The sequence below is a fragment of the Dreissena polymorpha genome, chromosome 6 (assembly GCF_020536995.1).
Source record: "Dreissena polymorpha isolate Duluth1 chromosome 6, UMN_Dpol_1.0, whole genome shotgun sequence".
Taxonomy (NCBI): Eukaryota; Metazoa; Mollusca; class Bivalvia; order Myida; family Dreissenidae; genus Dreissena; species Dreissena polymorpha.
This window is the reverse complement of record NC_068360.1, coordinates 114,409,018-114,481,106: the sequence shown is the minus strand read 5'-3', so window position 1 is coordinate 114,481,106 and position 72,089 is coordinate 114,409,018. Positions and strand designations below refer to the sequence as shown.

At 34.1% G+C, this 72,089-nt stretch overlaps 2 protein-coding genes and 1 long non-coding RNA gene across 3 annotated transcripts; all 3 read right to left on the bottom strand.

The window, feature by feature from the left end:
- Positions 1-17,971: 17,971 nt before the first annotated feature.
- On the bottom strand, positions 17,972-21,328 carry LOC127834815 (uncharacterized). The gene is made up of 5 exons (XR_008028217.1): positions 21,225-21,328; positions 20,809-20,873; positions 20,128-20,189; positions 19,751-19,792; positions 17,972-19,335 (listed from the first exon to the last, which is right to left on the bottom strand). It is a non-coding gene; the product is annotated as an uncharacterized LOC127834815 (long non-coding RNA).
- Positions 21,329-33,735: 12,407 nt separating this feature from the next.
- On the bottom strand, positions 33,736-35,912 carry LOC127833653 (perlucin-like protein). The gene is made up of 3 exons (XM_052359045.1): positions 35,820-35,912; positions 35,050-35,221; positions 33,736-33,896 (listed from the first exon to the last, which is right to left on the bottom strand). Exons 1-3 carry the CDS (start codon positions 35,883-35,885, stop codon positions 33,736-33,738), a joined length of 399 nt encoding a protein of 132 aa, XP_052215005.1. The 5' UTR covers positions 35,886-35,912.
- Positions 35,913-42,355: 6,443 nt separating this feature from the next.
- Positions 42,356-59,244, bottom strand: LOC127835304 (uncharacterized). The gene is made up of 12 exons (XM_052361661.1): positions 59,158-59,244; positions 57,851-58,048; positions 56,199-56,398; positions 55,013-55,162; positions 54,249-54,345; positions 53,482-53,693; positions 51,333-51,476; positions 48,958-49,133; positions 47,529-47,697; positions 44,608-44,745; positions 44,008-44,058; positions 42,356-43,097 (listed from the first exon to the last, which is right to left on the bottom strand). The coding sequence occupies exons 1-12, from the start codon at positions 59,192-59,194 to the stop codon at positions 43,041-43,043; spliced, it is 1,629 nt and encodes a 542-aa protein (XP_052217621.1). The 5' UTR covers positions 59,195-59,244; the 3' UTR covers positions 42,356-43,040.
- Between the last annotated feature and the right edge of the window lie 12,845 nt (positions 59,245-72,089).

Here is a 72,089-nt window from a genome sequence, read left to right as displayed (position 1 = left end):
TTCATATAGGGCAGTTTTATTGGTTCGAACTAAGTATCCCATGTACGATTAAAAAAAAACACGGTACATGATGTTACGTGGTACTGATAAAGTTACTGTTAATGACTGAGACTGGAATTCGTTGTTTCATCGATCATTTTTTGTGCGCTGTAATTCCGTCTGTATTGTTTGAAACACGTTGCTTAGTTTGCCGCCCTTTAAATCTTACAAAGATAAAGAGCGACCACAGCGATAACAGAAGGCATAAACATGTGTAACAACGCGTGTGTTGTTATTAAATGTTCGGTTTTATTGTTATGTTTTCTATCTTTGGTTAAAGGGGCCTTTTCACGTTTTGGTAAATTGACACAATTTAAAAAAGTTGTCTCAGATTCGCAAATTTTCGTTTTAGTTATGGTATTTGTTAGGAAACAATAATACTGAACATTTACCATGCTCTAAAATAGCCATTATATGCATTAATTGACGAATTAAAAACCTGAAAATTATAAAGCGTTGCCACGCGAAACGATTAAATACTTAGGAGAGTTCTGTTGTTGTCGTTATATTTTGTGAAACCACGAGGATTGCTTATACAAAGTATAAAATACATCTTTCATAATATGAGGAAGAATGGCCGAGTGTTCTAAGTGGTAGACTTTTTACTCTAGGGCTCCTGGGGTCAGTGGTTCGAGCCCTGCCTTGGGTTACTTTTTTCTTTTTTTTAATTTTATTCTTGATTTTTACTGGAGCTTTTAAGATCCAATATTTACATTTATCAATATAAAGCATTAAATGGCAAACTTCAAAACATGCCAAACTCTGTGAAAAGGCCCAGCTTAGACGAATCGAAGCCATTCAATATTAAACATCGTTCGTACGTACGATTGTATACCATCAGTGAGAGCTTTCCATGTATATCAATAGTTTGAGGTATGTTTTATTAAATGTTCAATACATATATTTTTCTTCTACGGTATTTAATGTTATGGATAAAATATATTGATCTGTATGGAGTTTAAACAGCAAGATTTACAATTTAATGTGTCTGATTTAATTGATATTACAGCCTACGCGGTCATTAAATATTAAAAAAGAAACCTGTTACTGTTAATTCTGGATACTTTGGTCATAGCCCATACCTCGAGAGTATTAGCGAAGAAAGGCCTAACACATCTCTGCCAGAAGAAAAAATACTTAGTTGCTGTCCAAATCAATCAAACAATATACTTGTTTTTATATACCACGACTTAGAGTATTATTTATCTGTATTAAATCTGGAACAAAAGAGAAAATAATGTATGTTCCTCTACGGACACGTATATGGTACACCCCGATAATATGCTGGATTAGTTTTTATCAACTTACTGTGAAATAACACAGTATGTCGTCATAGTCTTGTTGGTTCCCACTTTATTGTATTTGCCATAACGACAATTAAGTTTAAGTCTAGATGTAAATGGTTCTGGCTACTTTTTTCTCTCTTTTTTTGCCTCGTACTGTGAACACTTTTCTTAATAGACTTTCAGTAAAACGACAAAAAATCTCCCCGTACCAACTCGTTATAGCCATTTGCTGAATATTACAACAAACATTCGTATTTTTTGTGTGGTACCGGTACGACAAAGATTTGTACTGGTATAGCACAGATTTGGTACTTTTAAATAACGTAACAGTCATAGAAAAATCCGGTATTGCTGCTTTTGTAACACATAACTTTATCTTATATACATGAAACTTATTTTTATGGTGAAATAGTGGGATATTGCGTGTATTTCTGTTTATATCTTCCTGTTAGGTTTAATGAGATACTGAATCATATTGCTAACGCCCTACACATAATTAGGACGAACACAGAGTACACAACTGCCTGAATAAAATGTCCGTTCGCGGCAATATATGTGTTGGACGCAAACATTATAATGCGGGTAAACATAGACATTCACCGAAATAATGTTTCTAGTGCAATATTTTAGTACTCAAAACGTTGATCAATTTTTCCAAACGGCGCAGCCTATAGTTTTCCTATATGAAGAAATGTATGTTATGCTTATCTTTAAATTTACCCTGATTCATCCTGGTACGGTTGTCATAAATAACCGTTAAACGGCGTTTGTTTATCTTTCTCAAACAAACAACAGAACAATCAGTTTAGGTCATGCAAAGCAAACGACAAAATATTTACACGTGATAATAACATTGATTCAGCATTTGATTAGGAACCATCATCACACATAATTACAAAATGATTGGCAATATATGTCTTATCAAGTATTTAGGCGTTACCACAAATGACAAACAATTATGTATGGTTTTAATCTAGTATTTCTGTATGTGTTTTCGTTGTAGTTAACTTTAAGCGTTTGAAATTACTTGGAAGCAATCTGAAATTTTGTTTACATGTTGTATTGAACAACTTATGTTAACGTCACATTTTGCATTTAATGCGAACGTATTTCTTGAAGTAGATGCATTATCAAAAGGTGAACCATTTAAAATGTGTGTACTGATTTATGTCATTTAAACCGAACTTACATCTTGGTCTCATGAAAATCAGTCATTGATTATGATTATTTTGTACATAATAATAATATTCTTTTCTCAACTTCCAAAATGTGCAAACATCAAGGTATTCAAATGTTGTGTTTTTACTCATTTACTCGTCACTGTATTATTCTGTGACCACTGGTATTGATTAACGATGATCATATATAGACGACCGGATCCAGGATTCGACCGCTGGAGTGGCCGAGTGGTTTTAATGGAGGGCAATCCGAGTGTTAAAATGATGATCCTCCTTTAAAAACCGGATCACGTCTACAATATTTATTTAATTGTTGTTCGCGAATTCGAATTGGCACATCATGATTTTATGTATAATAACGACAACAATACAGACACGGATGCAAAAAAGGTCAATAAAATCATGTTGTTTTTCTCATTAATTTGCCTGACGTCCATTTATGAGAATGATTAAAGCAAACAAAAGCAACAGTAGCCTATGTTTACAGTAAATAACATTAAATATTCATTAAACAACAATCTATATTCTAATATTCTATATAATCTAAGGAGCAAGATACTAAGAGGCTGTCTGTCTTCGATTTTGCGGAAAGTAAATAATCTGCCTGGATATCATAAATTAAAGGTTGAATTTGCTTCCCGATACCCGAAGTATGCCGTCAAAACCTGACATGAAAATACAATAACGCATTAAACAGCTCATTGTTCCTTCCTTAAACAGTCATCCTTTGGCAGACGCACTTAAATGTTTTACATCGGTTGTAATTCAAATAGTGTAAACGTTCATGATATCTATTTGTCATAGTGGTTAAGTGATCACTCTTATGTTAAAAGGATTATTTTTAAATTGCTATTGTTAATAAAATATTACATGCATGCTAAAACCATCATACAGCAACGTTGTCACTTCAAATGTCCGCAGTAAATTTGTGTATATGCACACTGTTCTCCAAACCTTAAAACATTAACAAAATGTCCCCTAAAACTGAAAACAAAAGTAAGTTTAGAAGTGTCCTGACCACAGCCAGAAACTTGACAAACAGTTATCTCTCACGAATACACATTGGTTAATTTTTGTTGTTGTGACCCATGTATTTCAAACTTGAAGATATTCTAGATTGTATTTCTTTTATTGGATCTTACCTTAGTAATTTGCAATTTTACTTCTTGTGTTTGCATCTAACCCTAAAGTTATTGATTGTTATTTACTACAACAAGTATTCTCTTTCATAACCGTTGAATCCTTAAATGTGTGTTGTTGAATTCGGAGGAAGACTGATCAAGTGAGAGTTTCATCGCACTATAAACTGATTTAACACCGTATACCCCATTCGTTGACTCATAGTTTTGCTCACGTTTTTTCATTGTTATGTTACGTTTTTGTTTTGTCCCGTTCAACTTTGAAAATAGTCCACGCAAGCAACTGATAAGATCTTTCTTCAACCTAGCGTTTTGTTTCCTTGCTGTGTTTGTTTTGATGTGTTTTGCTTTCATTGATATCACCACAGCTGAGTTTGAAGTCAACCAACATCGTAAAACATCGATAAATCGTGTGTAAGATTTATGAAACTGTCAAGATAAGGGTCATTACCATGCATAGCGTATTTATAAGCTTGGTTGTTATCACTCGGGAAGTTTTTAATAATTTCTATATTCTATTTAACCTTATTGTTGTTTGGATTATTAGTAAAATTGTGCAATATATATTCATATATATTCGTAAAAATATATTAATAATTAGATATTTAACCTTACAAGAAGTCATGCTGCAGACACTAATTATCTTAGGAGGATTTATTTGTTCATCAGTCAACTCACATGGTAAAATTATTGTTTGAAGAAATGTTTTGTGTTTTTCTAATAGTATGCCAAACACTTGCAATCCTGCATAACACTTGCAATTCTATGCCAGCATTGCATTTTACTGTGTCTGGTTAATGGACATAAATATGTCAAGTATTCATAATGTCTACCTCGTAATATGTTAGTTTAACATTTATGAAGCATAATCAATAATACCAACTGACCTGTTGACTAAATAGGCTTTTACGTGCATATGAGTTTAGGTTTCGATAAACATGCAACGACCGCTAATTACTTGTAATTGTATGCCTGGTTTTAATGCTTGTTTTAGATTTGCTGGAAATTATCCTTGATATTTAAAGAAAAAAATTTATATTGCAACCGATTACAAAGTTAACACAAGATTTCTGAAATAACATGTCGAGGTATTTTGAATGTTCAAAGAGTAAAGCACAACCAGAACAACATTCATTCCAATTGAAGTTATAACAAACAAACATTCAACTTTTAAAACTGTTTGGCAAAAAAAAATGTATATGTTTTAGATGCTTATCTGTTTGAAATATATCAATTACATAATTTTACATTTTCAGTTGAAAATAAATATATAAAAAAACGAAATACGTCTTTTTTAAAGAAGGAATGTTTTGAAGTTATAAAATGTTCAGTTTACAACACGCCAGCATTGTTCGGATTTACTGACCATTTCAGGTCTAGCTATTGACTTTATAAGGGAAAGAGCCGACAACTCTACATACATAGTTAATGACATTATCGCTGACAAAACTAGTAGCGAGAGACTGCAGATTGTCTGCCGAATTAGTTCCATTTCAAATCTTGTAACTTTTCAAACCATAAATCTTAGTAAAATAACAAGCAATCACAGTGAACAAATGTTGGCTACAATGCAGGATCTTTTGTCTGGAAAACCCGGATATCAAACCCCTTACCTTTATCCTGGAAGTGGCATCACTGGAATTCAAGCTGTTGGAAGTTACAATAGGACATATCCAACCATTGGAATATCAATACCAGTTTCAAGTCTGAGCTGTGACATTATGATATATCAATGTCAATTGTCGTACGAGTACGATAATTGGCCAACTGATCCCATTGTTGAAACGCAAGCAAATGTTTCACGAAATCTCAAAGTTTCAGGTATATATCTGTATTATGTGTTTTCAAAATGTTGTCAGAGTTTACATGTTTAAATTACTATAGAATATGCTACTACTCGAGTATATCTCTATTCGACTACATATGCTCCAATAATATAAAATAGATCAACTATATTGAAGTATTTTATGTTAGGCAAAGATATATCCATATTTTTGCATTCATGTTCTGCATGTTGATCCGTTAATTCATATTCATAAATTTCAGATACATGTGCTGGGAGGCTGCCGAAACATATTGATTCTGGTAAAAATAATATTGTTTAAAACGTTAAGTGATTGCTACCTGAATGCTTGATATATCTGGTAATATAATGACTGAGTTAGTAAGTTATTAGATTCGCTTTATACACAATGGGGCACAATTGATATACACAATTTATTTAGTACCAAACAAATGCATACCACATGGTGAAAGCATTTATCTATTATAATATGAAGCTGTTTGCGTTCTAATGAACTAAATAACACTTGAGATTATACACTTGTAATAGAAATTATACATTTAGCTAATATGTCCAACTACATTTTCATGTATGGCATTAAGTAGGATTTTTTTTAACAAATGAGTCATTCAGCATTGGTTTTCAGGAAAATTGGTTGCACTTATAATTGGAGTTTTCGGATTCATAGTTCTCGCAGCGGCTTTTGTGACTGTGTTAATACGAAGGTGTTGGCCAAATCATCAAAGTCCTGAACATCTGCTTGGTAACATATTTTTGTCAGCCGAAAGGTTTTCATCTTTTTTGTTTTTCGATTATTTTATTAGGGACACTTAATTTAGGTTGTGAATTTCCATAAGTTTATGCCGTTTATATGTGTGTAATAATACTTTATGTCATATTTAATACAGTGCTTCTGCTTCTGTTACAGGACACAACTATACGTGAGTTGATTGGTGTCGTATAAACGTACTGTAACTTATATAATATTGTAATAAATTAATAAAGAAATGCATTTTCAAATTACACAAATTGTCTATCGACGAATATACGTTTTTATGCTCAAATAAGAGACTCAGATTCAACTAAGTTGTTATTCAAATCTTAATATACTATGTTTGCAACATAAAACACGTTGAATAACATATATTGTTATCTCCAATACCCATTAGATATGACTTGGCTGAATCACTTCTTTCATTTGGTCTACGAGGATCAAACATGAGGTCTTACTCAGGTGAGTAGGGGTTTTTAGTTCCCAATTCCTTCATGCTTGGTGTGTTCGTTACTTTTTTTAAATATTGTAAATGTAATAGGGTTATGTATAAGTATAACTTATACTGCCTTGCTGTATGAGCTAGCTCTTTTAGCGATGGTGAAGAGCGTCTGGGTTCAATCCCAATTGTGTCGGGAATTTTTCTAGCTGAGTTACATTGTAAAATTACTTAAATGTGCATAGTTGATGTTTGTTCAAAGAATTATTTTATGTTATGTAGTATTGCATAACAGTTTCATGAAGGTTACACATACGGTAAAATAGCGCATTTACTTTTACCTATCGTATTAAAAATTAAAAATCTGCTGTGTCTCTTCCGTATTTGCGTTAAGGTTAAAGCCATGATTTCACAAAATATTTGTTATTCATGATCTTTTTTTAATTATGACAACTAAAATTTAAACAACGTGCGTATTTAAATCAGTTTATTTCTTTTTCAGACTCATCAATTGGATAATTATAAACATTTCAATTATTAAATAACGGAACACACTCAACACGACCATGTGCATTTATTTGATGGTCACACAATAAAAATGAGTTAATTTTGATACAGTTTTTGTCATCAAATATATGAGACCTTTCAAGAATTATTTAAACGTAATAACTTTTAGGACTGTTTTACCATTTCAATCCTTTAAACGTATCTTTAAAATTCACTTTAGCTGTTCGTCCGACGCTCATGGTTCCATTCGGTCCACCTACGAGTAGGGACGTACACGGTCACAACAGAAGATAAATTGATCCGTTTAAAACATCCAGGCGCTTCGCCGTCTTCGAATATAACAATTTGTAACATTGTCCTGACAACGATATCAGTGATGGAGAAGCAGACTTAGTATTACTTGTGATGATTCCATAATAATCTGCCGTTGTGTGTAGCTTTTTAATGTGACATTATGAACTACTCACTCAAATATGACGTACTTTTCAGACGAAAAAATGGTGTGAATTATTACAAAATATTTGTCATTTTTACACCGACCTTAAATTTTATTATGTCCTATACGAAACAATACATTAAAATACCAAACAAATACAGGATCCTATTTATTTTTTTCTCGATATATACGTTTCGTAAACAAATAAACAAATCTTCACTCGTTATTGAATTATTCATTGGCGATACATAAGTTTGTCGTTCTTTGCTCTGTTTGACTGTTGTAGTATATGTAACCTGTGTGGAATTAATTGTCCATTCGCTGGTTACAGGCTTACAGGAAGTTAATATGAACATTGCTAAACCGACATTTATATGAATCAATGCAGACATGTGACTTAAATGTCGTTTCTATAAATTTAAGATTTATCCACGCTGTATAACTCTTCACATTTAAACACAATATTTTTAGTTACATCTGATTTCTTATTTCTTATCAGCACAAATAAATTATTTTATGAATAAAATATGTATAGTTACATCTTTTGCACGTGGAAATGGTGAAATGTCTTTATGACTGACCGGCCTTCAACATGCGTATTGCGCGGTTTCGCTCCGAAATATGCATACAAGTCATATTGTTTTTTATGTTTAAGAACTCATCTAGAATGATGCAACTAAAATAACATAAGATTTATATCGCGTTGCACGATTTCAACGTGCAAAAAGATTAAACCCTAGTAACCATACCCACCCCACATATTATAGCGCCCGACCGTCACAAATGAATTTATTATTTGTGAGCTTGCACAGAATGACGTGAAACGATTTAATCGAAACAAAATCAAAATATTAACAACTAAAAAGTAAAAAGGACATTCGTTTTTGAAACGTGTTGCTTTCAAAACGTTTTCTAGTGTAGATTAACACATTCATATACCTTTGTTTTTGTCATACGGTAAGTCGTATTTATGACCAGCATACATGTATTTATCTATTACAATTTAGCAATTTTAAAAGCAGTGTCGTATGTTAAGTAATCGCTCTCTGTGTACATTCAAATGGATCCGAATTCAGAATCATAATTGTGCAACTTCACGTATACGGTTAATGTCTGTATATTGTTAAAGCATATTCCACTAAACACAACTTTGGTTTTATTACATTTTATTCTGGTTTAGATAAACTATAAGCATATGTCATATAGTATCAGTCGACTGTACCGGTATGTAAACACTGCGGATAATAGGCAACATAAGTAAAGTTTACATATCGAATGCTACTTATCTTATCTACATGTACGAATATATGTCTTTAACTTCTGTTAAATAAATCAGTTTTTTATTGTGTTTCGCGTTCTTTTTCACTCGTTCACTTTTCTTTTGCTGGAAAAGGTCTTGAAGCCTCAAATGTTTAAATTAATAATCTAATAAAGATATTATTATATATATAATAGATATAGAAATCTAGATATTAAACACAGACTTGCTTTTCAACTCTTTGACCCAATTGTGGGTTGGACATTAATTTACTGTGCGAGATATGGTGATTTAACAAATGAATCGTTGTAAAACGTATACATCTAACATTTTGTTCAATAATACTAGGTATTAAATCATCTAGCAGCAGAGTGGGATTATTTAAGGGAACAAGGAACGTATCCACTTTAAATAAACAGAAACCACGAAAAATACATTTCTGGCGTAAAATCCGTGAATCAAATAAACTGATCATCTGACAATTTAAAAATGTTTCAAAAGTATGAAATTGTAACAGCAGTTTGGTTTTAAATGTGACGAAACTTTCGGCACCTGACGGATGTTCATACATGTTGTTCAATTTCTCTGCTGCCTATCTCGATACATTCCATATTGTATTTAAGTCAACGGTAAAATATGTTTTTAAACAATCTTGGCACAATTCATTTAAAAAGTCATGTACTTACTTGCATACAAATTATTTGAATGCAAGTTGGAATGTTAACCTTTTCGTTATTACTTGCCTAATAATTTGCGAAACTGTCTTTCAAAATTACGATTATCGTTTATCAAATATTATTATTATTATTATTATACCGGATTTATATAGCGCCCTTTTCATGCAAGAGTGCACGTTCAAAGGCGCTTAACATAAGAACATTTGACGTATCGCAGATAGGAATACATTTTGCAACACTGTTTCAAAAGAAATCGATCAAAACTACTCAATTATACTATAAAACTACTCTATTATACTATAAGTACTACGTAAAAATATGCACAGTAACCCTAGATTAGAAAGATCAACAAGACACTATAAAACTGCCCTATGTGTATATAGCTATAAGACAATTAATGAAACAATAAAATCTAAAACTTAAACAATGAGTACAACGTAAAACAACACAAAACATGCACAGTAACCATAGATTTGAAAGATCGGCAAGACAAACCAGAGAAGAAACAGAGAAAGAGACAAGGGTAACGTCAGGATACCATAACCACGAGTCCACAAACCCCCAAAGGAATAATTATGCTTCCTTTAAAAGGGTAAATTAAAGTTCATGCTGATTGAGACAAGGGTAACGTCAGGATACCATTACCACGAGTCCACAAACCCTCAAAGGAATAATTATGCTTCCTTTAAATGGGTTTATTCAAGTTCATAATGATTGAGATTTTATATAATGAATTGAATAAACCACTGTTTATATTGCATAAGATTGGAGGAAGAGGTGAGTTTTCAGTGCCTTTTTGAATGAATTCAGTGTTAAAGAAGCTCGAATGTTTGATGGAAGTGAGTTCCAGAGTTTGGGAGCAGCGTACATGAAACTTCGCTCCCCGTATGATACGGATTTAATCTTCGTTTGAATCACTAATGAAGTCGCTTCGTTCTTTGATCTTAAGTTTCGCCTCGGTTCGTAGACTTCAAGTAGGTTTTTCAGATATACAGGCGATTGTCCATTTAAGGCTTTGAACGCATTGGTAAGTATTTTGAAGTGGATTCTTTTTTCTACTGGGAGGCAGTGTAATTCTTTTAGGATCGGTGTTATGTGACTATAGCGGGATGTTCTTGTGATAACACACGCCGCAGTGTTTTGAACATTTTGTAGTTTCTTGATAGCTGATGTTTGTGTTCCATACAGCAGTGCATTGCAATAGTCTAGCCGAGACGTGACAGGTGAATTGACCAAGGATTTTGTGGCATTTGGTGTAAGATATTTCCTGATGTGACCTATTTGCCTAATCTGACCGAAACATGATCTACTTATAGCATTGATATGGTGTCCCATGTTCATTCTTGAATAAAAGCTACAAAAACAAATAGACAAACCAATATATAATGATCTTAGCGCTTCTGCATAAACTGATATCTTTTCATTTTGCAAACAACTATAAAGGCACGATATAGTTTATCTTTGTATAAAACTATATCAGCATGATATCGTTTCACTGGCACACATAAATAAGATAACTCTATTATTTCATACTTAGATAAGACTACAAGAAAGGAAAGGAAATAGGCGATTTAGTTATGCTCGTGCTCTGTCAACTCGTCGACACCATATTGTCGATGGCAGAAATGGAATATCTGGTTTCCGATACTTACGTTATTATACGCTAGCAAATATGTAGCAAACGAGTACGCAGCTAGCTCATGTCCTTCTTTGAAGGGCATTGTTATGCCGTTGAGTATGTGATTAAAGCTTAACTTTCTGAGTTTATCGACTTTCTTGTTATAGATCTATCTTGTATAGTTTGTATATCGCTCACAAACGCATTTGTATAGTGGCATAATACGGATGTATGAAACATGTTCACAAGTTTGCTTCCTGATTTTATTCAAGGACTATCGTCATAGAGTTAAAAAAGAATATTGCATTACATTCAATAAAGCAAAATATCACTCCTGGCTACCAAAACGGTTAAATATGATTCTTCATTTATTGATTATTATAATTCGAAATCGGAATAAAAACTGAAACAATTGAATCTCTTATCATCGATTATTTAATAAACGTTATTCCTGATGTAATGTTTAATCTACCATTCCCATTCAAACCCTTTACAGTTTTGCTGGTAAATTCTTTTAATTGACATTTTAAATAAAAACGAAAATCTATTAACAAGTCCCTTATTCGTGCCCTAAACGATGCACAAGAAAAAGAAGGGGTTAACTATATAAAAAAGTTTTGTTAATTTAATTTTGAGAAAGAAAAAAAAGTAAAATGGGTTTATATTGGAATCACGTTTACTCTGGCCATTTGCCTTGTTTTTTCTATGACATAACTTGAAAACAGACGAATATACATGATACTTCAGAGGTGAATGGATTTCATGGACGAAATGTGCAGTGTACAATAAACATTACTCATGATACTGCATGGTTATACCTCTTTGTAAATGTTTTGCTGTCGGCTGTTTTACTATTTGCGACACAAAAAGTTAGTATTTACAAATTTCCATTTAAATTGTATAATAAATATCAAAGAGCTTAGGTTTTTATTGGTAAGGGAAAAGGGGTATTTCATGCAATTTTATTCTATATAAGGTGGTTTTAAAAGTATCACGGCGGTCTCTTAACTTTCTCACACGATGCCTGGTTTAATTTTGTATAAGTATTAAATACTCATTCGACATCATTATTTTACAACTGCTCTTTTTGTAAGATAGGTAAGGCCTGAATGATCGTAAGAATAATAACAAGAAAATATCTTCATATTGATAAGCGAGGATTTGAATAAAAATTGATGAACGTGAAAATAATACTAGTAAGAGATATTTATCATTTCTGATGCCATTTACCATGGTGTAGATGATGTACGCTTTAAAAGAATGTTATGATGATAAGAATCAGTTTGAATAAAGTTAAACCTTCCGGCTAGTAGCAAATACGTTTTATTAAAACAAAATTCACAAACAGAGATGGAAAAGCAATTTCAGCAAAATTCAAGGTGCATATACAGAACTTCTAAAATAATTTATATAAGACAAAATATTTATAATAAACGAATATATTTTAATTACATTTAAATAATTGTTTGACTGTCTTTACACTTAAATATGAAGAAACGTGTCAGACAGTCGATTAATTAAGTCTCATTAATAATTATAATTTATATTGGCCTAAATATTGGGCTCGAAATAGCAAACGCTGCAAGACCATGTATTTAGAAATGACTGAATGACTTTCTAAACATCCACTAATTAAATATATTGCCTGTTTTATTAATTGACATTGCGACGAGATTCGATTGCAAGTGTAAATCAGAATGCTTGGAACTGGGTGCACTTTTTCCTAAAAAACTGTACACTCTCAAACGTACGGGACTCACCTACATTCATACGGCACAGAGAGTAGAATTTGGGTCATCTGCGAAATTGTTTCCTCAAGGCTTAATATAATGTGCTTATTCTGTTTCATATTGTAACAATAACATGCCAAATAGCTTTTGAGTACCTAGCGGAGACATATACATTTATTGGCGAAAGGTAATCCCATTCTACATGTATGCCCTCCCGAATTGTGTATTTATTATATCTTTGCACCGGGCTTTTCACTGTTAAACACATGAGAGTTTAATGTTTAAGTAGAAGTTTTTAAAAGCCACACGTTCCCTTTATAATCCACATAAATCTTATTATTGTTTAGATAGTAGATGTTATCGATTCAAAAATTACCTGTGCTTAAAAAGAAATCCTTGAAAAGAAAACAACAAGTAAGCTGCATTCATAGTTTGCATATAATGAGTATTCAATAAGCATACTAGTCGATGTTATCGTGAAACGGTTGGTTTAAAACCTAACAGGGAGTAATAAAAATTGCTACATAGGTTATACGCATGCACGTATCACTAGAAACATTTAGTGTAATCAATGAAGTGGACAATAAATTGTGAACCTGAAAACTTGTGTGTATCTTGTTTGCTGTGTTCAGATTTAAAATAACGTAACAATTGAACCTGCATATTTTCAAAATGATACATTGTATATTTTTCTGTACACTAATTGTAAATGCAAGACTAGGATTAAGCCACTCGCAAGGTAAATTTAAAAGCCATGTTTAACTCTGAGTAACTATACTAGTTGTGCCTTTGAAGTGATATGAAAAGCATGTGCCTAGTATTTTTTAAGAAACATATGTTGTTTAAATGTGTATTTAACATCGGGCATTGCCTGAGATTTGTTTAACGACTTCTTGTTTGCAATCAACGTGTTACTGGTCAATTTCACTGCAATTAGTGCTTCTTGATGTTGTGACATTCATCAAACGTTCGGATATTAAATAACCTCTGTCCTTCGTTCAGACATTCATAATGATCAAGTATTAGTCTTAATATAATTTGTTTGAACGAAAAAGATATGAAACACAAAATGTTATAGCATGTTTATAACGCACTTTATTGATGTCAAGTTTGTTCAACATGTAACCCCATATTTGTAACTGAGGCTTGTGTATACAGTGGCAGCCTTAACCGAGGCTCTGTGCAAGATATGTTTAAATAGGCAAATGCAAACAATTTGTATCATCAATAAGCGGAACATACTTTAACAAATATTACCATCTGTCATCATTTTGCTTAAATTACAATATAACAAATGCTCTCTTTATAATGTTTTATGTACTCAACAACAACATTTTTTGCTGCATGGACACGTATTTGAATATCAAATAAGCAAATCCATAATATCGCAACGTGTTGTAATACATTTTGCACTTAATTCTCTCCTCCAGTTCTCAGCAACCTCTTACTAAGACTCAAAATGTCCTTTGCGTGCATATAAAACATCTTAACCTGGCACTAAGCACACTGATTTATTGTGGTATTTTAAATATGCTTTATAAGTTTTGATACACTGTTGACTATGCACAACGTCAAAATCATACTGCGCCAGACACTGAGATTTTTGCTTTTTTGATGAATTGCATTTTTAAATCATGTGTAAAAAAATCACTTAACTTAATATTTGCCAGTGTATCAAAGCTACAGGAGAAATACACTAGAATGAGGCATATCATGATACAAATTAAAGGTACAGATGTTATTCAGATGCTTGAAACCATAAACTTAACATAAGAATTTCAGTAAACTGACAACTGTAAAGAACATTTCTTTCTGTTTAATTTACCTTTAAATTTTAAACAAAAGGTGAACGAAATACAATATTATTTAAACATTTATTTAAAAAAATAACATGTTCAGAACAAAATGCAAGTGAGCAGTTCTTATATAAGCATAACACGATAGCATTTAGCTTGTATGCATTAGTACTACATATATGACTACAATTTATTCATAGCTCATTTCAATCAACTCGTATAAATTGATAATTAAACATGTAATGTGTATTTTAATCCAATAATACTGTCATTGAGGATTTGTAGAGTGATTGCCCGAAAGTACCATATGAAATACTGCAATACTACGAAAGCTCAAAGCATACCAACAATGGATAACCATTCATTTGGGAAATAATATAATTAGTATTATAATTAGTTTAAATTGGTTGTTTTCGGTCAATAACAAGAACAGGAGCTTGATCAGAAAAAAAGAAAAGCAAACAAATGAAATACGTAAATTGCTTCTTGTTACGGGACTTCAATGCATTGCATCACAAATAAAGTTTAAATACCATTTGAAAAGTAATTACACGTATTATCATATGATTGGTAACAAACGAGTGAAAGTTCTATATTCCGGAATTTAAATTCATATCATGAACTTACCAACGCTCGCAAGCTCAATTGCTTTTCCAGGCCGATATGTGATGGTTAACCTGCCTTCGTGGCCACTGAATTAAGTCAAATTATAAAACACAATATTATAGAAACACATACACGTGTAAATACATCCGGTTAAGTGGCTTACACAATTTTACTATGTAGTAGAATACTTGAGTTAATGTTGCTCCAGTTTAAGTCATATGCCTAATAAACACTACATGCAATTAGCACTTTAAAACAGTATTCAGGTATTCTTTAATGAGCATGTAAGTTTGCATAAGACTACTACAACTTTAACGTTGTTCGTTACTTTACGTTATAATTCTTGTTATTTTGGCATATACGTATATAAACGTTTGAGCATAAGTTGACATTACATGAAGTCATTCTGATGTATTTGTCATTCCCATAAGCAGCATAAAAACTGCCATTAAAGCACTAGTTGAAATTCTTAAGCAAAATTGTTTATAAAAGTTATTCGAAAGCAAACACCGCTTACCGGTGTGTTTTTATCCATTAACGTTTAAATGTGAATCCTACACAGTCACGTGATTTTGCACCCCGGTTATGTAATGATACGTAATCGATTATGTTGCATATAATAAGTAATTTTCAAGCAAAACATATATTCATATTGATTCCTGTGATTTATTACAGACGAGTTAGCCATTGAGTTCATCATTCAAAGAGTGGACAATTCTACGTACACAGTAACTGAGGCTATGGTGGACAGTGGCAGCTTGGAAAGGTTGCACATTGTGTGCAGAATCGACAGTATCCCAAATATTGTTGGATTCAGCAACTTTAACATTTACAGAGGAAATAAGAATGGAATTGTTGAACACCTGGCTACAATGCAGCCTCGTTATTCAGACAATACTGGGTTTCAAAGACATGCACTAGTTCAAAGCAGTGCCACTATGCAGGCTGTTGGTGTGTACAATGATAAGAATCCAAGTCTTGAAGTACCTGTGGCTTCCCTCACCTGCAATGATGGGCTTCAGTACAATTGCTCCCTTGCTTATGACGACAAACAAGGAAGCACTGTAGTAACAAAGACTTCTTCTGTGGTCAAAAACCTCACAGTGTCAGGAACTTTATTTATGTTCCATGTATTGCGTAATTTTCTTTTGCACGTGTAAAACTCAGTATTACCTTCATGAACATCTAATTAATTGTTGTGGAGAGTCCCTTCCAATGAAAAAGAATTTACACACTCTTACCTTTTATTGCATAATCTTAGAGAAATCTACATGAACACTTGTCTCCTCTTTTTGGAGCAACTTAAGATGTAATGTTCAGAACAGGAGCCGTATTCACCAATCTACGTAAGTCTCAAATCTTAGACTCAGCTCCAGTTTCTGACTCAGACTCAGACTCAGCCTTAAAAAACTTAATTCACGAAACATAAAATGGTTAGTTTTAGACTCAGACTCAGTAAGATAAGTCTCAAATGCTAAGTCTACAATGTTTAGACTTACGCTATACAATCATGACGTAACGTCGTTTGAGCGTTTACTTTACAAAATGGCCGCCGCACGAGCTACTTGCGTAATAATAATAATATTATTGAAAGAGTGTATCTAGATCGTACCAACGCTTTGGAGATTTATAGGGATATTGAGCTTTACAAACGGTATCGTTTAACCCGACCGGGAATCGTATTTATTTGCAATATTTGCAAGGAATAGTTGAGCCGCAATACGATGCGGATTCTGCCAGTTCCGGTCGCCCTGGCAGTGTGTACTTTCCCGAGCAACGTGGCAAAAATCATAAAAAAGCGGCATTTAAAGTTATGGTAGCCAGAACTATGTAGACCTGTGCACAGGTCAATAATATTTTGACAGCTAAGGAGTTGAAGTTGTCAAATTTCCAGCTGGTACGACGCCGTTCGTGCAAAACAAGAACTTTGTGCGATCGCTGATACGTGAGTCATTTGCGATGTGTGCATTTTGCAATTGTTCTTATTTATTGTAAACAACTGTCAAATTCATAATTCTCCGCGTTTGTTTGTTGTCTTTCGTGAAAATAATCTCCAAACTTAATGAACGAGAACATGCACTAATTTTATGGATAATACTTGTTGTTTGAATGAAAAAGTAATAACATTTAATTTGCATGTATCATAAAGTATAATAATGGATATTCTCTAAAAAGGGAAACCTATTGGAAAACGTTTACAAGACATTTACTATGCATAAATTTTGATTTCAGTACTATTACAAATCTATTTATAGATGTAGGAGTTTACCTATAGATATGTATATGCCGACAAAAGTTACACTGTGCCATGACGCAGTTGGTAGCGCATCGGTGCTCGTGATTATATTTCACCGACTATTCGGTGGTTCGAAATTACATCGGGGACCTTTTTTTCTCCAAACATTTTCAATATAAATTATGATGATTATTTAATTATTTTTTTATTCTTGATCTTTAATGTAATGTGAATTAATGTTTATTAATTTTAAAAAAGGTGCTATGATTAATGTGTATATTATACACCCTGCTAAGAAGATATAGGGTACACCTGAATCCATATGTGCATCTGTCCTTGTGTCTGTCTATGTTGTAATTGAGTTCCAATACAAAATGTTTTTTTAGCGACAAATGCTGTAGAATATGCATTTGTTGATGGCAAGTGCATTGTTGTAATGCACTTTATTTGTAAATTAATAAAACACTCAACAACAGAAATAATATTTTATTCTCAAATGCATATATTATTGCATTTTCAATCAATAGTAAAACGATGACATTATTTTTGATTATCAAGTTGAGACACATCAGCATATTGCATCACTTCTGACATAAGGCAGAACTTTCATTCAATATAATGCACATAAATGCACCGATCACAATCCATTTATATCAATATCTATTTACTTATTAATATCGTAAGTTTTCCAAAAAATTGGTCAATTTTAAATGATCAACTTTCCGGTTTTACAAGTACTTTGGGGTGCATCGATTGGACGCATGTGCATATCAAGAAGCCAGTGAACCATGTAGAAGTCTACATAGGGCGAAAGGGCGTTCCCACCATCAACGTTCATGTATGGCTTAACAGTCAGTTATGTGCAAGTCTAAATGCAATCCTTTTTCTTTGATACAACTTTATTTTAAACACAAATATTTAATGAAACAACTGTATGTTTATTTTAACAGTTTGTCATTAGCAAAATAGGAAACATTTTATCAGCATTTTATCAAATACTTAAGAAAAAATGTACAAAAATATGTCTCATTTTGTTAGTGTAATATAACATGTTTTATGTTAACAGGCTGTGTATGATGCCAGCTACAGAATAACGAGCTTCACTCAAGTTCACTGCCAGTTGGCCAGGGCGAAAGCATGATGCCAGGATTTGTTGATGTCTAATTTCAAATTCACATTACTGTATCTACCATTATTCTGGAATTTCATTCAGTTCATTGAATGAAGAATTTTATTATTATCAATGATGTATATCTTGTAAGCAAATAATATCAAGAAGTGTCCCAAGACACCGCATTCAACTAATATTCCTCTTTGAATGTAGAATGTATTTTATCTGTCAGTAACATAAAACAATGACCAATGTAATATTTAACCTACATTTCTTAAAGCACACAAATATTGACTGGAATTTTATAAGTACAAAAAGGGATAGAATCATATTTTTATCATAGAAATATTAGTATGCCCCTTTTTGAATTATTTTTTTTTTATATTATTTTGTGTGCAACTGCTCCATAACTCTATTATTTCTAATATAGACTATCTATTTTAGAAATAATAGAGTTATGAAGTAGTTGCACAAAAAATAATAAGATCCTTTTAATTACAAAAAGGGGAATAAATCTACTACTAGTATATTACATGTCAGAGTTATAGCACTTGGTCACGTATTGACACTAAACACATCTTTTTCTCCAAATGTATTATTTCAATTTCTACAGTCAACTTTTGTATTTCTTATTCTAATTTTTCTTAGTTATTTCCCATCGGTTTCTCTGTAAGTTTTGTTAAGGTATCGGCTTGTGATCTCTTGTCGGTCTTCTTTGTGAGCGCTGCAAAAATGGATAAAAAGTGTGATTTGTATAAATGGACTTGTTCTCATATTATGATCTTCAAAGGTTAAAAAATTAATACATATATATATCACATAATCTATGTATGCATTGGTACTATGCATTGGTACTTAGTTTTAACATATTTGATGCTAATTATGTTTCAACAAATGCATGACTTTTGTTGCATATTACATAACATATTATACAGTACTTGCTTTGTCAGATAGTATTGTCAGTATAGTTTTAAGAACTGGAATTCCATCCATGCAAGTTAATTATTAACTCTAAATAAATTGTATGCACTGCAATACCTTCAATTAGAGCTATCTAAGTGTTAAGTTTACCAATATTTAATTTTCAAGATTTGTTCTAGACAATTTGAAATCTAAATTAAAAGATATCCAAAACTTACATTCTTTCCACTTCATGCCTCTACTTTCATGACTGGTACACTCTGAAATCACATGAAAAAAATATAGTGTCACTTAAAAAATCTAAATTAATTTAATCCAGTGATGTTTTCAATGCAATAAAATGGACAACTAATGTTAATATACTATACTTAAGTTAATGTATAATAATCCCAGTGTTAACTTTCAAACACAATGTTTAATGTTAATTAAATGCATGTTTTTTTTCTTTTATTTTGTTTTATATAAGGGTGAATCTCTATTATATTGTATACTGTGTTGAATGTGATGCATACAATATAAGTCATATGGTTTGCATTTTCAATGTTCTATACATATGGTTAATGGTTTGCATATATATGATAATCTATTTATTTACCATATGTTCTTCACTGCTGGCTGTTGTGGCACGCTCACTGCTTTGTTAAGCATATGAAGAAGCTGCAAAAATTAACCGCAAAAATTAATTCAAACATATAACTTCGTAAAACACTTACACACATACACTTATGCTCATTAATAATAATAATTAGTTGATTACCAAGAAATACAATGTTTGTATTTGCACTCATTCCTTGAATAAATGAACTCAACAACAAAATTGAAATAGTCAAGAGATTTAAAGTATCTAACAAAAAGGAATAGAAATACTTCCTTAAATGCACAAACTTCATTTGCCGATCTAAAATTAATGATCTTAATGTTTTATTTTAATTGTCTAATACCGAACCCTGCTATATTTACAACAAACAAAGATTCTGATACAAGTTGCCAATTCATACCATATATCTGTGAACGAGTTCATGAATATTGTTATTTAGTGCACCTTTGGTGAGCTTACCTACATATTTCCTTGATGAGTTTAATCATAATCATATGAATTGACAAGTGTCAGATCTTTTTTATAACACTAATTCAATTACGCATTTAGACAATTATTATTAAGTTAAATTTATTAGGTTTGACATGTAGTAATATTGAAACAAACTAATTGCAATTGATAAGTTTTTCAACAAAATTAATTAAATGAAAGCATAACAAAAAAAAGTAATTAACTTACACCGAGCCTTGGAATTTTGGTACTTCTTCTGGCACTGTTCACCAGTTTTTGCGACACCAAATTCTCTGAAAGTTTAATTAAAACAATTGTATGATGTATAGCAATATTTATGAAACACATAACATTTCATGTTTGACATCATGACTGTCGATTAGTTTAATATAAACGACATACAGGGTTATAGTTATCAATGTAAACGTGTAGTAAATGAAAAGTTCGTTTGGAAATGTGCAGATTGTAATCAGATACGAATAAAACACACATGGGTACGAATCTAACAGGGTACGAGATGAAAACTAAAACAATAGACCTCCTTAAATGGTAAACTTATCCGTGAAACCACAAATATTCATTTTTAATACTTAAATAACAATTCACTTGTGCAAATTTTGGAAACAAAGAACGTGCAACTGTACCATAAATCATAACAAATGTTTGAAACTAAAACACATTCCACAATCACATCCGAAATCCGTAAGTACAATTTGCTGAGTGGTTATGCCCCTTGTATACATAGTGCAATATTCGGCGCTAGTAAAAACGACATCGGTAGCAAATCCAAAAGTAAGCTATTAAATAAAATATTACATCTACAAGACAGATACGATAATAACATATAACTTACACTGATATTCTGCTCGACACCTCGTCCCATTTTTTTTCTTCGAATAACCAAAATCTTTTCGGCTCCGAGCCACTTATACTCGCCGATAGAAGGCTCCAGCGGTCCCGAACCAGCGCATTAAAAACATACTCTGGCTCGGACCAATCTGGACCTGCTGGCGCTTCGTTTCGCTGTCTTCAACTGCCAAACACTCCATTCAATAAGTTATATCAAACATGTCCGCTACTATTTTTGACACTATTTGGCGCGTTTTCCCTACTTGAGAGTTCGCTTAGTCGTGACGTCATTAAAAAAACACAATCTTATTGAAGTCTATTTCCAAATGCGTTCGTGAATACGAATCCTGAGTCTGTCTTTAGTAAGTCTAAGTCTGAGTCAAAGTCTGAGTTTGAGTCCAAGTTTGAGTTTATTATTGATGAATACGGCTCCAGGACATTTTGCGAAAACAAATATTGTGAACTATTGAATAGTCTTATGACATGTCTGTTTGTAGTCGCGCTGTATACCATAAGGTTTTATTTGTCAACTATATTGCATAAGTTGACTGTGACTTTGGAGACTTTCCTAAGACTCCTATTCGAGTTTGTGTCACAACAAGTTGTACAGACCCATTCATAATCAAACTTATTATATATAGAGTAATCATACACACGTCTAAGTTGTATGATTTCGATATCTTGGAACGCACGTAGATTTCAATGAATACAACTACCTTATGATGCAGCGTTATTCCTCACTTTATACAACCGATACCGGTCAAATTAGAACATAATCGTCGTTAACCGCATAATTAGGAATGAGTATCACTTTCTTCCAAGATTTACAAGCTATTAAAGATGACAGTCTTAAACTCTAAATAATTTTATTTGTATCATTATTTTTATAGTTAAATGTCAGACAGTTCCAATATCGATGTCTTTTATTTGCATAGATAGTTATAAAATTATTATTCAAACTCAATTGTCATCAACTCGAGGAAAAGCCAACAATGTTCGATTATAATGTCCGCCATGTTAATTATTACAACTTTACGCGTGATCATTATAAAGGGATTTATCTTAAGCCGATTAACAGTGGGGCCTTTTCGATTTAATGTCCCACCTTGTTAAAATGTGTACCCCCTACCATGGTATGCCGCATTCTTTTTTAATATGTATTACTCATTTTGTGTTTCAGTTTTTGTTCTCTAGTTAATATAAAACACTAACTTTTGTGTTAGTAGCGTACAATTATATTGTGTAGTGTACCGTTTAATTTTGTATTAACATCAAACTATTTGTGATAAATAGCATAACGTCAATTACATTGTACTACGTTAACCACCCAGCACATTTTCACGAAGAAGGTTATCATGTTCTTTTGCATGCCATGGTCAACTTTAAGGGCCCCTTCCAGTTTTTAGTCTGGTAAAATCAATCAATTAATACACTTTTTTAATTATTGAATATATGTGACATAAGCATTTAACATCAACCAATCTTCCCACGTGTTATGCAATAAACGAATAAATTATGGATATCCCTATTACGAAAATAAGTTCGCAATTATGGATACAATCACTTTGTATGTTAAATTACACTGCACACGTAAATAGAGTCGTTACTCGACCTCATTTAATGGGAAATTAAAAACAATTCGACGGACTACTTAACTTGTAAAGTCTTAATGCAAAATCACGTGAAAACTCCTTCAAATGAGATTTTAATAAGAAATGCAATTAAATTTACCTTTAAAACTTCTCAAATTCAATATGAAGCATACATGACAATAACAATGCTTAACATTTGGTCTTAATTCCCAGCATCGAATTAAAGCTTTCTTCCTCATTGGCTTAGGGATTTCTTTCTTCATATGAGGAAAATGATTTTAAAATCGAATAGGGAACATTACCGTTTTCAGGTACCAACTGCATAAATAGGACAAACGCTGTTACATTAAAAATTGACTGCATTTCCAATTTCCACAAAACTAGAAGCTTAAATCCACCATTGTTTGGAAGGGCAAAATGTGCATTATAATGAATTGATACGGGTTTGTACAACAAGGGGTCCTTCGTGGCTTGACATATTGTCAAAGCTCTAGTTTTTATCAACTTATTATATATTTCTGAATTTATTAATTAATGTGCACGGTTTCAATCCGGATTTTATTAGAACTTTCTGCGAAATCTGTTTCGACATTATTGAAGCGCTATTATGTCCTGTAGACTTAAATAGCCTTCGTTGAGATTAATTGGTAAACAGATAAAGGTTTTTTAAGAAAACCGACCATTTTATTGTTTGTTTTTACTCTTGAGCATCAAGTGTTTAACATCAATTATATGTTAAATAAATGTGAATGCACTTAAAGAGCTCTACAAGCTTAGCAAAGGTTGATTGCAGGTCACTGATGATGTTATTAACTCGTCAAACCTGCATTTTCTTAGGATTTCAACATATTGCGTAACGCGTTAAATCTCTAAGCATTTTAACAGATGTCGTATAAAATAGGTAAAACAGAGATTTATGTTGCACACAAAAATTGTGTGGGATGAATTGTCTAAAATGCGAAATGAATCGGGATGTTATACTGTACATCAAATTGCTCTAAATGTACATGAGTATTAATCATCCTTCCTAGCAAGATATGCTTTCTAATTGGTTTAATGAAATGTGTCGCTACAATCGTAGCCATTTGATAAATTTAGATTGTTGAGGATTTTTTCATATTGAATAGTACAACGTGTATTTGCTTTGTTCTTTACACTTTGAAGTTTAAGTCATATTACTTAATTTGTAAAAAAATATTGTTAGAACCTATTAGAGAAAAAAATCTGAACACGTAGTATATCAAAACACGACAAAATTATAAATAAGTATGTTTCACATGCATGCCAAAATGAATATTTTGTATTGAATTGGGTTAAGAGAACAAAATAAAACAAAGAAAAGACAATATTTGTTGTAATTGCTTCTTGAAGTAATATTATAAACATGAAATAACACTATGCATGTGAAGATCATAACTTCAGAAACGTTTCAAGGCACCTCATGCGTTGAGATCAATGCATTACATTATAATGTCTTTTTGTTCCATTTATTTTCAAGACGATTTGTAAAACGTTATTTAAGTACACAAACAGGTTGATCTAATTGAAAAATAAAATCACTTTAATGTAAAAAAATTAATGGGGCCTTTTCACGTTTTTGTAAATTTATACAATTAAAATAAATTGTTTCAAATTCGCAAATTTTCGTGGTAGTTATATTTGTGAGAAAACGGTTATACTGAACATTAAGCATGCTCTATAATATCCATTATATAAATCTTATGACGATTAAAAAACTTGAAAATTATAAAGCGTTGCAACGCGAAAAGATCGAATAATTTGGAGAGTTCTGTAGTTGTCGTTATATTTTGGGATACTACTAGGATTGCTTATATAAAGTATAAAATAAATCACTTATTGTATGAGCACGGATAGGCGAGTGGTGTAAGCGATAGACTTTTACTCCAGGGGTCAGTGTATCGAGCCCAGTTTAGGGCTACTTTTCATTTCTTTAATTGTATTCTCTTTTTTTACTGGAGCTTTTTAGATCCAATGTTTGCATAAAGCTTTTGACAAACTTCAAAACATGCCAAAATCTGCGAAAAGTCCCCTTTAAATCACCAGAATCACTAAACGCGCTTTTTATTCAACCGAATTTTATTCAATTCTGAAATGTGCTCTCAATTACACGCAAAATATCAAATGTACTTGTTCTCTTGCTGAAAACGCTATTTTCAAATGCAGGGATGTATTTTTCTTTCATTTGTTTTTTTTTTTCGGATCAAAATTTGCATTTTCTATAGTTTTACTCGCTTTAAAAGCGGATACATACCGGATCTTATAAACAAGTAAACAATCGCTGCCTTATGCAGTTTTACTCATTTACCTGTGAAATGTGTTCATCGACGATTTGTTGGTTTATGTTCGAACAGTAGTTTCGAATTGTTTTTATCGCAATTTGAACGATCAATAAACACATGTTCTATTGATGAGGCTGATTTTAGCGGGTTGGCTTTCGCGATATATTTTACATTTGTAGAGAGATTACACTGACAGTAATGAAATGGCTTCTGACATTGATCTGCGCTGAAAACAAACTAATAACACACTTAGTTGGAAACATTGTGGATTTGCACTTAATACAAAGTATGGAGTCTTGTTTTAAACTGTTTATATGTCCAGCATGATCCGTGTGAGATTTCAAGATAAAACATGTATAAACAGCATCTGGTTACACAATTTACATGAAATTGGATAAACTCTAAATACAATATGAGATCTATAAAATATTGATAATTACAAGGAATATATGTGTTAAGTTTTTTGTATGTAAATACGGCGACCAAGACCGGTAACTTTGATCAGCTTTCAGCTATCAAGCATGATAATGTCCCCTTATAACAGTTTTGTCATTGTTTGCATGCAGTGGGTAAATGTATAGTCAAGTTACACAGATATTTAAATAAAAGTATTAATTATTTATAGAATAAAAGTTTGTTTCAGAATGTACAACAAGTTTTTGTGTAGTTTAGTTCTCATAGAAAAACACTGCAGATTATTAGATTATATTGTAACAATAATTAATGGATGGCAGAGGGTTTTGTTGATATGTTAGCTCGTAAGTCTGAGAGACATGGCGTGCAATGGGTAAATATAAATACAACTTACACAATGATTAGCGAGTTATTAAAGAGTTTTTCGTATGAGCGGGGAGTCTAAATAGGCATATAAAATTTAGCTATTCTTACATAAGACACTTTTTTTCTGTCATATATTATAACTAACTACTTCATTTCATATATGTTTTCAATATTGTATTACATCATTTTTTAACTCAATTACAAAACATCATTTATCAAATGTTTCTATATATTTCGTAGTTGTTCGATTGGTTTGTTTGTTAAGTAGCATTTTTCTTCGTTTTAACTAGTATTTCAGTAATATCAGGTCGGTCACTTAACCAAGTCACAATTTTCTTTCTTATTGCACATACTTATGCAGTAACTGACAACTACCTTACTTCAATCACCAAAGGTCAGGGGAAAAGGGCTAAAGTAAGGATTTAATGACACAGGTTTTGTAAACAACTGTTAAAACCGATAGCATGATATAATCAATTAAAAGAAAGGAACGATAATATGAAAAATTCTAAAAAATGTTAAACAAGTACACATATATATAAAATCGCTTGATGAAACGTCGATATTATATGTTTTTGAAAAAATCCATTATTTGTCATAAATATATATTTATTTATTTTTACTAATAGCCATCAATTCTTTGCTTAGTATAAGCTAGAGGAAATCTGAAAATGCGGTATTTTATCTGCGTTTTTCTTATATAAACAAATGAACTTTGTCAAGTATTGTAATACAATGTATTGCAATTGAAGTTCACATATAACTATCAAAAACATAACACAAACTTAGATGTGTTATGGTTTAAGTTTATAACTCAAAGTATATGTATTGTTTCGTTCAATGAACATTTGAAGATCTTTTCGGAAAGATTGTAAAAATATGCCTCCCCAAAGATAGGAACATTGAAGTTTATTGCCATGTCGCATACATCCGACTGATCAGGCCGCCCGTGAACATGATAGGTGTTGTGTGAATTATTTTCATCAGATATTTGTATTAAAATTGTCTATGTTAAGTTAGCTTTAGACTTAACAGTAATTTATAACATGTTTGATAAACATCAATACACGTTTCTAAAAGATTCGATACTTCCATTTAACTTTCAACACATACACACCACCGGGCTTCATTTTTATTTTAACACTTACCTAATTTTGGACTCATAGTTATGGGCATATGAATTGATTATGACAAAACTTCTAGTGGGAACATAAGTGTTTATCGACTTCAGCATCTTTTTCCTACTGTTTAGTCAATGGTTAATGCAAGTACATTAGAGAAGAATTTTGTAATTAACATTATACATGAGTGTATTATTTTAACATTAACAACCAGTCATATAATATTTCTTATACGTTTATACCAAAACAAGAACATCGAACAAGTTGCTGTCTTTAGTGGTTGATTTTAGAGTGGCTTACTATTGTTTTCTAAATGATTTGAAAATATGAAATTCCAAAATACACAGTTTTTCAATAATAAGCATTAAGCTTAAAAATGTTTTTCTCTGTCTTGATCCTTGGTTACGTCAATAACATTTTCTTTTTTCAGTCTAGCCAAAAGATCTGGATTTAAGGGCGTTCAACCAGTCTTCATTATTTCCGATGGAAATCCTCAACGAGATTGGAACGGTAGCCACCAATCTGGCCCACTTTATGATTGGTCATGTGGTTAAACTCACCTGCAAGGCAAATCTTGGTACTCGCAGCAACGGACTCGTCTACTGGAGAAAGAGTAACATCGTAGCTGGGAGTGGGATGGCCAACTACATTCCAAACAATAACGAACATGAAGAGGGTCAAGGTGTGGCCAATGGTTGCCAGTTTGAAAAAACAGACAGCATCATGTACAACATGACTGACCAGGACGCTATCAGAACATCCAACAATCCACCTCAGTTCCAGTGCTACATAAGTGTTCCTGGCTCTACTGTTGTTCTTCCTGAGACCACAGTGAAGAATTTCTTCATCAAAGTCCGTCTGTATCATTCGTCACTCTGATTACCATTATTGCCTTAATCTTTTATGTTTCCAAATCTGTCTGGGTAAAATAATACACATTTGTAAAAAAAAATGTTACATGCATTGTAGTTGCATGATAAGAATAAGTTATCTGGTTTGATATCATTTAAAATTTTCTCAAATGCTTGAGAGCGTAATAGTTTTGCATTTTAAGCTTAGATTACCTAAGTGACTATTCCTGAGATAAAAAATCTTTGTGTATTGTCTTGATGATAAAAAATTGAGATAGTATACTTTTCCATTAATATAGATTTTACAAGACTTCTATCTTGTTTGCAAAGCTACAAGTGTTGATGACTAAACATTTATGTTTTCAGTTAGAATTCAAACGGGTTGGTTCAGTTATAGTCGAATAGCTAGTGAAAGATTGATATTGCATTTAACTCACGTGACATAGAAGACGAATTCCATTTTACGTTAATATGCCCTTGTTATAACGATATGTGGAATAATACATGAAAGTATTATTTCAAGGGACCATCAGTATATAAATTTCAAAGCCTTGTTAGAACATGTTCTACAGAAAAAAATTATTACGTTTTGTGACAGAAGCTCGTTTATGTTAATACACAAATTTTCGTACACGATGCGGCATCGCGATAAAATGCGTCTTGTTCTGAGAAAACTGGGCGTAAAGTGTCCTCCCAGATTAGCCTGTGCAGTCCGCACAGGCTAATCAGGGACAACACTTTCCGCCTAAACTTGATTTTCGGTGAGGAGGGACTTTCTTGAAACTAAAATACCATTAAAGCGAAAAGTGTCGTCCCTGATTAGCCTGTGCGGACTGCATGACACTTTACGCACATGAATTAAGCCCAGTTTTCTCAGAACAAGACACGTATGTACGTTATTTCCAAATAATCGATGAATAGCGTCTCAAACGCATCATTATATTTTACATTTTTCGATTGAAGGTTATTTAAAAACGAACAGATATATTTTACATACAATTTAGTCTGAACAGTGGTTAGTTTGAAAATAATGAATACGTTCTTTTTTTAAATCTTCAAACGATTTTTCAAGTTCTCATTTCACCGATATGAGATTATGTTCCTGCCGTCTGCAGAGCAGTATGTCGATATTTTGTTGTTTTGTAGCTGCATCGCTTGAGGTAAATGCAATAATCTTCAAACCTATGGTAAATATGATACTTCTCGTGCGTTCATCCCGGTTTATTATCCCCCGCCATAGGCGGAGGGATATTATATTGGCGATGTCCGTCCGTCTTTCCGTCCGTCCGTCTTTCCGTCCGTCCGGAGCGATATCTTGGAAGTGCTTTGGCGGATTTCATTGAAACTTGGTATGAGTATATATATGGATAAGAGGATGATGCACGCCAAACGGCATTGTACACCATCTGTTCATAACGGAGTTATGGCCTTTCGTATCTTGACAAAATGCTTTTTAATGTTAGCTTAAAGCTTTTTCTCCATTAACACATTAGCCAGCGCCATGAAACTTGACATTGTTGTTCTCAATCATCTGGGGGTGCTTCACATTCAACACCCATAATCCAAGGGACTAAGGTCAAGGTCACATATTGAGGTCAAAGGTCACAAATTTGATGAATTATTCATTATTAAGTCATTCCTTTACTATGGCATCAAGGGATTCTGCAATAACTTTCCACAATTGTTCTCCTTTATCTAGCTGAGTTTCAAGTATAAGATCCAGGTTGCTAGTGTCATGGTCAAAGTCACACACAAAGGTCAAAATCACACATTTTTATTACACATGCTTTATTATGTTAGGCTTCTACCATACTTAAATGGATTCTCAAAATGTCCTGGTGTAATTGTTCTCAATTATCAGGCAATGCAAGTTCTATGTAATTTTGACCAAAGTCAAGTCTCACATCAAAGGTCACACATTTTTAGAATTATTTATTATTTGTCGGTGGATATCAATTCAACGAGTTTGCTTGTTCTTTTGGAAGTAGTAAGGTAAAACGCACAATTTTGTCGAACATTTTTATGTCGAAACATTTACACATACTTAATTAGTGGGCTGTGTGAACGCTTAATTTTGACACAAACCAAATTATCATTTTAATTTCTATACAATCTTAGCTTGTTATGCAAATAATTGGTAATTTATGAACACTATTTATAACATGATTTTACCAAATATACATTTTTAATACATTCAGCTTTGTTATAACTTATTATTGATATAAGAATTTTAATGTGTTTGCCTCCATAAAAAATGTCTGCGGTTCGTAGGCGTGGATTAAACCCACATTGAACTGTGTATCAAACACTAATTACGACAGTTTATGAAATCTATGTTTAAACTTCAAACGTTTGAAAATACTTAAGTAGTTACCGGTACATTTTTCACTATCATAATGGAACTTGATATGGAGATTGTCAAATGTTTGGAGAGTTTGAAAATTGACGATTACATTTCATGGCTGCCAGAGGGTGATTGAGGTTTTCTTATGACATCACACCATATGTGTTCTTTACTTTTATTTTTAAAGAGAGCCATCGCCGTTGCCTAATTTTCAATCTTTGTCATGACATAATTCTTATACCAACCAAGACAATATGTCAGTCATAAGGGTTGCTACAACTCGGTGACTGGTCAAATGTTGTGTTCAAACATTATGAAAGCAGATCAGATCAGTCATGTTACTTTGGGTCTCAGGTCATGTCCCATGGCCTCTGGCTCTGTTGTATATACTGCTGTTGCTCATTTTTTAATGCTATTGTTTTACTTGTGCTGTTGACCATTTTAGTGTATTGTATGTTTGTTGATCTTGTTGTTTATGATGTTATAAATGTTTCTGTTATTCTTGCATTGTTGCAAGCCAAATCCAGCCTGTTGGTCGTGGTAGTGAAGTTCGCTTTGTTTTTCGAGTTGATACACTGAAGGATATTATGCATTGGCCTATTTTCAGAAGTTGAAAATTATCTTTCTTTATACATAATTGTGTAATTATAATAAATCAGACACTATTATTTCAGTTTCTCAAATAAATTTATAATGACCTTGCTAGTCAAATATACCGTGTATAAAGTTTCCAATGTATAGTTTAAAACAACTTAATTTTCTCTTTCATACATTATGGTTGCTGATACGGTAAACCAAGTACATTTATATGTGGTCTAAGTCAAATAAAGATCCTCTTGAAGCAGCGGTTTATGAAAATAGCATATCAACAACGGGTGTATATTTTATACATGTATACCTTCGAGTATATATTCCATATACCTCTGCTACTCGGGGTATGTCTTATGATACAATGTATATAATGTGATGAATTAACAGCTTACAGCACATAAAGCTTAATTAGCTCGTTCATGCACGTCAACTTGTTATATAAAATATGGCCGTTGTAAGCGGCACAAGTTGGACTTCGTTTTTAAACTGCTAAAGGTAGTAAATACGTGTACGAATTAGTGCATACAAATGTACACCCCTTATTAAATGTGTCATTTAACAGGCAATGCCACGAGAGAACCAAAAAAGCGCTGCCAAATCGATCTCTTAATCACCATCAATTGGTTCGAGTTGTAATCTACTTGTTAATACCGTCAAATATAAAGAAATAAAATATCGATAAATTATTACATGTTTAAAAGTTAATTATAATTTTGGTATTTTTATAGGTTTGTATTTATCCATCGCTGTTTTCGAAGCGTTATCCGCTTTAGACAAAAGACAAGTTTTAGTTTTAAACATCAAGATTACACATTGTAACAATTACACATGAGCTGTTCATTTTACTTTTGTAGTTAACCACTACGGAATTGCTTTATGTTGAGATACATGCATGTACATTTCAGGTACATTTAAATGAATTGCAGGATCATAGAATGGTTGCAAGTAAACAAATCTAGAACAGATACAACATGACAGTATACCCGTGAACCTTTTTACGCTTATACTCAAAATATATTATACATACTGGAAAACCTGAAAAATAATTGCATAATTCGTCTCTGTGTCTACCATGTTGGTTTTTCGTTAGAATACAATACACTAAGTCACAAACGTAATGCCTTTGTTCAAAGAGTTTCTCTTTTTTCTGGGTTAAAGGTGATTAAGCGATCGCGCTCATGCTTTTCGTGGTCATCTCGTGTATCATATGTGTCTGCAACATCTTAGTGCTATTCATTGGTGACAACGTTGAAAGATGTACATTCGGGAACGTTTATTACATAACGGTGCTCTAAAAACCCAGACCGCGTCTTTAAAACCAATTTTTATTACATATCACTTTAATGCTATTTTAAAAATTGTATTACTTAAAGCGGAGTAACTTATGATTAATATCATAACGTATGTGTTTTCTAATATTGTTTAAGGAAAACTCGATTTTGATCGGGTAACAAACAGTATTAAAAAGGACGGAAACCCGACTTTTGGGCATCAGTCTACACTCGATCGTATTTATGAAGCCTTCAACACATTGAACAAATCGGTAATGCACGTTGCAAGTAACTATGTCTTCTTGGGCGGTTAATCACGTTGTTTTACATGATTAACAGGCGCATTTTCGGTCACCTTGCGTACAGACCAAGTACAGAAAACGCAAGTCAGATGGATTATCGTGTGTCATACTCAAACGATTGTTAGGGTATTTCTAGTTGTCAGAAAGACCTGAAATTGTGTAGGTGTGGTACAAGTTTATCAATAATAATTAAGATGCGTGTTTTCCATGATTACAAAATTGTAAGTTTCCTTTAAGGAAGTGACTATTTCTAAAGAGTTTCTTTTCTGTCTAGAAAAGAAGCAATTCGGCGATCGCACCCATTTTTTGTGTGTCATTTCGTCTTTTATATGTTTGTCTGCAACATGATTGTGCATTTCATTGGGGACTACGTTTAAAGATGAACGTTTGGTGTGCGTTTATTTTAAGTACAGTGCTTTTGTCGAACCCCACTGCCGAAATTCAGTTTTCCGATGGTGCTAACATTTGGGCGCATACTTCTTTCTTAGAAGTTTCAAGAACGCATACTTTGACCGCAATTATTGAAAGATGACATATCTTTTGTTACAATGCTTATAAACTTGAAAAATGTGATCGATTGAAAAGGCAAGAAAGAGCTTTGACAGTTGACAGTTTTATAATGTGACACTTTTGGAATTAAAATAAGTGTACTCCAACCTTTGGGATTATCCGGTTACGGGCCTTACCTCCAGTGGCGATGTAAAGAGAACATAATGTAAGTAATGGACATACATAAAGCGTAGAAAACAGATCGTGTAGAATATGCTTTTGATCATGGTATACATATGTACCCAATATTTTTCTATTGTTCATTTTAGTAGCTTATTTTTCTGCCTTGATGGTTCCATTTAAACGGCGTGAAAAAAAACATGTATGTCAAAAAAGTCCAAAAATAAACCATAGTTTCTCCGATCAACACTGTTTGGTTGTTTAAGTGTTTTTTTGGTGTTTGTTTTTGTTACGATTTAATGTGCATGAACAAAACATTAAACACGTACCTTTATAAAATACCAATATAATAAACGATTTTAAATCTTAAAACTGTTTAAAAATCAATTTTAAAAACAGAGACTGTTTCCGATCGATTTAGATAAACTAATTGGAGAAGCGTAGTAATCAAATCTAAAACTACTAAAAATTTTGATTTTGGCGCTTTATTTAGCCACAGTTTCACAAATGTACCCCAGCGGCTTATATTGCTGTTCATAAGACAGATTGAGGTCGCTGTTCAGGATCAGCCAGTGTGCAGGGTCACTCTCGAACCATTTTCCACGGGTCCAATCATAAAATCGACCGATCCAATATCCATCAACCCCTATAATATAGATAAAGAATTTCAAGTGCAGTGTACAAATATAAACTAAACATGTTTTTCTTTAAGACGTTTGTTATTTTCATGCTGCTGACTTGACAAACAAGAAAACGTATTGTTAAACGAAAACCTAAACCCACGTGAACATGTACGTGTAAAACCATTCCTGGCAAACGCGTCAGATATAAACGTTAGTTTAATGCAATTATAAAATTAGAATTCATGTTAATTACCATGAACAAGGTTTTCGTCCGTTAAAATTGAATCCAATTAAAAATGTTGGATGCATTATAGTTATCATTTGTTGTTTTTCATAAAGGCAAATAACAAAGCAAGCGGTGTAGAACTTCTCGCAAACAATACACACAGCTGTCCATAACTTGACCACAGCAAAGTAATAGACCTATCCATCCTTTGAATCATATTTATCAACTTATTATTATATAACCGCCATTCGCATAAGTAAAATTAATCGTTCTTCTAAATAAGCATAGCCATCTTGTTATGAAGCGCTTATCATATCAGGTAACTAAACACCCTGCAGGACCCGTAATCATCAACTAAACATCAGACTTAAGAATAATGAATAAACTTAGAGCACAAAATATGTCCAGAATTTGAATACAACATGCTGCCACCCATTGGTCATTACCGAAATGTTCTACACGAAGAAGATAATGGTTAATTCCAAGCTGGACTCAAATTAAAGTTAACCCTTTGCATGCTGGGAAATTTGGCGTCTGCTAAAATGTCGTCTGCAGAATTTCTAAAATTAGCATTTTCTTCTATTTTTTTCAAAGAATACTATCAGAATAGCAAACAGTTTGGATCCTGATGAGACGCCACGTTTTGTGGCGTCTCATCTGGATCCAAACTGTTTGCAAAGGCCTTCAAAATTCGGTTCCCGCACTGAAAGGGTTAATAGTTGAGTATTCCACTTCAACGAATATTCTTTTTTCTAAGAATTAAATCTCGGAAATGTTTCGGTTAATTTGGGTCACTGACAATACATACAATACAAACAAACGAACACGTTTAACAAATAACCTAACAGCATCATGGTGCAAATTTAAAAGCAATGAAATAAATTATACCCATTTAATTACAATTAAATTACTAAGTTAAACAAATTTGGTGAAGAAGTTTAAGGACTCACTTTGTGGACTACGTCCGACAAGCCGTTTAATATAATTCAGCTCTTGATTGGAGTTCACTTTCAGAAGTTCGCTATTCATTGCCTGGCATTTTTGAAACGCATTGGAGAAGTCCTCACGATCTTCGTCCACCATGTAGCAGGACTGGTGATATTCCTCAAATCCATGGGGACACTGAAAAATAGACTCTGTAACATGATACTTGCCGATATGTCTGAAGCAAGTATGGTCAAAATTTGTTTCATTTTAACACAATTTTCATCGCTGCTAATCTCATTAACAACAGATGAATATTTTTTAAATACCATAAATAATTTGAAAGAAGACAAAAACCTAATTAAAATTAAATAACCACCAAACAACAATTCCATAAACACGCTCGCTTACTTTTCTAAGTAACTTTTCTGAATGAAACAAGTGTCGTTTTGTGTCATGAATATATTGGTGTAAAAGTGTTATAGATTTCAGTGGCGGATGTATGCGATTTGTTACATTTCAAAGCTCTGACACAAAAATGGGTTGTTTTTTTAGTTTTAAAATACCATTACTGTTATTTCTGTTGGAAACAATATATAATTGCAAGCCATTTATTGAAACCCCACGACATTGCTTGATGCAAAGTTGGTTTTAAAATATCCCTTCAAAAAAGTAATAGTGAGCAAATCAACATAAGTTCAAACATACATACACAATAAATCAGTCAATGTTTGTCATTAAAAAAAACTAATGGAACGAACTGGCATCACATTTGAAATAGCCGTGGATACTTCACCTTTAATCCCAATGTGCAATTGAAGAGATAGGCTACGCCGACGAAAAGTATTTGCAATCTTGACATTGTAATGGCTGTATCGTTGTTCTTAAATACTCTGTAACCATAGAAACACTCTCATATAATGCATAATCTCTCTATAATTGTGTCTATACGATTATCATGTCCACATTTTATCACCTGATACATTTAACAATTAACAAATATTAACGTGGACAGTTAAAAAATATGTTCCATAATTGACATGATCTAGTGATAAATGGAATTTATTCAAAGTTGCTTGATATACATAATTATGTCCATGTTTCGTATGGTCAGATTCGCACAGAAAGACATTATGCACATGTATGTGTTTTCGACTGAACTTGGAACACTTTTGACAATTCTAAAAAAAATCAATTATTTGTAATTAAAGTTATGTTCACCTGGAAGCAACACTTGTTGTTCAACAATGTTTCATCACTGTTTTTAATTACATATGACTTCATATTATTGTTCGTTATCGTTACAAAAACATAGCTTACAATAAGTAAGGCATATTGATATGTATGAAACTCGCACTGGGAAACGGGGTTTAAAACATGTGCTTAAAATGTCGTCTCAGTGAGAATTTGCAGCGGATTTTTAGTGTTCAAGACCATTATTGAGATCGATTTATATTCGATGAGAAAATTTTAAAGACGGTAGCAGGGGGTCGTTCCCAAGAAGATTCTGATCGTCAGACATAATCCATTCGAAAACAAAATTATTAATATTACCATCCAATTCACGTTGAGTATTCTCGTTTGGAGCGCATTTTAATACAGCAAATGATAAAGCATCTTTTATTTCGCCCGTCACGATTAGCTTCTTTTAAACATTATATAAAATTGATTTGATATGGAGGATAACTGTTACCAAGTTCGACTATTTCGCTAAAAATGGATGTTATGAACTTAAAAAAGAAAGCATGGTCACCACATGAGAGTAATATGTTAGAAAATGATTAGTTCAATTTGACAGGGCTTAAAAGACATTGATTTAACATTTGGCAGATGCACACTGAAAGTTTTATTTGATGACGATTTCTCAACTCTGGAATTGCAACGTGCACGCTTGGCCATAAACTAATTAGTTATGGAAATCGCGGTCTAAATTATCTCTACTACGTATACTAATGTTGAAAATAATTACATTTTTTTAAATGTTGACTTATTTGTTTTTAAGCATGGTTTGGTCTTCATTATGAACTTGTTTTTACTGTTTATTAAAATACAGTGTTGTGTAAGTGATTCTCCTGTTCAGCATTATAAAGAGCACAGTACTTGCAGTTTCAAAACGTCCACTCTTACCACAATCCCCACAGGCTAATCATTGACGACACTTTCCGGTTTAAGTTTAAGTTTTCGTTTCCGGTTTCCGGTTTAAGTTTAAGTTTTCGTTTCCGGTTTCCGGTTTAAGTTTAAGTTTTCGTTTAGCAAAGTAGCATCTAAACGAAAATCTAGTCTAGACGAAAAGATATGTCCCTGATAATCCTGCGCGAACTTCATATTCTAGTCTGGAACGACACTTTACGCACATGCTTTAAGACCGTCATTTTGTTTATCATCCGTTATGGGGTTTAGTGAATCCACTTCAATAAACAGAGATGAAACAGTAGGGGCAAAATGATAAAAACCAACATCTTTTTTTATTTGATTTATTTTCAGAAAAAGTGTTAACCTACATTATTTATACATTTATTTATGATTGCGATATAAGTAAATTCAATGATTTAACATACATGTATATGCTACTGTTGAACTGTCTAATTGTCCCTGTCAGTGTTATTTAAGGACTTTACAAATCGTTTGTATACATGATACCTTGTGCTTAATAAGACGGTCAACTATGCGCAATGAACAGATAAAAGTAACATATATGTATATGTACGTTTCATCAGATTTTCTTCCAATACATATTATCATTTATTGTGTGTATTGCAGTGCATTCCGTTCACACATTCTATTTACTGCATAAATAAAAAAATATTATTATTGCGAAATTTAATACAAAATATTTGTTTTACATCTTACCGTAATGACTGTGTAATCGTTACTTGTGATCAAACTATATGGAAATTGCTTTATATATGTTTATCTTCCAAATCGCATTTGTCCCAATGCCGTTAGCTAAATAACTACACCGCGTTTCGATATCCTTCTGGCAATGCATGTTGTTTTTTACCATCCAGTGTTGTGGCAGATGACACTTATTAATTGTCAAACCAGCAGGGTTTTAAATATTTTATTTGACATTTAAAGGGGCCTTTTCACAGATTTTGGCACTTTTTAACTTATTCCTTAAATGCTTTATATTGATAAATGTAAACATTGGATCGTAAAAGCTCCAGTAAAAAACCAAGAATAAAAATAAAAAAAAGGAAAAGAACATTGCCCGGAGCAGGTTTCGAACCAGTGACCCCTGGAGTCCTGCCAGAGTCCTGAAGTAAAAACGCTTTAGCCTACTGAGCTATTCCGCCAAGTACTCATGCTTGACGTATTTTATACCTTATATAAGCAATCTTCGTAGTTTCACAAAATTTAACGACAAAAACAGAACTCTCCAAATTATTCAATCGTTTCGCGTTGCAACGCTTTAAAATTTTTAGGTTTTAAAATCGTCAAAACATGCATATAATGGCTACATTTTACCATGGTAAATGTTCAGTATTACTGTTTCCTCACAAATATCATAACTAAAACGAAAATTTGCGAATCTGAAACAACTTTTTTCAATTTTGTCAATTTACCAAAGCGTGAAAAGATCCCTTTAATATGCAGCAATATTTGATGACGTTGATAAATTACGATACTTTAATGATACTTTAATTCAGATTCCGCGAGCAATATGAAAGACTGATTCACTTGCCTTGGCCGGACCTCAGTTCTACGTGCCTGAACAAATTGTGTATTCTTTCTTTCATTTTTAAACAAAGCATTCCACCACGAAAGTCAATTGAATAGCACCCTAACATTGCATTTTTTAACAAAATACGTAAGACTCATTAATATGTTCCAAATATGTACCCATTTATGCCTAGCGTCTAGAAAAAAGGCCTTGTTAAACAGCGTAGACCCAAATGAGACGCCGCAAGGTCTGCGCTGTTTGCTTAAAGGAATTTTTTGTAAGAAATATTCTACATATAGAAATAAATATACCAGACATTCCTAATTTTGGAAATAAATTGATCAAATTTAGAAGGATGGGAGAGTCAACTAGGCATATGGTTAATGCATTTATAATTGTTGCTGATTTCTAGCAGAGCGGTAAAACGGGCGACAAAATTATTAAATTATCGTAATATCGTCCGTGTTCGTTCGTGTATCTGTAGACTGTTTACAGCCCTGCATTATCATTTTTATAGAGATAACTCTCTCCTACTTCTTGTACTGTACTTATACTATACAGAGTTACGTTTTCTTATCTGCTTAATTCAGCCAGAAGAGAAAAGGAGCTTTGATATTGTATTGCAATACATCTCAAGAAGTTATTGTGAAATTAGAAAAGAAAAGAAAATTATCTATTTAAATTATCAGTCTGTTGACAGACTGGTGTATCTGTAAAAGAGGCAAGTTGGTGCATTGGCAATTGTTGGCGAAAATGGGGATGGCGCACGTTTTGTCAATCTGAAGAGTAAATTTGCTGATCCGGCGTGTTTTCAGTTGCGTTGGTGACGTTCTTTAAATCCGCTTATAAATTGTACCAGCCACCATACTAAAACCATACCCACTGTAATTGTGTGCGTTCATGATAACATTAAATACTAACTGTTCGTAAACATCGTTTTGTACATCAGAATCATTCATTTCTAAAGAGCAATTTCTAAAGTGTAACGAGTGTCTAGCAGTATACATCATTTGGTAAATGCTCAAGATGGTTTTTGTGCATGGGTGATAGTGACATATTGGGTTAAAATACCAAAGGAACAAAACTAGTTACACAACACATGTCATCAACAAGACTATATAAAGTATTTACAAATCAAAAAAGGTCGTATCTAAGAAAGGCTTTTTGCAAAAATAAGCATGAGAAATAAGACTAAATAAGGTTACAATTGAGTTCCATCTCACATATGTGTTTAATCCACCTTTGCGATATACGCTCCGTTTGAGATATTCGTTCAATTAAGGCAGTGGTTAACGGTATCATGAAATGTTTCAGCAACATTTTTAAATTACCTTAATGACAATGTTTACAATTACCAAATTTATTGTTTACAGCTGTCGTATTTGAACTATTGTTACTACAAGTGAATGAAGACTGACAGCCCGCAATCAAACACACAATAAGTCCCATAAAAGCCCATTCAATGTAAGGGGTTTTCTTACCATGTTCTAGGCAAACAAAACAAATGCAGTGTTGTCCGCCAGCAGACTAGCCTTCAATAACTGAACTGTAATTATAGATTATTCCTATTAAATACCAAAAAGGGTATAGTAATTAGCTATAAACTGTGAAATGCGACATATTTAATCCAATTTCCACGCAGAGTTGTCGTTCCTTGCTCTCACATACAACTCTGCGAAAGGCTCAGCACGCCATTTTGTCTATAAAATAGCTAAAACCGAACAAACGCATTCAATGTATATTTGATTTGATATTTAAGATCGCATGCATTAAATTAAGAAATATGACTTTTAAATGTACGATAAATCGTGCAAATAATTGCGAGTTTTAATGCAACTCTTTGGAACTATTTTGTTGCCCATTTACGCAGATGGAATCATTCCACGCACTTTACATATGTAAATAATTGAACATAATGTTTATTGAGTGACGTTAGGAATTGCTTCGACGTGTGTATGTATGTTGGTTTCTTAACAACAAAAAAACATATCAATTTTATAATAATGAATTAAGACTGATATAAGATATCATGGTATGAGATGGTTTTCTTTAATGCAGTGAATGCAATGTAACCGTCGTGCAAGAGATTGTTTAGTATACTGTAACCTCAATGATGAACGCTTGGTATGATCATGACATGAATGAGACGCTTTCATAACAATAGTCCGTTCGGAGCCCAACACAGAGGTGAATGTAATGTAACCGTCGTGCAAGAGATTGATATTTAATCATGTTACCTTGGTATTGATTGACATGACACGGGCTACTAAACGCAAGTAAATACAGACAGCAATTCGTGCTCATATTTGCTCATATTTAAAACCAAATATTACCTTAGCTTTTACTGCTATAATAACTATTTTCGTTTTTTAGGACAAGTTGCTCAAGGTACGAGCATCATAGCTAGCATGATTAACTCAAACTCAAAATCTGACAAAAGGTTTCTTGGATCATATTTTATTCTTTATTCTAAATGTAAATTCTTAAATTTGGTTTGTTAATATGTGCCCCGTTATGACGGTTATATAGCTAACATGTTTGGCGACAGATGTCTGAGCAACATAATCATGAAAACACAATTTTTAAAACAAATAGCTTCCCTAATAAACGCAACAAGCCCTTTAGCTAACCGATAATAAATATATGCTCATTACTTTTATTGTAATGCACGCCGTGTGAAAACTTAATAATACAATGATCCGTGCTGTGCGAAAATGCGGTTTAATACGTGTGCGTAAAGTGTAGTCCGTACAAGCTAATCAGGGACGATATTTTCTACCAAAACTAGATTTTTGCTAAGAAGAGACTTTCTTGAAACGAACAATATCATAATAGATTAAAGTGTCTTCCCTGGTTAGCATGCGCGGACTGCACAGGCTAAACTGGGACGACACTTTACGCACATGCATTAAAACCCCTTTCCACAGAGCACGGTCCATATTTATTAATTGAGGACTGATTTTTAAGGATGTTTAATTTACTTGTGTGAGCTACAGCATGTCTGTCAATCACAGCTGCTTCCAAGCGGTATTATTTTGACACTATCACTTGTATCTTAATAATTGTCTGTGATTATGATCAATTTACACAGAGGGGGTAATCACGAGATGGTCAAGATTGCGACGTCAATGCCGTGACAGTTATTTTTCGCCGTTTTATACCCTATATTACTTTTGTTAATTTTTTAAATGACGCTAACATTCCAGCCATATCAGTAAAGAGGTGATTAGCGTGTATTTCGTATTTAAAATCGCTTTATATCTCGACTTTACTCCCCGCAATTGTTCTTAGTGGAGCCCTAATTAGGTCATCCCGCTAAGAAATTTTGCAGCGAATTAAATCCAGATATAGAGCGAAAATAGCCATGAAATAAACGCCAGTAAATTTCTTGCTTATATGGCTGGAAAGTGAGCGGACTAAAAAAAACTTAATACAAGTAATAAATGGTATAAAACTGCGAAAAATACCTGCCTCGGCATGGACGTCGGCATCTTGAAAGTCACGTAATTACCCCCTCTGTTACAAAAATCATAACATCGTGTTCGTACTCAAATGCACATTCATTCACACTTCATATTCACAAGTCACAGTTAAAACCAGCTGTATTATTATGTGTTAAAACGTTTAATCGATATACAAGTATAACCGATATCGTCACAACAAAACAAATCTATAATAACAACATATAAAACAACAACCAACATTTTTATATAAATAAATAAATTCCATCTAAAAAACAATGTCCTTTTTAAGTGCGAAATAAAATATAAAATGTGTCAAACAGCGTTTTTAAACAAAACATCTAATTAAACATGAAAAGGCAAAAACGTAAAAAGGTTTATACAGAGTAACAATTCCCTCAACATAGTTTGTTGCGACTAACTTACAATCGCCTTACTCTGTATTCAAAACGGTTTGCTAACGGCATGGCAAGATCAATGTACATGTATAAAACGAACGCTCTGTTGTCCAAACAAAGGTCTGCAAATACGAAACATGCGCAGACGAGGTTATTTAAAGCCACACAACTCATTTGGCATAGTAAATTTGAGTATAAATAAGAAACATATTTTATCTATGCCAATAAGAATTTATATGGTGGTTACAAGGTAGAGATCCGTCTTTTTTGTACCTTAAAACTTAAAAATAATCGCGTTTGTCGAAATGGACGTATACGTATGGAAATCCTACTTTCGGTTTTAAAAGCGGTACCGTTTGAAAAATAATAAATTACTTGCTAACTGGGCCATAGATTTAATGACAATTTTGCACACTTTCAAATTGCATCTATATGTATTGATGAACATGTATTTCATTTCAAGGTGTGTTGCTTTAACGATCTCTCAATGACACTTATTTCCCTCCCGTTGCTCCTTCCAGGTTGCCCCATTGACCTTCACCTCCCTCGTCCTGAAACAGGTTAAAATCAGAAACATCGATCTTGGAAAACTCGGCTAGGTGCATTTGTTTAAAGCGTCGGCCCATATTAGTCTGTTCAGTCCGCACAGGCTTATTCAGGACGGAAACTTCCGTATATACTGCATTTGTGTTAAGTAGGGACTAACGGTAATCGAAAATGGTTTAAATGCCGAAAGTGTCGTCCCTGATTTGACTATGAGGATTACGCAGGCTAATCTGGGACGATACTTTACGTACATGTATTTGGTCAAGTTTTCCCACAACAAGGCGAAAAGGGATGATAAGATAAGACCCTTAAATACGCTTTTGATGATAAAATAGAGGATAAAATCAAGTTATTAAACCATTTATGCCTAGTGGACTCTCCCATACTTCACAACTGGATCAATTTATTTCCAAAGTCAGGGATGTCTAGTATATTTAATTTTATATTAAGAATATTACTTATAGAAATTTCTTTAAGCAAACAGCGCAGACCCTGATGAGACGAGACGCCGCATCATGCGGCGTCTCATCTGGGTCTACGCTGTTTGCAAAGGCCTTTTTGTAGACGCTAGGCATAAATGGGTTTAATAAAATAATTAAATAAGATTACGCCGTAAAAGAATGTGGTATACGAATTAAATATGAAATAAGAGACTAAAATTAATAGGATCATATTTGAAAAATAAATTGATGAAGATCAAACAGAATGATGGAATTAAATAACGAAGTAATGTAATACAAGTGAAAGGATGATGAATGCATTGGTAAGACAATTTCAATAATTGTAAGTAACAACTAACAATATGTGAGTGTGCTTTTCAAGTATTTTCTTAACAAATTAAGATACACAACAATGTATTGATAATTCGTGCATACAATTCGTGCATTGAGATAAACAAAAAGACAACACATTTACCAGATTGTCGTCTTTGCTGACAAATGTGGCATATTTCGGGGACTCACTTGTCTGAAATAAATCGGGAAACAAACTTTACGTTGTCTCAATTCCCAATGCAAATGTATAGATAAAATATCAATTATTTAACATAATCTAATGCAAGTTTGCTTCGTTCTGTTTAAAATATGATATTTTAGATTAAATATTATGAAATGTTAGTATAAAGCTTGTTATTAACGAAGCGAATTAATCTTCATACGTTCTCTTTCAAATCACACAAAAATTACAATATACGACCGCATTCGTTTTTATATGTGTCTTGTTCTGTGAAAATTGGGCAAAATGTAGGTGCGTAAAGTGTCGTCCTGATTAGCCTGTGCAGTCCGAACAGGCTCATCAGGGACGACACTTTCCGCCTGAACAAGATTTTCGGTAAGAAGGGACTTCCTTTAAACGCAAAATATCATAAAAGCGGAAGGGTCGTCCCTGATTAGCCTGTGCGGACTGCACAGGCTAATATGGGATGACATTTTACGCACATTCATTAAGCCCAGTTTTCTCAGAACGCGACTCATATAATCTGTACGGAGCAGAACACCCATATTCACAAGAACGCACCCTCGTGACATCACTGGAAATTGATGACGTAGACTGGGCCGAGTCAGGCCGAGGCCCTTTGCCCTTCTCGAATATGGGCAACCCCTTGAAGTTCTTATAGTCCCGGTCCCTTTTCTCCTTTCTTTTCTGAATATCCGCCTGCGCATAATGGATATTAGTAAAATTATGAAATACTTGTTGTTGGTATGTTGCTATCTTATTTGTGTTTACGCAAAACGTTATGTTGGATATTACGAAAAGAAGACGGTTACACGACTTGTTTAACATTTGCCCATCATAAATAACATCGGTGTTTGTAAACAGCAAAACAACAAAAAGCGAAAAGTATTCCATTTCAAATTGATATTATTTGTACGACTTCTATACAAGAACTATACTTTATGATTCCGAAACTATTGTTTCGTGTTGTTCATTCATAAGAAAAACGAAAATATTTACGTTCTATATCAAAGGTTTTAAAATATTTGCTTAATAAAGCATGCCTTGAATAAATACCGTGATAATGGGTTCATTTTTGCCAATAACGAATTGCATTTTAAGACCTACAGAAAATTAATAAACAAAATACAGACTATTTGTTAGCGTGTTCCCGTTTGGCAAACACGCCCAAATACGCTTACAATGACTAGATTTGAAAGTAATCAATAAAAACAATGCAAAATGTGTGCATATGCCTAATAGGTCCGTGTATATACCGTCTTTTCCTTTTTCGTTTTGAATTTGACACAACGAAATATGAGAATTAAGGCATATTAGTTTATATTCCAATTTTCTTATAACCGAAACAAAAACAAAATTTCCGAAAACAAAATTTACTTCTTTATATCGTTTTTCGTTGTACTAATAATAAAACAAAATGCGAAATGTATTTCCCTCTTCAAATTTCGTTTCACTCTTCATATAACAGAAATCAATTATTATAACTTGGTCCCGTTTACCGTTCTTGGTTTGATATTACGGTTTACAAAAAACGGAAAACGAGTGGCGCTGTTCAAAAATCTATAAATTAAAAAAAATATTTATAAATCTGTGCTCTGTGCTGCTGTCTTGGGGAGGTAACTCATTCGTGGCTATTGTGCGTTCTTTTTTTCCTTTACAAAAAATGTGTTTGTCCAAATTGAAATGATCATAATCTGACATCTAAATGTTTTCCAATGAACCGGTATTTCATTTCGATCCAACCGAATTGATAGGGCTTTAGTTAGTCTTTTATGACAATTCTTTTTCTTTGCACCTATACTATGCAAATTCAGTACTAATTTTACACACAAAAAAACAACGCGTTTAAGTCCTATAATCAGGGAGAGGTCCTTACATTTTAAGAGCTGTAATACCCCTTCCCCTGAGTCCAATATTCCAATTATTATACCCCTTAGACCCGAATGATGTTTTAAGAAGCAGAATAATCGGCGGCGGCTGCTAAAATGTCACCGTACATAATAGAACGTTTAAGTTGTATTAGTACTTCCAAATATTGAAAAAAGTACAAGACGCAATGAGAATAAATAAAAAGTTGTTTGAAGCTTATAAAATGGTTAAGTGCAAGATGTCTAATATATAATTTCCAATACAAATACATGTTACATTTCACAACTGAACTGTGATATGTCTCTTGATTTTAGCTCTAAAAGAGTTATAACCAAACACCTTATATGAAACCGTGAAATAATTATATATAATATTATTAATAATATTAATAAATGTGCCTAGTTAATAACTAATTAAACTATATATTTAATGTTCCGGAAAGAGGGCTCAAGATCTAGTTAATGCTCACAAAATATGTACCTTCCAATGATATTATAACGCCGCTAAAAATGACTTTAAACGTTACGATTCATAAAGAAGGCGAAAAGCATGCGTAACGCCTATAGAAATTACTTGCACGCGTTGAAACGTTCCGTTTAAGACCCTGTTTGTCTCCTCAAATGAAACTCGAATACCATTATGGAAAAGCTTGTATATCTGTAACTATACGTGTATGCTTTGTCGAGAGAACGCGCATTCAAGCAAGCGTTGGCTTGCGTGATCTGTTAAAGTGCATGAAAAGTCGAAAAATGTATTATTTTATTCCTTTTATACGCATCAAGTTCATGCAAAAAGTCATTCGAAAAGTGGAAAAAAACGTACCTAAAAACTTATTCATAAACTTTATTATTTGTAACAATTTCATAGTTGTAACTTATATGGTATTTTAAATAATGGTCTTTAATTAGCATTGATTTTTCTTTTATTATAAAATAATGGTCGTGTAATATAATATTACTAGATCTATGTATTTTCCAATTAGAGTAGCCAATAATAGCTGTCCCAAGACTCGACTATTCTGCGTCTATAATTGTCTACATGTATGTATTAAAAAATAATAATACGATCTAAGGGATAAAACTGCGCAAAAGATCAATAAAGACTTATCTCTCCAAAACAGCGGAGCGCCCCTCGTTTTCGTATACCGTTGTATCAATTCAAGAACGGTTAATGGAAAAAGGCACTGTGTTTTAATTTTCATATATCAATGTTTGTATAATTAAGAACTCAACTTTGTTTTTTGGTTTTGTTCAGGTTGTAAGAAAATCGGATAATAAACTAATATACGTTGATTTTTGTTTTTCATTGTTTCTTATGCAAAATGAAAATGGAAAAGACGGTATATACACGGACCCTAATAGTCTTCGTGCTCCTCCAAATTAATCCATTCATGCCTAGTGGACTCTCCCATCCATATAAATTGGATAAATTTATTTCCAAAATTAGGGATGTCTAGTATATTTATTTCTATATTTAGTATATTTCTTACAGAAAGTCCTTTCAGCAAGCAGCGCAGACCCTGATGAGACGCCGCATCATGCGGCGTTTCATCTAGGTCGTCGCTGTTTGTCAAAGCCTTTTTCTAGACGCTAGGCATAAATAGGTTAACCTACCTGGACTTGATTTAGTTCCGGTACGTCACCATCTTTAGCGAGCAGCTCCCATGGCAACGCGTTGTCAGGGTCGTTCTCAAGTCGCTTGTTGTTAACCGTAACGGTCAGCTTCCCAACCGTTCTCCTTGGTGCCTTCGGCTTCGGCTTGCGACGGCACCAGTGAGCAAACCTGAAACAGTGAATGTGTTAAAATGTCTACTGAAACTCTTCTTCTCCTTTTGCTTGATATGCCCATATTTCCTCACACAAAAGAACGGTTATTGAACACCTGTATGCAAAACATACATGCCACCGCAAAGTGATCGCAATGTGTTTACCCCTGTGGTAAGCCGTCAGAAGATTTGCTTTAATACATATTTGATGTCGTTTTGGGCAGGGTCTACCTGCTTCCCATCCTTGGAACGGAACTTAAGTGCTTAAAGCTACCGCATGAGGTAGTATCTTAATGTCATTATATTTAAAGGTTTTGGCTTTTAGCGTCGCCACTCTTCAGTAAACTTGAAATTTACTTACAGTTTGCCACGCGCAAGTTCATCTACTTTTTACTCGAATTGTGATTTAAATTGTACACAGTTAAAATGATATTATGCGCATCTAACAGGATACGTTTATATGTGTCTATCGCAACCGTTGTTTATTTTTGGTGTTTTCACTGCATATACACTTATTTTTGATAATGTAGCATCAACATACTAAAACAATATCACGGAAAGAGAAAATTAATGCAATTGAATATCAACCGTACTTTCGTTTTGACAACTGACGACATAAATTATTATATGTACGATGTAAATGTAAATTAGTTTTAGTGCATAATAGTTCAGTCGACATTCGAACACTAACTCAGATCCTGATAAAAAAGACAGTTCCGCTCGGCTTAGGGGACTGTATAGTCATGTAAAATATCGAAAATAAAATATATTTTATAAACAACTGGTGGCAAGATGAGTTGCAGATAATTGGTCAGTTACCACATTTTGACTAACACTTTTAACCTTTTAATTCGTTTCAGCTCAATTTAACAGTGAAAATGCCCTTAATATCACTATAAGATTGTCCCAAGTGCTTTCGGTTTGAAGAGAGTGTCATGCGTGTGAATTTCGAAGTATACGAGGTCCCTGTGCGCGTGAGGCTGGATTACCTAATTGAGTCGCGCTCTGAGAAAACTGGACAAAATGCATCTGCGTAAAGTGTCATCCCAGATTAGCCTGTGCAGAAAGCACAGGCTAATCAGGGACGACACTTTCCGCTTTAACTAGAATTTCGGAAAAAGGGACTTCCTTAAAACGAAAAATACCATTAAATCGGAATGTGTCGTCCCTGACTAGTTCGCACAGGCTATTCTGGGACGACACTTTACGCATATGCACTTTGCCCAATTTTCACAGAACAAGACAAATATCAGTCAGAAAAGGATTGCTGTACAAACCTGTTCATCTGGTAAACGACATAGTCGTAGATCCTGGGATCGTTGCAGGCGATGAAGATGATGATGACGACGGCGGCAAACACGAGGGCGCCGAGCAGAAACATCCACCAGTAATTCTCATGGTCGTCCAAAAAGACATAGTACCTCTCGGTCGTCGTTGTTGTTGTTGTCGCCACCTGTAATTTGTGTTATTTTTATGCGACATAACTTTAATTTCAGTCTAATACGGGCACAGATTTCGTTTGGTTTGCATTATGTTCATTCGCAAGTTTAATTTTATAGGATGCGTTATTTATATTAATCATCCTATACATTTAGATACTTATTCCTTACACGTGCTACTACACGCTAAGGCCACTCCAAATTGATGTGTTGGTCGTCGGATTTACCGCACGTATTTTTTCAAAATGGAAAAAAACAATACTGCTCGCACTCATTTTTGTGTCCTACTGTAACCATAGCGCATGTGTTTTTTTAATTTGTAAAAAAAAAAGAAAAAAAAGCTATCTCGCAGAAACGATTTGACGCTGAATATGAATGCTAAATATAATGTTTCGTTTCCTTTTTAATCGAAAACTGTAGTCGCTCGAATCTTTGATCGAGACGACCAGAAAAAATGGCTTCCTGCGTGACCGTTTTAACAAATTGCGGTGAAAAGTTGCTGCAGCCAACCCTTATAAATATAAACACATCTGCTTCGTTCTGTGACTTATTTGAATGTGTCTGTTCACGTTCGAACATACAACTATCAGCAGATACCGTTGAAGCATGTTCAATTTGAAACAACATCGGGAAACATGACGTATTTTTTTTTGCATTTTCTTCATAAAATGGGACTTATTTCCCTATATGTAGGCACATTTTACATATAACACAATTTTAAGTGAAGAAAAAATAAACATAAAATCATTAAAGGCTGGTTCTAAAAGAGTCGCAGGGACAATGTTTTAGAAGTATTAAAATACATGGTTGACGGAACATGTTTTACAGCTAGGTTATGTTAGAAACATCAAAACAGTTCTTTGTAATGAATACATTTATTTCAGAAAAATACAATACCGTACTAGCCATCGACATGCCCCTTTTAGAAAATGTTATCGACAATGGATTACATGCATGGCCTTTGTCCGACTGTCTGTCATTATCATTTTGATGATTGTCCCTTTTCAAATGCAATTTGCAACATGGTATACCTTTTCACAGCTTGCAAATGGTATACCTTTTCACAGTTTTCACTTTTGAAAACTTCAAACAAATATAAGCAGCAGTAGGTAGACATGTGTCCCTCACTTCAATGATATGTTATATTTCGTGGTCAAAGGTCATATGCAACTTACTCCTATTAATATGAGGTCGATATACATCGACCTCGTATGGTTTTATGTCAATTTGCTGTAGCATTGTTCCGACATGAAATCATATCGGAAGCTTTAACGGCTGCAAATTCATATAATAGCGCAGAATCTTCATAAAAGAGTTGTTTAATATAAAAATATAAACGTTATTATACTAATTGCATTAGAAGATGTTTAATTTAAACTTACAAGTAATGCTATTCCTGATAGGAAAACACTAGCTTTAGACTTGTGTTCTGCATTTAAAAGTTTAAGTGCTGAAACCTAATTTTAGTGCATTTTTATTTGAAAAGTATGTTACTCATAGATATAATATTGCTTGTTTGTACATAAATTCTTTTCTTTGTATAAGAATTGATTAAAATGTAAACTATAGCTGTTTAAACCTGTATCTCTTGTTAATGCAATATTTTTCTATCGAAATGTGATTTTGTTTTATTCTTCGCTCTTCGCTCGCTTGAAAATGTTCCTGTTTTCAAAAAAAAAAAAAACACACAACAAAAAACAAGAACACCAAGTACTGTTTCTATCGAAGAAATGTACTTAACAGTGTCACATGAAGCCTTCGTCTTTCGTTTTTTCGTTTTTGAAATCAAGCTTAAATATTCAAAATTGCATTATACCGCAGGCCCCCCATAACATGGTATCCTCCGTATTGTTTAACTATCGTATCTTACACTAAACATTCGCTTGTATTCAGTTCAATTCAATATAAATTGGTTAAAAGTATGTGTTGTTCGTTTGCTGTATTTAATCGGGAACAAAGCCAATGATATACCAATTTAGTGTCATTGATTTTTCACTATTTTGCATTCATGAAATATGTGCTCAATAAAGCACGCCTTAAATGAATACTAGGTCAACGTATTCAGGTTAGCCAACGAAACTTGGTATGATTTTAAGATACCAAGATAAGATAAGATTTAAGGCAATTAATAAAATAAGAAAAAACGTTTGCACATGTTTTACAGTATTTGTACAACAGTTGCATGTACTGTATTAGTTGATATACGTACATACCCCACTAAATATCACAGTAACTGTACACGTTCCTTCCAGAGGCGCCGTAGCGTCATTGTCGGAGACGATGATCTCGAACGTCTTATACGAGCCGTCAGGAACCGTAGAGACGTTACGTATGTAGAGTATTCCGTCTTCATCAATCTATAACAAACGCCATTTTAACCCATTTATGCTTAGTGGACTTTCCCATCCTTCTGAATTGGATATTTTTTTTACAAAAATTAGGGATGTCTAGTATAGTTATTTCTATATTTAAAATGATTCTTACAGAAATTCCTATAAGCAAACAGCGCAGATCCAGATGAGACGCCGCATCATGCGGCGTCTCATCTGGATCTACGATGTTTACCAAGGCCGTTTTTCTAGACGTGAGGCATAAATGGGATAGTTGAAACGTAGAAGTTATTAGCCCCATTGACTCTTAATATGTTTACTAGTAGTGGAGTGTTAAAATAGTTCGCATGCTCCGTTCTGTTTTTTACTCTGTCCTTTTTTGTCGCTTCTTTAGCAAATGTGTGTCAATATGTACTAAGTATATATATAGGTATTAGTGATTTAGCCCATAATGCACAATTGTTGGTTTAATTCGTAAATTGTTTTTTATTTATGTATTGTCCTGTGAATAAAATGTATCTACAATACAGATAAATGTAAATTTAGCAACTGCAAAGAGGTTTCCAAAATATATCAGTGTGAAAAACATGTTTAAATCAATGCGCACTTCTTAAAGTAAAATGGCTTCTAAATGATCATTTTCGATTTGATTCTTGGTCAGTAAATTAAAAAAAATGTAGAGTGTGTAACCGAACACTACTCTTTCCCCGGCCCGAACGTACATGTAATGTCATTTATCAATTACTGTGAAACAAAGACTTAAAGCCCCATTACTACTCAAAATCAACGAAAATTTCGTACAATATTTTGTAAAATAAAGTTAAACAATTAAAAATCTGTGTTCCTTGTGGCAATTTCAGAAATTTCAACGCCAAATGTGGCCTGCTAAAATAGATGTTTGTAGATACAAAATGCTCGTTTTTATTATTGTTTTGCATATTTACCGGTTATTCCATTTAAATTTCCCGCAACGACATCTATTCATACGACGCATGAACACTAACATGGTACCATTTTAGTGTTCGTGTGTAGTATGCATAGATATATTCGCGGGAAATTAAAATGGAATTAATTGTGTCACAAATAAATAAAAACGAGCATTTTGTATCTACAAAAATCTATGTAATCATACCACATCTAGCGTTGAAATTGTGGCTATTGCTATAAGGAACACTGATTGTTTAGTTGTTAACTTTATTCTACGAAATACTTAACGACCTTTCGTTCATTTGAGCGTTATAGAGGCTTTAACTTTTTTGAACCACCGCTAGCCAGACAGGATAATCACCGCGGTATCTAGTTCCCTGGCTTAGCCATTCCAAAACATGCATGCTGTACAATGTAATATACAATTTAATGCACAATACGTGTGCACATCTAACAACCAATCAGGGTATGTATACATTTGCCAGCCATATCCGGATTGTATTTCCAACAATTAAGTGCCTCGTTTTGAACAAAAGATTATCGTTCTTTTGGTGTTACGTGAGTGTCAAGTTGTTTCTGTGTAAGTAAAATATTTTTAAAAATCTATGATAAACAAGGATGATAGTGGGATATGTGTGCGTGGATTGTTTACAGCTTCTCAAACAAATATAAATATTACGAATAATTCAATAAGTCGTGAATACAAGACATGTATTATTAAACCGTTCACCTGCTGATGGCTCTTTAATTTCATGTTGTGTATATGTACATAAAAAATAGTTATCGAGTTTTGCACAAACGTGGATAATGGTGGGATATATATGCGTGGGTCGTTGGTATATACTTGAATTTATACTAGCATAGGAATAATTAGATCACTCGTTGATTCGAAGAAATGTCATTATTTTGTAATCGGTCAATATTCCGACGCAAAGACGTGTTGTCTCAAAACCCTTAAAAGAGACAAACAGCACAATTTCGTAAACAACGTACCCTCCCACCTTGGTGGGAGAATACTAGTATTTAATAATACTTGAAAAATGGACTCAGTCGAAGATTTAATACAGGATGGACCAAACTTTTGTGTCAGAATCTTTCGTTATACCTGAAAATGGGACTCCGTGGAAGCTTTGGAACTGGCGGGACCAAACCTGTAGGTCAGAACGGTCGGCGTATCAACAACGTCGGCATCCGATCCAGACATGTTTGCGATCAGCGTGAAAAACGTATCCGACGGCCTTTGGAAAAAGACGTAGTTCTTGTGGGGAAACTCTGGTGCGATGTCGTTTGTTTGATTCACCGTGAGTGTAAATGACTCTTAAAATGAAGTTAAGGGTAAAGCGAATTAATTATTTGTATTGATATCCAAAACAAGATAAATACATCATATAATGCAGAAATCCTTATATCGTTTAACGCGTGGATAAAACATCATTCAAAATCAATATAAACGTGTCTAGAATCAGTGATTGAAATGTTGTAACCAACATTTGTTTTGTAACGAAATGCTTTCTTCTAAAATAATTGAAAAATCGCTACCGCTTTTAAAACGATATGCAATATTCAATTAAGTACAGACCAACGTTTATTTTATTTCTCCCGCAAAATTATAATCTGAATTGTTAACTCACATAGCACAAACATATTTTAAAAATTGACTTCATGAAAAACTAATTAGAGAATTGTTTCAACTGTACAGACACACCCTTGATATCTTTCTGGAAATAAAATGTATGCTTTAAACAGTTCGTACACCATTTAATAAAATATCAAAAACATCGAAATGGTTAAAACATTGAACATAGACAGTAAGCCTATACGTGTTGATACACCCATGAAATAGCCTGCTTTCCTTAAAAATCAAAGCCTTACTTGTATCTGTAAAACCGCCGGTGTCACGTGCAGTTATGTTACAGGTGGCAGTGCCAGACAACCCCTTATCCATGTCGTATTCTCGAACCAGCTTGACCTAAAATGAATACACTTAGTTGATAAAAAATATGTTCTCAAACATTCGCACAGATGCGCTTTGATATTAATTACAGAAAATATGTCAAGTCAAAGGTTATAGTGAAAAGTGTTAAGTTTACTAATATAAGTTACTAAGTAATCGATTTCATGCACCATTAAATGACAAATTAAATACTATGACATCAATAAATAAATAAAATAATCATAGGTAAACAATTAATAAAAGTCATTCTTATAATTTCTACAAATGAGCCGCGCTCTGATTAAACGGGGCTTAATGCTTGTGCTTCAAGTGTCTAACAGATTAGCCTGTCTAGTCTGCACAGGCTTATCAGGGACGATCCTCCCGCCTAAACTTGATTTTTGCCAGAAAGAGACTTTCTTCAAACGAACAAATACCATCAAAAGTGGAACGTGTCATCCCAGATTAGCCTTTGCGGCCTCTTCAGGCTAATCTGGGACGACACTCTAAGCACATGCAGGAAGGGGTGACACTCTTAGCACATGTAGTAAGGGACGACACTCTAAGCACATGCAGTATGGAACGACACTCTAAGCACATGCAGTAAGGGACGACACTCTAAGCACATGCAGTAAGGGACGACACTCTAAGCACATGCAGTAAGGCCTGTTTTCCCAGCGCAGCTTAAATCTGTTTCGTTTACCTCATTTGCAATGGGATCAAACGAGAAGTATTTTGAATCCTTCCCACAATTCATCCAGTAGTCTATTACTTCATTCTTATCTATGCTTGTATTCAGTGTGGCAGATTTGTCTACGACCGAGGAATATATCACGGATCCCGGTGCCTTATCCTAAAATAAATTGAGCGTTGTTCTGAGAAAACTGGGCTTAATGCATGTGCGTAAAGTGTCGCCCCAGATTAGCCTGTGCAGTCCGCGCAGGCTAATCACGGATGAACCTTTCCGCTTTTATGGTATTTTTAATTTCAAGGAAGTCCCTTCTTACCGAAAATCAAGTTAAGGCGGAAAGTGTCGTCCCTTATTAGCCTGTGCGGACTGCACAGGCTAATCTGGGAAAACACTTTACGCACATGCATTATGCCCAGTTTTCTTAGAAAGAGGCTCAATTGATCAAGAAATGCCCACTGAGGGCCATGTGCCATTGTAGTTGCAAGCCAGGCAGCCCCAAAATGGATATGATCTAAAATAAAAAGGCTGGGGTTCATGTACAGTCACACATTTATACGGACCGAAGCAGATGACTGAGGTCGATACACGGTTTGTAACTGTCTGGCTGGTGGGCCACTTTTACCTCATTGAATCCGATCACGCTTTTATTGTGGATAATTGGCAAAATGAATAAATATAATTATATATCACATTAGAAGTACACATTACATATTTGTCGGGTTTCAGTTTTAATGTTCACAGTTTAAAGAACGTGTCTTACAATATTTTGTAATAATTTTTAATCGTCTATTGTATTTATCTTCAAAACAGTGATATTGGTAAATATTAACGGTTTTAATTTTCAATAAAAACTAATGATATACCTACATAACAACATCGACTGGTTTGCGATACTGATTGTATACCGATCATTTTCACAATCTAGTACCGCGCCAAATTACACAACGTACTTTATCTTAGATTTGGATACGATTAAAAAGATAATGTGTTGTTTTCGGAAGTTTATCGTATAATATTTATTTGTTATCATATTTGTTTCATTAGTCATTGCCACTCGCGAAAAAAAAAATTATCTGATCACTTGTGCGTGAAAATCGATATAACTTATCGAATCTCAACAAGGTATCTCTATCAAATGTGTCCATTAACCAATACAAAATAATAACTGCAATGTAATAGAAAATGCAATTTAACCTACCTCATTAAATTCAGCCGTTGCATTAGAGTTCAAAACCAAGCTAATGCCATCTTCGTTGACATCCACGTATTGGATTGTTACTGTACCAGTGACGGTGAAGAATTGGGTCGTTCCCGTGCCGTCGCTAATAATTATTTCAAATTCTCCTGCAGTCGAAGTCTCATAATCAATTGGTTTAGTTCCCGTCGAGACTACGTATGCTGCAAATTGGACAATAGTTCTGTTGAGCCTCTATCTGGGAAAACTTTTCTTTTTCATGCGCTTAAAACCCTTTGCATGCTGGGAAATTTGTCATCTGCTAAAATGTCGTCTGTTGAATTTCTAAAATTAGCATTTTCTTCGATTTTTTCAAAGAATACTATCAGAATAGCAAACAGTTCGGATCCTGATGAGACGCCACGTTTTGTGGCGTCTCATCTGGATCCAAACTGTTTGCAAAGGCCTTCAAAATTCGGTTCCAGCACTGAAAGAGTTAAAGTGTTGTCCCAGATTGCCTTGTGCAGTCCATACAAGCTAATCCTGGATGACACTTTCCGCCTAAATTGCGTTTTTGTTGAGAAAATACTTTCACATAACTTAAACTTACACAAAAGCGGAAAGTGTTGTAACTGATTAGCCTGTACGGCTTGCACAGAGCAATAAAACCGTAAATTTTATGAATTGATCATATTATTGAATATAATGTTCAAAATGTATTTCCATATGCTAAACGTGAATAATTGCGTTAAAAAGTACAGTTAGAACGAATATATTGGTTTTGTCATGAAATTTGTTTCAATTAATATCAGAATACCTCGCTAACTCAAAAGTGTGGTCTAATTATTTTAGGAAACAGGTGCGCGATCAAATATAAACAAAGTGAGTATGAATATAGAACATCATTAAAGGGGCCTTTTCACAGATTTTGGCATGTTTTTGAAGTTTGTCATAAAATGCGTTATATTGCTAAATGTGAACATTGGATCTTAAAATATCCAGTACAAAGTGGAAAATAACATTTAAACAAAGTAAACCTCAACAGGGCTCGAACCACTGATCACTGGAGTCCTAGAGTAAAAAAAACCTACCATTTAGACCACTCGGCCATCCGCGCTTACGCAATGTGAGGTGTATTTTATACTTTATATAAGTAGTCCTCGTAGTTTCAAAAAATATAACAACAACAACAGAACTGTCCAAATTATTCAATCGTTTCGCGTTGCAACGCTTTATAATTTTCAGGTTTTTAAATCGTCAAAAATTCATATAATGGCTATTTTAGAGCATTGTAAATGTTCAGTATTACTGTTTCCTCACAAATATTATAACTAAAACGAACATTTGCGAATATGAAACAACTTTTTCAATTTTGTCAATTTACCAAGACGTGAAAAGGCCCCTTTAAAGCGTGTAATTTATGTTCACATGCATCAGATTGATGTTGGCATCTTATAATTTTAAAATATGCATGTTGTGTTTGTTATATTAATGCTTTTTGTGCGTTTTTGGGTTTCCATTTCGAACAAAAACATAGAGGTTTCTTCTGCTTTTACGCCTCTACTTTGTACAGATGAAACTTTAGATTTACCATTCATACTTCGTTGTTCTCGCAAACGCGTGGAATAAAATACAGAAAAGGAACTAACAAAAACTGTTGAATAACTGAAACTTACAAGTCGTGTTAAACTTGATATAATCTTTCAATACGTGAGACGCATTTATAGTATCCGTCACTGTAAAAGTATCGGCAGGATTTTCGTCGGTGAATAGAAGTTTGAACAAATATGTGTCCGGTGGGGTGTTTTCCATCACCTTGATGGTAGTCGGTAGATTGACTATTTTGGGAGACTCGTTGAAACGGAAAGGACCTTCTGTAATAGTTATATTTAACATATGTTTCATATGTATTTCGAAACGAATTATGAAATAAACAGAGAGTGATAAAGTTCATAAAAAAAAATAAAGGGGGAAAAATGACGTTTTTAGACTAAGAATAAATATGAGTGTGGGGAAATGTGCAACGAACAACTAGCAGAACCTTATGTTGTGAAAGTCGTTCCGGAAAATTCAAGATATTGGTCAGTGAAATGCTTTTGCTTTCACGATTTAGCAAACTTGTAACAAACAAACAATATCTGCATCCTACTGCTCAGTAAAATCAAATAGGTTGTCACAATAAAGCCTACAAAAAGTTCGGTCAACTTTGCATTTATTTCGCACTTATTAACATAGTAACATCACTGTTTTCAACCATAGATATGACGTCACTTAGACAATTAACTCGAAGTTTTCAAAAAAAGAGCTTACTTTGGATAGATTTGGTGTGTTGACATGACGAGAACGGTTTTATTAAACTTTTCCGATAAAATCGCGTATCACATGTTTCTTATAGTACTAGTAGTAGACAAGCGAATCGTTAATAATTTATGGCCGATTGATGGTTATTGAGATATAAAAAAACAAGGTTTGTTGTTCCGGTGCTGCTATCAAACCACTCGAGCTTTCGCCCTAGATAACTTCAAACCGAAATATCCAATTGTTCTTATTGCTTAAAGATCAGGTTAAACTGTTCAACTAAACCAATAAAATATGTTAAAGAAGACTCCGATGAACATAACGTAAAAAAATATTTGCACACATTTATTTTATTATATCAAATTGATATGAAAATAACAAAGTGAAACCAATAGAATAAATGAGTCGCGTTCTGAGAAAACTGGGCTTAATGCATGTGCGTAAAGTGTCATCCCAGATTAGCCTGTGCAGTCCGCACAGGCTAATCAGGGACGACACTTTCCGCCTTAACTTGATGTTCGGTAAAAAAGAAACTTCATTGAACGAAAAATGTCATAAGAGCGGAAAGTGTCGTTCCTGATTAGCCTGTACGGATAGCACAGGCTAATCTGGGACGACACTTAACGCACATGTATTATGCCCAGTTTTCTCAGAACGCGACACAAATATTAACCCGTATACCTACTGCTAGCAACCACTGATAAGTAGTAGGGGTTCGTCATTGTTGTATCGTTGTCCCTAATTTTTATTTCAAGGTCATACGCTACCTTTCCGAGTGTCTCATTTGATGTTATTATCCCTGTAAATAAAAGATTTAGTATGGGTGTTCGTGTTTTGTTTATCGTGTTTTTACGTTTGCTAACTCTACATTGAAAAGATACAGACTTGTTCACTTTCATCGTTTGGGCCGTACAGGATAAAGGAACAACGCCACATCAACCTTGTTAAAACGGTTCATGTTGTTTTACAATTGGAAAAAATAAGATTCTTGGTCAGAATAGTCTGATTCCATAAGCTAATGTTCGTCATACAAAAAAAAAGATTTGACAACGACAGAACGTTTAAATAAATATTTTGCTTACCAGAGATAGGATTTTTTTCGACCCTCGTTCTGGGAACCCTGGGCTTAATGCTCGTGTCGACTGCATATGCTAATCAGAAACGACACTTTCCGCTTTTATGAAATTTTTCGTTGAAAGGATGTCCCTTCTTACCGAGAATCTAGTATATGTGGAAAGTGTCGTCTGTGATTAGCCTTTGCGGTCAGCACAGGATATTATGGGACGGCACTTTACGCACATGCAATAAGTACCGTCTTCCCAGAACGAATCTTATTATATAATCAATATTTGCGTGCATGTGCTTGTTTGACAAACATTAGCCGCCTATTTCTTACCAGTTGAAGCTTCTATTTGGAACGGGCAAGTGTTGGCCGAAGCTGGATCATTGGAAAGCACGTTGCCAAGATCGGTATTGCAAATTATGGCAGGCGCAGGTGACATCACTCTGACATCACTCAGATTATCAGTATCATTCCAGTTAACTTTGAACGACACCGTCTGCAGGTCATCGCGGTCGACCTCATATAACGCTAAAAATAGAACCCGTACTCAGCAATAATGTCTTTGATATATGAATAACGAAATGCAAGATATATCCAAATCCGAAATTCCGAATTTTACAAAAATGGAGAAAATAAGTGATATTCTGCACGTTGGTACAAAGTCTAATTCAGTTGTGTGCATGCGACTGGTGTGTATAAGTACCCATGTACATCAACCGGATCTTAGGTTCGTGATTAAGAATATTCAAGCCCGTGATTAAAAATATTTAGGTTCATGATACACAAATATTAAGTTTCGTGATTAAAAATATTTAGGTTCATGATAAAAAATATTTACGTTCATGATTAAAAATATTTAGGTTCATGATACACAAATATTAAGTTTCGTGATTAAAAATATTTAGGTTCATGATAAAAAATATTTACGTTCATGATTAAAAATATTTAGGTTCATGATAAAAAATATTTACGTTCATGATTAAAAATATTTGGTTTAAACAGTATTTGTTAATATAATGACAATTTGAGCATGACATGTCAAACACATTCGTACAATAATGGATTAGAAAACAAGTTATTGAAAACTTATATGAATTCTTCTCTATAGATGTTCTTAGAGCGTTCAAGAAGTTAGTACATGTAGCCAGTTAAGGCCATTGATAAAACGTTTTAACTTTAAGTGTGAGCAAGGTGAAGTGTTTCTTTAGATGTATGAAAGACAGAGCTAAGGAGAGTTAAGACAGAGTGGGAGCACGAGGGACAATAAGAAAAGACACTCGACATCAAATATGTTGGTCTGTTACCAGTTATTTTATGAGAAGCGTTTTGACAACACTATATATCGTTGAACCCTGAGAATTATTGTTTTGTTTTGCTCAGGGTTGAGGTATTCACATCCAAAGAGTAGGTTGTTTGTTGTAAGAGGGCATGGGGTATCTACAAACAGGTTGTTCCGGAGATGTTGGTGGTGATGACAATGTAGAAGGAAACGATTTGCATTTTCAATTTCTCCACATAAGCAAAGAGGACTGTCTACTAGTGATCTTCGGAATAGGTCATTTTTTAGGGAACTGCATTCACGTCGTAATCTTGCGTGTAGGATTTGACCAACTCTTGAACCAATGTTGAATAATTCAGACGACTTTGTTTGGTACCTGCTAAAAGAAGATTTAAAAGAGGACCACGTGGGAGATTGTTGTAAGTCGGGCGTAATGGCATTTCACTCACGTATAGCTGTTGGGAGAAATGAGCATCGATATGATTCACTTCTTGCATGAATAGGAGGTACTGAGTCGTTATTTCTAAGGTCATATCGGTTTTGAGGTTGGAGTGGAATGAGATTTGAGAGGTATTCTGGACATTATCTGTGTTTCATTTTGAAGCAGAGAAGGAGTCTGTGTTTATGTCTCCTTTTTCAAAGGGTTTCCCATTTAAGATCGGTTAAAAGGGAGTTAATATTACACAATTTAGTGGCGCCGGTGCATATTCTTGCTGCTTCATTTTGAACAGCTTCTAATTCTGCAATTAATTCGTTGGAACAATTACCCCAGACTGCGTCTCCATATTCGAGCAGCGGTCTGATAAAATGAACATACATTTTTTCGAGGTTGGACCTGGACAGTACGTATTTCAGAGACCTCATAATGCCGATACGTTGCCAGGCTTTGTTTATAGATGCAGATATATGTGCTGCCCATCGGGCGTCGTTTGACAAAGTAAAGCCAATGTGTTTATGTTGTTCAACTAAAGTTACTGGTACATTGGTGGGTTTGTTTCGTTTTCTGGAAAATATCATTGATTCGGTTTTAGCGGGATTAAATGAGACAAGCCAGGACATGGACCAAGCATGAATGGACTCTATGTCATTGTTAAGATTTTGTGCTGCTAATGTGGGCGTTTCGACGATTATGTACAGACTTGTATCATCAGCAAATAGTCGTATTTCTGTGTTAATATCGTCAATTATATCATTTATATAAACAAGAAAAAGCAGAGGCCCGAGGATCGAACCTTGGGGAACACCTGCTGAGATGTTTGACCATGAGGAAGCAGAGTTCGCATAGAGGACGCGTTGTTTGCGGTGAGAGAGATAGGATTTGAACTAGTTTAGAAGTTCGTGTTTGATGCCCAACGATGAAAGCTTTAAAAGTAGTCCACGGTGCCAAACTCGGGCGAATGCTTTGGAAATGTCGCAAAAGACTGCTCGTACTTCCTTGCCAGTGTCCATAGCTTTGCAGATATCATTGTAGATATAAGTAAGTTGGTTCGTAGTGGAGTCACCTTTGATAAACCCGGATTAATAAGAAGTCAGAAGCTTATTGGAGGTAAGAAAATTATTTAAATATTTAAAAATATCTAGGTTCGTAATTAAAAATATTTAGGTTCACGATTAAGAATATTTAGGTTCATGATTAAGAATATTCATGCTCGTGATTTAAAATATTTAGGTTCATGATTAAGAATATTTAGGTTCATGATTAAAAATATTTAGGTTCATGATTAAGAATATTCAGGCCCGTGGTTAAAATATTAAGGTTCGTGATTTAAAATATTGAGGTTCGTGATTAAAAAATATTCAGGTTAATGATTAAGAATATTTAGGTTCGTGATTAAGAATATTTAGGTTCCTCATTAAGAATATTCAGGCTCATGATTAAGAGTATCTAGGCTCAGATTAAGAATATTTAGTTTCATGATTTAGAGGATTTAGGCTCAGGTTAAGAATATTTAGGCTCATTATTAAGAATACCGGTAGTATTTATCCTGAGCCTATGATCCGATTTATGAAAACCGGCACGCTCGTGCGATCAATCAACATTAACATTTGCGCAACGTAGAAACATGAGACACTCATCTGTTCTGTCTACAACAAGATTTTACAACAACAAACAATACCATGCAAAAATATTTTACCGATTCCTTAATCGTATATTATGACATTATAGTTGGTATGATATAGAGTATGGCATTGTCGTTTTGAATGTTTATTCATTTGAGATGAAGCAAATGTATCTTTACCGAAGAGAGAAACACGTATTTTTTCTACGTGTATGCATGAAAGCATATACATATAATATTACTAATTTAAAGGGCGTCGTCATTGATGTTCCTAAAAAATGGCATAGGTCTAATCAATAAAATACCACGATGTTTTATTTTCCATTATTTCTAATAATATTGGAGTTTTTATTATCTCATTTATACTTTTCCCTAAATCAATATCCTTTATATATCAAACAAACCTGGCACATATCCAGGATTGGAGGCCACAAAATATGGTGGCTTGTTTGCGATGACGGCGACTTGAAGATTTGATGTCATGTAGTTCACTCCGTCGTTACATTCCACTGTGAGTTCGTAAAACGGCGTATTGCTATAATCGAAGGCCACCAAAGCTATAACCGTGTGCGCTAATCAAAAAATGAAAACCATATTACTATTATTTAACGAAAGAAATTTCGGTCGATTTATAAAAACTGATCAGTAATGAAAAAAATACCGTACAAATACGTCATTTGTGTTCATTATATAATTTATTGAATACTAAAAAATGTTCCGACCATTGCCTTCATCGGTAGCATTATATAATAATTATTATATTGTATTTATATTATTATATAAAAGTTAATAGGTAGTGACATCGTACTTTTTATATAAAATTGATTAATAGTATCAGAAACGGGCATATAAAAATAGAATAGAATTAATGTCGCCATATATATTTCCATATTCCGGTAAACAAACATGTGCGTGACATCTAACGCAAAAATTACGTGTTATGTTATTCGCTGTTGCTGCATTTGTCAAGGTAAAGCCTGTTAATGCGGGGTTTAGTTGACACGTGACGGCGTCTCCAGAATCGTCCTTCGTGCTGAAAGGAATAGTCAAGGACGATGCGTCTTCGCTGACCGTTGTGCTCTTTGGAAGGTCGACAAACTTCGGACGCTGAAAAATAAACAACCATGCAAATACTTTGAATTCGATAGCGGCACAACATAACAATGGTCAAGTCTTGTAATAAGAGAATTGTTTCGCCAATCCCAAAGCTCGCTCTTCATTAAAAACAGATACGTATCGTATAAAGTTCATTGCACTTTTCTCTTTCACAAGTTACTGTCTTACGTACTGGTAATGATTATGCGAATAAAAGCTTGTTCATGTTAACCCATGTAAGCCTAGTGGACTCTCCCATCATTCTTAATTGGATAAATTTATTTCCAAAATTAGGGATATTAAGTATATTTATTTCTATATTTAGAATATTACTTACAGAAATTTCTTTAAGTAAACAGCGCAGACCCAGATGAGACGCCGCATCATGCGCGTCTCATCTGGGGCTACGCTGTTTTCCAAGGCATTTTTAAGACGCTAGGCATAAATGGGTTAAAGGTGTAATCTTACAGCGTTGATAATGTTGACGGTCACGGTCTCTGAAACTGTGTGTCCACTATCCGGGCAGCCGTCGGAAACTGTCATTGTTAACACTACCGTCTGTGCCGGTAATTTGGTAGTATAGGTAATTGTGCCTTAAAAAACAAATCAAGTTTAAACATGGTATAGGTTTTGTTCATTAACACTTAAGCATAATAACTGTACTAATGCTCGTTGTTCTATTGATAGCAATATGACAGGGAGAGCTAGATTGTACAGCAGAAGCGACGTCGATTTAGTCAAAATATCAACATGCGCAAACAAAAACTACGCGGGATGTACATATTGAGCTATAAAGTTTTGTTAAGTCAACTTTTACAAATGCCTGTGGACAAAATTAATATGCGTAATTTATATGGACAGCGTTGTTCCCCTCACCTTATCTCTGTGCACCTGTAAATGGTGTCCTGAGTCGGTAAACATTTGTATGGATTTTACCTTAGGTCAAAACAACGTGGATAATCTAGTCAAGTGCCTGTTGAAGACGTCAGCCTTTACTGTACTGTACGTGACATAATTCAGCTTAAGGCGCGGAAGGTCATCATAAACTTTTATGTCCACCACTGTATGGTTGCCGTCGCTAAGCATCTCAAAGAATGCACTCAGTTATTTGTGAAAAAAGTTACCAATTGCTTCAGATATAAAGTGGAACATCATCACCATCATTCCCTTGACCAATCTGGCCATTGCGCGGGTAAATGTGGGACGACGACACAGAGATCATCCTCCAGTCAGGTCTGTTTTCGGCTTCTGATAGTAGCTCATCCATGGGGAGGGACGTCTACTCTTTCACATTATCCATTCAGCTTTTCTTCTGACGGCCGCGACGACCACCTTCCTCTAGCGTGTCCGAGAGAAAAGTCTTGTACAAAGAGTCATGCCTGATGACGTGTCCAAACCAGGACAGCTCTCGTCGTTTGATGGTCGCCATGAGGGCTCATGTGGGCCATTAAGTGTTGCTTTTATGCTCCTGACGTCATCGTTGTTATTGTGCTCCGTGTAGAAGATAAGCCTGTGTTAAAATAACTGTGTCCTGCGTTCTTTGTCCGCGTGAAGAGTCTAGGTTTCGGAGCCGAACAGTTGGGTGGAGACTACAAGAGACTTGTATCGGAGCCGAACAGTTGGGTGGAGACTACAAGAGACTTGTAGAGCATGAGCTTATTTGCGAACCTGATGGAGCTGCATGTCCACAACCCTCTCAGTATAGCCATCGCTGTGGAGGCTATTCGTATTCAGACCTCAGTGGTACTGGTACCATCCTTTTACATGGTTGCTCCCAATATCTTGAAGCTGGTCACTTCTCCCAGCTTCTCGTCGTGCATGATGATGTCTGCACGTATGTCGTTCTTGCTTTTTACCATGATCTTCGACTTCTCCGTGCTGATCTCGATCCCCTATACGCCTGTTTTCTCGAAGAGTCTGTTTTTGAGGTCTAGTTGTTCAGTTCTGGTGGCATTTCTGGCATTGTCATCAGCGAATCTCAAGTTGGAGGTGGGTCTGTCCACGATTGAGATAAAAGTGTGATAGTTTTGGAAGGTCTCCAGCATTATCTTATCAAGAAATAGGTTAAATAGGACGCAGATGAGCAGATATTCCTGACGGACGTCCACTGATGTCCTGAAGAAATTACCCGTCTTTTCATTGAAAAGTATTTCACTGCTAGCGTTCCCATATAGTTCATGGATGACTTACACCAGCCCTTCGTCTATGTTGAATCTTCTTAGAACCTGCCATAGACCATCATGTCACACGCGATCGATACAGTTGTGGAAGAGCTCACATGTTCCTAAATGATTACTCTGCAGTTGACAATCTGTTTCCCTCTGATCGACCCTGCTCTAAATCCGGTCGGCTCCTCCGCCAGCAGTTTCTCGGCCTCAATTTTCAATCGGTTGAAGATAATGCATAGCCCAGAGACTGGGTCCACACATTGGGCCTCTTCTTCTCCTTTCAGATGTTTTGACTTTGCGCCGTCATTGCTGCATCTGTTGCCTCTACCATGTAATTAATCATCTCGGAAGGGACGTTGGCAACTCCCGAAGATTTTCCTGTCCTCAGACTGTGCACTGCCTCCTCCATCTCTGCATAAATTGTGGACGGACTATCGTAGTCTGCTTCGGTGCAGTATTCAGTCCACCTGTTCATGACTGCGTCACTCTAGGTCAGGAGTTTCCCGTCTGTATCTGCTATAACACAAGCCTTGGGCCGACTGGTCTTCGTGAGGGTCTTAAGGTTGATGAAAACTGCTGCCTGTGGTCATTTTTTGTTAATGCTGATGCATTTCTCCTAAATCCACTCCCATTGGCCTCTTTGATCTTTTTACTCGCCTCCCTGATCGCTTTCTGTTGTTTTTGGTGCTAGGGTCCAGGCTGGTGTGCTTCTCATGCTTCAGCTCTCTTCTTTACTCACATAGGTCAATGATCTCGATCGCCACCATGGCTTGTTATTTCTTCTCTCTCCGAAGATCTTCTTCGCCGATGACAGAAGAACCTCATTGAATTTGTTGGTGATGGTGTCGATGTCGTTGTTTGGGGTATTCAGGGCTTCCAACTTTAAAACAAGTTCCTATCTGTTCTTGAAATGCATCTTTTATCTTTGGATCTTTCATGTTGTTGTTTTTTTTGCAAGTTCTATCTAATGCGAGGGTTCTTGGTGAAGAACTTGTACTTAAACTTCAGCGTGATACTGGTGAGAACTTAGTCATGGCCTCGTGCATTGTGTTTGCCTTCTTAATGCTGGACTTGAACCGTCGCGGTGCCACTATAAAATCGATGGTGTAGTGTAATTGCTCGTGTGGAGCATTCCAGGTCGATGTTCCAGTCGTTCAAATGTAGCTACGTGCGGCAAAAAGTTAAACAGAGCATGGGAACATGGCGACGTTTCATCTCACGACGGGATATTTCAACTATTTCAACGAAACGTTATTTTCGACGAGATCGCTTGCGACCTATGTTTATTGTAATAATTTACGAGAAGGAAACATCGAACGCAAATTATATCGCGCAAACTGTGTTATTATAGGTAAGTAAATCTTGCTATACATGTAATTATTTAACGTAGAGCAACTTCAGGATGGTAAATAAAGTTAAAATAAAATAAAGTTACAACCAAATCTACAACCTAAACTATAGAACTGAAGATTGATATTTGAAATTATCTTATGTCTGTGTTATTATCACAAGTATCGTAATTTTATGTACGAACACATTTATATCATGAAATAACTACTGCATTTCACATACACACGGCACGAATAGCAATGACAAACTAACAGGGGGACTTAAATCTTAGCGTGTTTTGCAGGATTACGTCATGTCTGCCTGTCAGTAGCATGAGGTTGATATTTTTGTAAAGAACCCATTTTTCAGTTGTAACTTTCTATATTTTTTTTAAATAAAAATACAGCAAATACCTCTATGGCATATAAAAATATTACACGCACAAAACAATGCAATGGGGTCAACATCACTAAAGTGAATTGTCTCTATAGTATTGCAAATACATGTACTATAACGGATTCCTCGTGCAATAGAAATATGTGTCGGCTGCACATTAACATACACAAGGCAAAACAGAATCAAAAAGTAATCACCACCATTGATCATTCTATACAGAGATGGTGACGTCACTACGTTATTGTCACCTCTTTACTAAGACACATCACATTCCCCTGGTTTGGGGAGTTATGCCGTCGCCAAAGTAGTTCTGCGTAGGAATGAAAATGTTTTTAATGAAATAATAATCGATTTTTATTGTGTGTTTAAAACGGAATGTTGTTTAAAGAAATGTTTTTTAAGTATGTTTAAATGTGATTTTGAATCTCTATTAAATGGGCCGTCCAACAGATTTTGGCATGTATTAAAGCTTGTCATTAACTGCTTCAAATGCTTTATATTCATAAATTTAAACATTTGAACTAAAAATCTCCAGTAAAACAATAAAAAAACAATTTAAGAAAAAGAAGAAAAAACGTTAACCTCCACATGGCTCGAACCACTGACCCTTAGAGTCATGGAAGCTTGGAATAAAATGTCTCCCGATTTTACCACTCGACCATTCACGCTCACGTCAAATGAGGAGGTATTTTTTAGCTATATAAGTAATGCTCGTAGTTTCCCAAAATATCGATTCGTGTCAAACGACGCTTTAATCTGTTGGACATTGATTAATTCATAACTCATCCTTTGATCTTCGTTCGCCGGGAAACGTAATTTAAGCTGGCTATCTCATGTCAGAGGGGTAATCACGTGACAAACAAGATTGCTACGTCCATGCCGAGGCAGGTATTTTTCGTCGTTTCAAACCCTTTATTACTTGTATTATTTTGTTTATTCCGCTCACTTTCCAGCCATTTTAGGAAGAAAGTTACTGTCTTTTATTTCATAGTAATATTCGCTCTATATCTCGACTTACCTCGCTGCGAAATTTCTTAGCGGGATGACTTAATTAGGGCTCCACTAAGAAAATTTGCGGGGAGTAAAGTCGAGATATAACGCGAATTTAAATACGTAATAAACGCTAGTCACCTTTTTACTGATATGGCTGGAAAGTGAGCGTCATTTAAAAAATAAACAGAAGTAAGAAAGGGTATAAAACGGCGAAAAATAACTGTCTCGGCATGGACGTCGCCATCTTGACTATCACGTAATTACCCACTCGCATGTCTGAGTAGAAATATTAACTTACTTTTGATTCGGTTGCCTCACAGGACTGTTTGGCTAAGTGTGAATATTTTTCAGAACAAATTTCCATTTATTTATTCAAAAAAGAATGTATGCGTTATATTTAAACTAGCGACCGAAATCGTACAAATTATAAAGCGTTGGACAAATTGTTAATCGATGATTCAGCAAAAACGTGTATTGTTGTCATAGGGTTTGAAAACGTATACGATTCAAAAGCCTGCGTGGTGTAGTCATTTCGAGTGGGCTGGTACGATAGCCGGGCCAGCAGCAGGCTTTTTCCACTTTTGTCCCTGTTATAATAATAATTTAAAACTATTCAAAATATTACAGTTTTGTTAGCAAATTATTTTTATGGAATTTCAAAACAAAACGACAGTCTGTAAACAAGCACTTTTCATGCTAACTATTTGCACTCCTGCGTTAGCCTTGTCGTTCTGTGTGATGTTTGAAGCCATGTATAGAAAACCATCAATGACGACATTTATGAATTGAAACAAAAACTGCCTACCGGTACTTGCATCGAAGGTGAACTCCGCCTTATGGTTCATGGTAATAGTAAGGATGTCCATAGAGCCATCAATATCAAGGACGGTCGCCGTGTAGACGACCTTGCCTATGTCGTGCGTGAAGATTGTTGTTTCGTAGGGGGCGTTCACAAACATTGGGGGATGGGCTAAAAAGCAGACAACGTATTTATTAAAACTGCAATCAAAGTCCAGGTCCTGGTTGCTCAAAACTTTAACGGCTATTTAAGCAGACAGTCGTTAATTTTGAAATCAAGTTATGTATGTGACTGAATGTGTACCTTTTACTATATGGGTTAAATGTAAAGAAACATGTATGCTCTAATGAATTGCATATTTGTATAATATTTTCGCTCTTAAAAAGTAATTTTATTTGAGTTTAAAGTTAAAATACGGTTTCCCTTATTAACCGTTAAAGTTTTTTTCAGCCACACCGAGAAGTTTAAGTTACTCTACATTACATACAATTATAAAGCAGTTAAGTAAAAATGGCATCGTAAACAAAAACAATAGCATGTGCATGACAAAGATTATAACAACTTTTGCATCAAACATTAAGATTTCCAGGACATTCGTAGAGATAACAATGCTGTTGCTACATGTGTTATTTGTCCGAATACAAAACCTATTCCCTAACCCAAATGTCTTAAGTACTGTTTCGTTCTAGTAGATATGAATTAATCCCTCAAAATAATGGTATACCTCGCAAATAGTGAACTCATACTAGTAAAATCTATCAGCAAACATTTCACGCTCGGTCTATTTTCTTGTATGAATACTCATATTACGCAGATTTGTTCGATAACGTCATTCACTGATTAAATACATTTGGTGTTACCCTAAGTGACATAAGCTTTTCAATGACAATTAATTAACTTCAAGTCAGAAACATTCGGGATGATTTTATTTCTTGAATTTTGAATTCATAACGTGTTGGTATTTTTTTCAAACGTCAAATACTGTACGATATATTTTACAAATGGTCATCAAAATGACGTTTGCTCCTTATGGTACTTGTACAGCTAGTCATTGAAAGCACGAGAGGTGAGAAAACAACAGAATAGTGTTGTGAATAACAGTCGATGGGTGGCCATTTGTTTTACATATCAGTATTTTAATTGTCTATCCATTTTACTCGATTCCATTACTCTTTGCTTTTGCAATTGATAAGTGCATAAAGGTTAGTATCTGATCATTGTTTGCGAGCTATATGCGAAATCGGTAGGAGAATTATAATTTACAAATAGTATAATGGTTTAAACGACTGACACATAGTTATTCGTCAAAGTAAAATCAATTTCAAAGTCCCACAAATCGTTAAGATATGTTTTTTTAATCACCAACTCGATCATCGATCGCCCGGCCTTCCTCCCATAATATCAAACCAAAATGTCCCTCCGCCAGTGACGTTTCCCATAATTAGACCCGCTGCGTGGACGGCTCAATACAAGTTTCTTAAGTCAAACAGTACAGTTCGCGGGGATAATGCATATCATAAATACCCGCTTCTACAACAGCAGCAACAGCGTATGTACGATCATGTCGTGTTCCATCATCTACAGAGAAGGGATCTTGAAGGGAATTACCAACAGTCAAACCACTGCTACTAGGATTGCTATATCCGTAAGATTTAAATCCGGCAGAATCATTGTATGTGATTTGAAACTCGTGTTGACTGTAGCTGTTGGCAGAAGACAATAGTAGTAATGATAATGATAACGATCATGATAATAATAACAATAATAACGATAATAATAATAATAATAATAATAATAATAATAATAATAATAATAATAATAATAATAATAATAATAATAATAGTAATAATAATAAAAGTAATAATAATAATAACATTAATAATAATAATAATATTAATAATATTAATTATAATAATAATAATAATAATAATAATAATAATAATAATAATAATAATAATAATAATAATAAAATAATAGTAATAATAATAATAATGATAATACTGATGATGATGATGATGATGATGATGATGATGATGATGATGATGATGATGATGATGATGATGATGATAACGATGATGATGATGATGATGATGATGATGATGATGATGATGATGATGATGATGATGATGATGATGATGATGATGATGATGATGATGATGATGATGATGATGATGATGATGATGATGATGATGATGATGATGATGATAAGAACAAGAAGAATCATAATTAGTATGATATTTATAATATTAATAAAACTAAGATGAAGAATACAAATAATACTAATACTAATAACAAAACTAATAAGAATAATAATTATAATAATTTGATGGTTAATAATTATGGAGAATAATTGATAGATTGGTGATAAATTAGTAATTAACTTACAATGCCAGCATATAATTTTTTTGAACGGGGATCCACATAGGCTGGGAAAG

Coding starts and splice junctions, on each gene's coding strand:
- LOC127833653 (XM_052359045.1), bottom strand. CDS start 35,885: ATGTCAAGATTGCAAATACTTTTCGTCGGCGTAGCCTATCTCTTCAAT. Junction 35,222..35,819: donor ATTGCACATTGGGATTAAAG/GTGAAGTATCCA, acceptor TCTATTTTTCAG/TGTCCCCATGGATTTGAGGA. Junction 33,897..35,049: donor TGTCGGACGTAGTCCACAAA/GTGAGTCCTTAA, acceptor TCTATATTATAG/GGGTTGATGGATATTGGATC.
- LOC127835304 (XM_052361661.1), bottom strand. CDS start 59,194: ATGACGAACCCCTACTACTTATCAGTGGTTGCTAGCA. Junction 56,399..57,850: donor TATCAAGTTTAACACGACTT/GTAAGTTTCAGT, acceptor TCCAATTTGCAG/CATACGTAGTCTCGACGGGA. Junction 43,098..44,007: donor TCAGCAAAGACGACAATCTG/GTAAATGTGTTG, acceptor AACCTGTTTCAG/GACGAGGGAGGTGAAGGTCA.